Here is a 72,089-nt window from a genome sequence, read left to right on the forward strand (position 1 = left end):
CAATGAAAAGAGACACATATTAACACGAAAATGCCATGCTGGAAGGTAGTTTTTAATTTGTTAATTATTTTGAAACCACTGAAAATAATAAAGCCTACGTCATAAGAAAATGAATAAAATCAACAACACCGACGTTCAGCTATATGTTTTATCATAAAGCATCAACAACGGCAATGTCGGCTATTGTGTCCCAGTGGATAGTATACTCCACGTTCATTTAAATGATATATTTTAATCCTTTTAAAAACAAAACACTGACTTCATGGATTAATATATTTACATTAATTATTAATTTTATTTTATTAAATGTGAATTTCATTTTATTTTATATTCGATATAATTATCATATATAATAATCATATAAGAATAGCAAATGGTTACCTAGAACAAAAGAAATAAGTACATGTTTTACACCTGTCTTTACCTACAGCAAGAAAATACTTCGCAAGCAAATTCTTATTAAAAAAAACGAAACAAAACATCAATTTCACTTGAGGTTAAAGACCTATAGATATAAGAGAATTCGGTTCAACAAAACATATATCCCCAGTTCCAAAAATATAAATCAGGGTTGGAAAAACAGTACTCAAACTGATCGCAGGTCACTTATTCAGCACCTAGGAATTATACAAACTATTAATACCAGTTAATTGGTCACTGATTCACCAGAAGATCATACCTAGGGACTTAACAAAAAAGGAGAAACCGATGAATACCAGTTAGCACTTTTGTGTAAAACTATCTTACGGAAAGTCCGAAGATAGCCGACCTATCACGATCGAAATCACACTCCTAGTGTCAGTATTTAAGCTTCGCGCAAACCATATTTTCTGTCTCGCTTTACAGGTATGTTTCTTATAATTAATTACATTTTGGATAAATTTGTTGTTTGTATTATTTTACTAAGTGCGGTAATCTATAGTTAATTACTCATTATAGTTGTATTTTGATGTTATTGTTATAATTAATAATATCATATTGTTAACTCTACAGGATTATACGGTGTGTGAAGAATTGTGTAGAATTTATAATAACTGGACTGCAAAATGATATAACAATTATTAAAATATAGGCTTATTATTGTTAGTAATTGAAATCCTATGTTTCTGAAAATTACTGTGGAAGTATTTTATTTCAAATGCTATATGACATGCTATTATAAACTGTGCATGTACATTCACATGTATATTAGTTGAAAATATTATAATATTTCTTTGTGTTGTTTTACAGAAATAAAATTGATATAATATATATATATATATATATATATATATATATAATAACTAGTGCTTAACGCGGAAATGGAAATTACATTTCATGAATAACATTAAACACACGAAGTTAACATCAAGATATCCTAAAATATCCAAAAGATCCCGAGTAAGAAATAAAATATAATCGGTAGTAAATAGGACCGGTTATAACTTAGTGGAGTATACGGTTTTTGGATGAATTAAAACATTCTAAAGGATATCGCAGAAAGTGAGAAAAATTATAATATATAAACAAATATCTACAATGAAATTTTACAATGTTTTAATCACATTTACCTTCTAATCAGGACGAGCTTACCCCACCGGCCACCCCAGAGTCAACGCAACCAAAGACAGCCAGGCGAGATATACCGTCAACAACAAAAAGCAGACGATCCCCAGAGAACCGGTAGCGGCCAGATTCAAACGTTTAACTCCATCGGCGCCAGAGAGCCAGATCAAGCCCATGACGACTTTTCCGACAGCTACCGTTATCCGAAGGAAACCGTCAACAACAGGCAAGATGATCGCAAACGTGATTATCCTTGTCATGACAATAACGGAAGTGTATATAGAACAAATACTTGTCAACCATGGTATCCAGTTCTCAGATCCAAAACCAATACACTTTGTGAACAACCATTGGACCCACACGTTTGAATTCAAGATAACGGATTACAACTTCGATACAGAATGACGTGGATATAAAAACACCATTACTATACATTCTTATATTTGACGACATCGATCACCATGTTTGTAGCAGCATTAGGTTTCTGGCTATACCATTCTCAACTTCTTCAAAATCTTGTGAAGGCATGCCTTAAATTTGAAATTAAGAAAGAACTCACTTTGAAACTACCACCGGGAGACTATAGGTTGGAAGAGTTGACCTATTTTTGTACTACATTTGAGAACTATAATAAATTACAAAGCCAATATAAAACGTCAATTTTAAAAATAATGTTAAAATCTGAAAAAATAGAATGGAAGCACCTATATCATATATAAAGTTTTTAGGAATTTCTCTTTTGGAACGTCAAATGATCAACCATTTTTACCTTAAAGTGGAATAGAAGATATAATAAATTACAAGTTATGTAGAATCATAATAAATAATTATGCATCGATTCAAGAATTTCGACCTTAGTTTTTCTATGTTTAGTTCATTATACCCGGATGCCTGAAAACACTCATCGTATGACTATAAGACAATTTTGTAATATAGACATAGATTATTTTGATAGTAAATATTCTGGTATCCAACCTGTACTCTAGCCCAAATGTCATATCTGTTGTAAGAGATTTTATACCGAGGAATCCATTATGACAAAATGTTGTAAAATAGCTTGTGATATTCCTTGTGGACCCCATTATATAATCATAAATAGTAATAAAACGTGTTTGTTTTGCGATTCAAAATTATTACCTAAAAAAATCATCATTGAACATGTATGACTATCATAGTTCAGTAATGCATGTACGAAATTTATATTACAATAGTTTTCATAATTTATATTCATCCTTCTGAAGTGTAATAAAAAACGTATAGTTTTGATGTGTAAATTTTAAATGTTGAGATTGTATATATATATATAGATATATCTACGACGTATGTTTTTAAACATGAATGCGTTGTCATTGTGTATACGTATCTATCTTGTGTTGGTTGTTATATATTGTCATTATTACATAGTTTTATATATTGTAACATAGATGTTGATGTTTTTGAAAAAATAAATTTGTATTATGCGTTTTACCTACCGTGTAATGTTATATAGTAGTTAATAAATTCCCTTTTGGAAAGTTTAAGCAAAAATAAAATTAAGGCAGTTCTATCAGCTTAGAATAGGAATTCGAATTTAATGAAGAGGGGGAAGATGTAATCCCTTTTAAAACAAAACAATGACTTCATGGATTAATATATTTACATTAATTATTAGTTTTATTTTATTAAATGTAATTTTCGTTTTTATTTTATATAAGATATAATTATCATATATTATAATCATATAAGAATAGCAAATGGTTACCTAGAACAACAGAAATAAGTACATGTTTTACACCTGTCTTTACCTACAGCAAGAAAATACTTAGCAAGCAAATTCTTATTAACAAAAACGAAACAAAACATATATTTCGCTTGAGGTTTAATATACGAGAAATTGGTTCAACAAAACACATATACCCAGTTCCAAAAATATAAATCAGGGTTGGAAAAATAGTACGCAAACTGATCACAGGTCACTTATTCAGCACATAGGAATTATACAAATCTATTAATACCAGTTAATTGGTAACTGATTCATCAGAAAAAACATACCTAGGAACTTACCAAAAAAGGAGAAACCGATGAATACCAGTTAGCACTTTTGTGGAAAACTATCTTACGGAAAGTCCGAAGATAGCACGATCGAAATCACACCCCTATTATCAGTATTTAAGCTTCGCGCAAACCGTATTTTCTGTCTCGCTTTACAGGTATGATTCTAATAATTATTTACATTTTGGATAAATTTGTTGTTTGTATTATTTTCAAGTGCGGTAATCTATAGTTAATTACTCATTTTAGTTCTATTTGTATGTTATTGTTATAATTAATAATATCATATTGTTAACTCTACATTATTATACGGTATGTAAAGAATGGTGTAGAATTTGTAATAACTGGACTGCAAACTGATATAACAATTATTAAAATGTAGGCTTATTATTGTTAGTTATTAAAATCCTATGTTTCTGAAAATTACTGTAGAAGTATTTTATTTCAAATGCTATATGACATGCTATTATAAACTGTGCATGTAGATTCACATGTATTTATATTATATATATATATATATATACAGGAAGTAAACATCAAGATATCCTTAAATATCCAAACGATCCCGAGTAAGAAATAAAATATAATCGGTAGTAAATAGGACCAGTTATAATATTATGTGCAAGACAAATTTGTCTGAAAGCATAACAGGTTCATCAATTAAGAGTTTTTATGTATGAATTTAACTACTGTAATCATTGAAATTAAAATCAAAAGTGTTAACATTTGGTGTCCTGTTTGTTTATAATCCGCTTTATTAATTTGATATATCTGCACGTCAGGAAAAAAAATCAACAACAAAAATGAACTGAAATAAGTCAACCAAACTGATTAAGTCGCTAGCACTTGAAATTCTTTAATCTATGAACTTCCTCATTTTCATGTCATCTTTAATATGTTGTATCATTCATATCAATAGCAGTCATCTTAAGAATACTTTCTTAACATATGTAATTTCCGTATTGTGTTCTTGTAGAGTTTTAAATAAATGTTTGCAAACTTATGGTCTTGAAATAAGGACAAAAGATAATACCTCATATGGAACCCTTCGAACAAATTCATAATTCAGCCTCCACGCTGCACTTTATGAAATATGCGTATAAAAATTATCAAATCCTTGTCGTCATTAAAAATCTGTATGACAAATCCTGTTTTATTATTAATTTTGACGGCAGACATTCCGCCAGCCGCCTGTGATAATCTAACGCATAAGGAATTTGTATTTGTGGTTGAAATAGTGATGCGATCAAACCTATGGAACACCAAAGTAATTAGCCAACGATTTCGCTATGCTATTGATTTGCTATGTCAGAAAGTTTGTATGAATCGTTTTTAAAGTTCGGGTTTCAATTTAATGTGATCTTAATTTGATGAAAACAGTATTTTTGAAACATTTTGTACATCAATAGTAATGGATATTAAAACATAAACAACAGAAGTAATTGTCCTGAATTGAAAGCCTGCAGAACATTTATGTTTACAAGTGTTTTAGAGTAAATTTCACCTAACTATTTAACATTCACTCCCTGTTCAACTCCATGTTTAAGGCTCCACCATTGTCAGAAATTCCACCATTGTCAGAATATTTTTTTATTTGTTGCCATAGCAACCAGAATTTTTGACGTAGGAATAAAATGAAATGACGTGTATAATGTCCATATTGCCATATATCCATGTTTAAGATTTACAATACGCATGCGAGTAAATCTTATCAAAACGTGTAAGGGTCAACCACATACAGTGATAACATATGTCCTTACACGTTAAAATATCTGACTGTTAGAATCACATTAGTTAATTCCCTCATCAAACTCTTAGCTGCATGAGTAAGTCGAATGACAGGTAATATATACTTAAAATAGTAATCACAAAACATTAACATGTCTTCGAAATTGAGATATATATTATTCTTTGAATGGAAATTATTGATAGAAATGCGATTTAAACATATTAAAATCACATAGATATACTATAATATAGAATTCAAATATTGATGAAAAAGGATGCGAACATAAGTGAACTTCTGCATTTGGTATTTATACAGCAAACGCTGTTAAAGCTGTGTGTCAATGCAATATTACCCTAGGGGCGCTCTTTCGTGTCAACCAGACTCTGAAATAGACTTCGTTATAAAACTATACATTACGTTTGATATGTGTTTTAAGTAATCACAAGATGTAAGTTGGTTCCCGTAATAGATCATCTTGATTGTCCACATATTTATTTCTCAAAAGCCACCTCTTACTTTTTATCATCAAATAAAACAAACACACCGTTATAATCCAGATCACAATGGTCATAATTATCAACACTATTTCCAACATGGTTGTCATAAATGTAACATCAAAAAACTATTTTCCAGCTGACATTTAGTTTGATTTACATGATGAATAAACACTTGTTGAAATATTTTTGTGATTTTAATAATTGGCCAATATCTCAAATTGTGTTCATAGATTGTGATCTCCGAATGCAAACTTTATTATAAACAAAATGCTTTAACCATTTCCATATCGATGTGAACACTGTAACGTCAAACCATATTTATTAAATACCCCGTACTTGCGATGAACGTTTTAATGAAATATGCACTTTAAAGACGAAATAATCCATACCCTCAAACCGACTAATACTGATTATAGAATAAAATTGTAAAACTTGTAAGCTGTCCAACAACTGACACATCAACTTCATAACATTGATGAGCTAACTCTTGAAAAATCATTCTGTCGGCGGGATCGACCATTGCGTTAGTTACAGCTTCTTCCGAAACGATACTACAGCGACAATTGTAATGCGCTTAGTAGCTTTGATCTCTGTGAAAGACATCGCATAGCGATCGACATGTATATATGTAACTGATATAAGTGGATTTCCAATTTAATATTGTGTATAGTATTATCCCGATTAAATGAATACAAACGTAGGGAGACATTTTTTGTTCCATGAGATGCCTAATTAACAGTAATGTTCATTCGATTCGAAGATTGAGAAACGAAGTCAGGATAAAATTAATTAAATTTCTCATCGACTCGCTTCGTGGGCCATTTTTAAACAAGTTCTTTCATCATAGAATGAAATATATACCAAATTAAACAACTCCACCGACTCTCCGTCTGAATCTGCATCATTGCTATGGAGATTTGAACAGAACCATCGCGACACGTTGAACGGGGAATTCTTATGGGGATAATTTGGGCCGAATGATCCTAGTTAGTTCACGTTTGACTTTCATGGCTAAAGTAGTTCTGCGATTAAAGTGCATTTTGATTGTTTTAAGATGATTGCGGTTTATAATCTTCTTAATATGGTACCCTTATAAATGTTCAGATTTCTGAATAAATAACAGAAATACTTTTATTACTATAAAAAGATACTAAACATAGTTCACGACACTCGTTCACTTTAAACAGTATTACTTTGGTCAATCGTGGACGTTTATAATAACGCCTTAAAATTTTAATCAAAGCAATTATGTTTTAAATCGGTTTGATGGCTATCATAAACCTCACACTAAGACTCGATATCAAAGAAAACACGCAGTCAATAAATAACAAATTAATACACATATTCCTCAAAACATAAACAGAAATAACATAGAATACCAATTCATTGAACATGCATTTAAATACATAAATTTCAACATACCAATATAATTGTTGTTAGTTTAAGGAACAGCCATGCGGCCTATAATGGACAACGTCAGTCACGTTTCTTTAAATTAACAACAACAGCGATTGGTTATCGAATGAACAGCAGCACCTATTTGTCATCGAATTAACTGCAGCAGTCGTGTGTCCTCGGATGCAAAACGGCATGCAATTTTATTCTATACATTCAATATCAAAATACTCCATACACATTACGCATGAGTAAAACAGGAGAAAACCGCACGGAAAATGTCTGTGCAAAGCAGTTATATCCAGAAGCTATCATTCCGATGCGGTTTACATAGGTATGTATATATACTTCTTTTTTGCTTGTAAATTCCCGTAGAACATATTTAAACATCAGAGAAATCAACAGGAGATCATCTTATTAACACATGTGTACTTGAATGAACACGCACTAGTAAACCATTACGATTATTTATTAAACTTTTTTCTGAAGGCATGCCAGTGGACGACAAATGCACGTGAATAAAACTGTTATCATAATGACATTTCTTATTGTAAAGCCGAGATAGCTAAAATACGTAAAAACAATTCGATAATAAGAATTATACACACAACATATTCGCTTTGTTAACTCGTGCAGAAACTAATCCTCCTGGGCATCGACATCCGACAATTAAAATGTTTCTGGAAGAAATAAAAACGGGTTTGTTTTCCCGCTAAATGACATGTTTTGTAAGATTGAAGGCCAATTTTTTTTGTTATTATGGACATCTAGCAGTTTATAGGTGACTATCGCAACCGTTGTTTATATTTGTTTTTTTCACTTATATACACTTATATCTGTTAATGCAGCATCAACATTATAAAACAATATCCCGGAAAAAGAAAAATAATGCATTTGAATATCAACCGTACTTTCGTTTGACAACTGATCATGCATGTACGATGTGAACCTACATTTAGTTTTAGTGCAGATTCGTTCATACGACACAAAGACACAATTTTGATTTTCGGATCATTTCGGCTAAGTGGACTGGGTGAGTCAAGTAAGAATATCGAATATAAAATATTTTTTTATTATTAATAACTGGAAGCAAGATGAGTTGCAGATAATTGGTCAGTACACACATTTTAACTAACTCTTTTGACCGGTTAATTCTTTTCAGCTCAATTCAACAGTGAAAAATGCCCATATCACTTTAAATATGAGTTGTTAAATTTACATGCTTGTTGCTGGTTATACTTATTTTGAATTCAGTAATACAACACAATTTATCAAACATATACATTATAATTTGACAAATAAACTTATAACACGATACTAAAATTAAAATAACTTGCTTTATTATCAGATGAGTTGTTTAACATGTTTACTCAGTGATGTTATCGGTTACACTATATACGCTTTACCCTTGTTATTTATAATTTAGTTTGAGATATTTTCAAACTATATAATTTCATATTAATTACAAATTCTTGTCTAAAACCATCTTATGAATATCCATCAATTGCCGTTCAGTAATAACACACGCGAGTTGAAAAACCGTATAGGGACTACATGACGAATACACACAATATTTATTGAACATAATTATAATAATAAATTGTAGTTTTTACTATTAAGGAACCCAGACGAACGCATAGAATTGTAGGAATAGTGTTTGTAACATACAACCAACAGGGCAAACCAGAAGATAATTCAAACATGCTCTTATGTGATAATTGCTATAACTTTTCCACGTGTTATGATACAGTACGGTAACATCTAGATATAAACCTTTAAACAAGAGCACCGCATAACGGGTTCCACGCTCGGCTACGGGTGCAGTTTTGAATAAATGAAAGCATGTCATATTTTTTAGGGGTCACACTGACCTTGACCTTTGACCTAGTGACCCCAAAATGGGTGTGGCGTGTAGAACTCATCAAGGTGCATCTACATATGAAGTTTCAAAGTTGTAGGTGAAAGCACTTTGATATTAGAGCCAATCTAAAGGTTTTAGCACGACGAGGATGGCGGACGGCGGACGTCAGACGGCGGACGACGGGCTGGCTATGACAATGCTTCTCCGAAAACGCCGAGCTAAACATTGTGTAATCCTTTTAGGTGTAGAATCATAAACCTGCATATTGGTAAACCATACATAAAACGGTGTATCGTACCGCGTTACGGTTTTGCTGTATCGCAATATTAATTGGTTTACTTGCACGTGTCATTCCTACTTACAAAAATCAATGACATTCGACATAAACACAAGCTTTTATATTGTTTAAAGCCTCTATAACGCTCAAAATCAACGAATATTTTGTAAAGTATTTCATAAAATAAATTTGACATCTAAACAATCAGTGTTCCTTATAGCAATAGCCACAACGCTAGATGTGGTATGATAACATAGATTTGTGTATATACAAAATGCTCGTTTGTATTTATTTGTGACACAATTAATTCCATTTTAGTTTCCAGCGAATATATCTTTTCATACGGCACACGAACACCATGTTAGTGTTAATGTGTCCTATGAATAGATATCGTTGCGGTCAATTTAAATGTAACAATACTATTGCCAAGCAATAAAAGTCCCCTACCGGCTCCACCATTGTCAGAAATTCCACCATTGTCAGAATATTTTTTTATTTGTTGCCATAGCAACCAGAATTTTTGACGTAGGAATAAAATGAAATGACGTGTATAATGTCCATATTGCCATATATCCATGTTCCAAGTTTCATGAAAAAATATTAAGAACTTTTAAAGTTATCGCAGGATCCACAGAAAAACACCATTTTCATCAGATTTTTAGTCTATTTGTTGCCATAGCAACCAGAATTTTTGACATAGGAACAAAATGAAATGACGTGCATAATGTCCATATTGCCATCTAGCCATGTTGCAAGTTTCATGAAAAAATAATAAGAACTTTTAAAGTTATCGCAGGATCCAGAAAACCACTATTTTCAGCAGTATTTATAGCCCATTTGTTGACATAGCAACCTGATTTTTTGACGTAGGAACAAAATGAAATAACGTGCATAATGTCCATATTGCCATCTATCCATGTTCCAAGTTTCACGAAAAAATATTAAGAATTTTATAGTTATCGCAGGATCCAGATAAGTGTGACTGACAGACAGACGGAGTGCAAACCATAAGTCCGGTTGGGGTCTAATTAAATATGCAAAACAATAATAACAAGACTATTGTCAAGCAATTTATGTCCCCTACCGGCTCCACCATTGTCAGAAATTTCACCATTGTCGGATTTATTTTTATTTGTTGCCATAGCAACCAGAATTTTTGACGTAGGAACAACATGAAATGACGTGCGTAATGTCCATATTGCCATCCATCCATGTTTCAAGTTTCATGAAAAATATGAAGAACTTTTAAAGTTATCGCAGGATCCAGAAAAACACCATTTTCAGCAGTTTTTTTAAGTCTATTTGTTGCCATAGCAACCAGAATTTTGGACGAAGGAACAAAATGAAATGACGTTAATAATGCCCATATTGTCATCTATTCATGTTTCAAGTTTAATGAAAAAATTTGAAGAACTTTTAAAGTTATCGCAGATTCCAGAAAAGTGAGACAGAAAGACAGACTCACAGACAGACAGACACACAGAAAACAAACCATAAGTCCTCTCCGGTGAAACCGGTAGGGGACAACAAGACTATTGCCAAGCAATATAGTCCCCTACCGGCTCCACTATTGTCAGAAATTCCACCATTGTCACTTTTTTGTGTTAATTTGTTGCCATAGCAATCAGAATTTTTTGCGTAGGAACAAAATAAAATAACGTGCATAATGTCCATATTGCCATCTATCCATGTTTCAAGTTTCATGAAAAAATATTAAGAACTTTTAAAGTTATCGGAGGATCAAGAAAACCACCATTTTCAGCAGTATTTCTAGTCTATTTGTTGCCATAGCAACCAGAATGTTTGACGTAGGAACAAAATGAAATGACGGGCATAATGTCCATATTTCCATCTATCCATGTTTCAAGTTTCATGAAACAATATTAAGAACTTTTAAAGTTATCGAAAGATCCAGAAAAGTGTGACTGGCAGACAGACAGACAGACAGACAGACAGACAGACAGACAGACAGACAGACAGACAGACAGACAGACAGACAGACAGACAGACAGACAGACAGACAGACAAGACAGACAGACAGACAGACAGACAGACAGACAGACAGACAGACAGACAGACAGACAGACAGACAGAGCCCAAACCATAAGTCCCCTCCGGTGAAACCGGTAGGGGACAAAAACGATCATTTTGTATCAACAAACATCTATTTTACCAGACCACATCTGTCGTTGAAAGTTCGGCAATTTTCATTAGGAACACTAACTTTTAATTGGTTAAGTTTATTTTACGAAAAATTGTCAAAATGTCCGTTACTTTTGAGTAGTAATGTTATTAGATTATACGATTTTCATATGTGTTAAATTGTTATATATTGATACAAATATTTTACAATATCACAAAATAGGCAATAAATGTTATACATTAAAGACTAATTTCGTTAAATGCAGCAGAGACAAATTAGCTCTCCGAGCCGATTGTGACGAAGATATTTCGTACCTATTTTCCGACCATAACCGAAACATTCGTCTTTTTAGTTAGTGTTCATCTGTCGTATGAATATATATTTTTGCAAGAATTTAAAATTGACCGTTATACTAAATTTAGATTCATATCGTACATGCATGATTTACATGCTGGCGAATGCGAGTGTACATACATTTTGCGAGTTCAGAATTAAATATCTGGCTTATTTCGCATTTTTCGACACATGTTCTTTTTAACTTTTATTTTTATTTATATTGAAATATATAAATAACCAGCTTTTTACACATTTTATATAAATTAATAAAATTTTGATAAAATCGTATAATCTTGCTTTAAGGTTGTGTATTTTGCGCCTGAACTGTTCACTCATGAATTTTAAAAGTAGAATAATTAGGTGCAAAGCTGTCATAAACAAAATGTCGAACATCGTAAAGCAGGCTAATAGTCATACTATATTTTTGTGTTCACATTGTTGAGGAACTAGCACCATGTAAAGATTCATGCTAGTAATACGATACTTTTCAATATAATTGTTATGATTCATTTCACTTTTTTAAAATACCATGATTGTCAACATATGAAAGAAGAGAAACTGAAAGAATCATATAATTGGATAAGATTTTTCTTAAATTGTTTAAAGACATTGTTTTAATATAAACTTAATAATTATTAGTGTAATTTCAAACAAACCTTAGTTGATTGTGTTCATATGAAAAGGTGTGAGGCGCATTTTAAATAAATAAATTTGTATTAAAATATGAATAGATATCAAAACAAATTGAAGGTATAGCTTGATATAATTAAGCGATGTTTAAAAGAAACAGGTATTTTGTCAATTTATGCGTATGCGAATGTTTTAGAGAAATCTCATATGGTGAATTTGAAAATTACTTTTAAAACGCTCCTAGACATTAACTCCTTTCAAAATGCAGTTGTTACTGCAAAGTGGACATAACTTAACAAGTAAATGTGTAAAACAAATAACTTATATTATGTTTAAGATGTAAACTGTTCTTGTTTTTGTCTTGTAAAATCTATTTTCAAATATATGTCATGATTTATCACATTCGTTGAATTGCATCACTATAACTATGATGCCCTATCAATTTCGCACAATTTTTGATATGTTCGAAGCTACCAGTATCGATATTTGAATGATTATAAAAACACGTAATTCTGTAACATATACAACTTCTATCAATATACAAGGGCTTAGATTGATCGTTTCTTGGACGATCAATAAAAGATAATGTTTCATAAAAATTGTTTTCATTAGTATTGTGCCATGCACTGAGTGTCGTATAGACCTGTTGTTAGCAGTAAAACAACACGCATAGAATTTGGAATGCGCGAGGCTGTGAAGTTGGCAACCCAACGGTACACGAAACTAATTGTGCGCTGTATTGTGTACAACTCCTGATCTTCATGAACCTCGTATGTGCTAAGAAGTAGGCAGTGTACCGCTCTTTTGAATAATATACCACTTATATTCTAGTTCCATGCACTTTCCATACATAAATACGTAGTTTGTTACATGCATTGTAAGTATATTATGAATCGCATTCCAATCTAAATCATCAAACATACACAATTAGCGCCATTGCCTACACCCATTGTAAAGTACAACGAGAATTTATTGCCTCTGTTGCATACAGAAAACAAAGATACTAATTGTTTTTGGAACGTTGCCTTTCACTTTATGACTCACAAGGCCTTTCACGTAACATGTGATTTCGAATATGCAAGAAAGAGATCACTTGAACCTTGTTCTCTGGTACAAGTGCTTTGACGCACGCACCGCCTTGTTAGTGTGTCACTGCTTTGTACGAATATGTATTGTATTTTGTACTGTAAGTGAAATCGGAAATACCGTTTTAACGTTACGTAGTTGCTTTTTAGAGCTCGACCTGTACTTGTCGAAATCTCGGAGTTATTGGTAAAGGTAAGATATTTTAAAATATTATTAAAAATGTAAGCGTTTTGTATTAAATTGATAGATAATAGTCGTTATAAATGAGAAAAAAGTTCAGCATTACTATTGGTAATTGCGGTAATAACCAACGGTTTTGAGCGAAGGATGCGTATGAATTAAACCAGGAAAGCCCTCGTGGTTTTACAACAAAGAGCATAACGACAAATCGGGGATTATTACCACAATAGCAAATACTTAGAAGTCAAATATATTTTATATAATTGGTCATGTAAAGATATATAAAATTTAAAACTATATATTAACTTCGTCCATTTTCGCTTAAAATATTGACTAAATAAGCGCTATTTAAAATGATACACACAGTAAAAGTATAATGCTAATTAATGTAATCAAAGTGCTAAATTCAATAAACAGTTTAAAGCCCCATTACTACCCAAAATCAACGAACATTTCGTACAATATTTCGTAAAAAAAATTAAACAATTTAAAATCAGTGTTCCTTAAGGCAATTTCCGAAATTTCAACGCCAGATGTGGTCTGGTAAAATAGATGTTTGTAGATACAAAATGTTCGTTTTTATTATTGTTTTGCATATTTAATTCCATTTTTATTCCCGCAACGATATCTATTCATACGACACATGAACACTAACATGGTACCATTTTAGTGTTCGTTTGTCGTATGAATAGATATAATCGCTGATATTCGCGGGAAATGAAAATGCAATTAACTGTGTCACAAATAAATAAAAAGGAGCATTTGTATCTACAAAATCTATGTAATCATACCACATCTAGCGTTGAAATTGTGGCTATTGCTATAATGAACACTGATTGTTTAGGTGTTAACTTTATTTAACGGAGTACTTTACGAAATTTTCGTTGATTTTGAGCGTTATAGAGGCTTTAATTCAATCGGATATAACACTTTTAATAAAGTTGTGTTTTTAACGCAACGCATAATGCATTAATTATCAATTTGTTAATAGTTTGCTAGATAGCGTTTCAAACCAAGTACATTTTACAAAACAAAGTCTTGAGACTCCCGTAACATCTTTTACAACATAAGTTTTGTTGATAAAATATGTAAAATATTCAATCTTTATAGTTTATTAGTTTCTTTTAGTCTAATCCACAATTCACCATAGCAATTATTACAATCAAAGATGCATAGCATGTATGAATGTGGCCATTCTTTGCGAAATATAAAAGACCATTTATCACAGTTTCTCATAAAAACTGACATAAAATACAACATAACATACATTATTACACTTATCCAACTAAAATGGAACAATTTAATTTAAATAATTATTATATTCAATGTAGAATGCACTAATGTAGTTACATATTAAAAATTTGATAAATTTCTGCTTATTAAGGCATTGAGGCATCGCCTTAAATTGTATTAATACATGACATTAAGAGTTGATGTTTTAGTTAGCTATACAAACTATTTTTCATATTTTTTTATCCTCCCTAATCAGATATGAAAATTAAAGATAAGCACAATTTTTCAGATCAATCATCAAACTTATCATTAGTATAAAAACTAAGTTCATGCATTAAATAAATTACAATATGTGATTCAGTTAAATTATATACTGTTACAACAGGCTTTGGTCAACGTTTTTACCATATGTGGACGGGTGAACAAAAACTTAAATTTATCTACTTCACACATAATTGATTAGTTAACATAAATCTGCTTAGCTTTATTTATTGATATGTTTCTGTCATATTCGTAAATAGGACATTCTAACTACTATACTTCTACTTTCCGATATATACTGCTACAAACGTATTTTATGAAAATTGCAATCCAAGAAGATTTTAATGTTTTTTCTGCTTATCTATTCATTATGTTTAAAAGGTCATCCGGTTTAAACAATAAAATATGAAATTCAATTGCAAACAAATTGAACATTTTTGCTACGACTAACTATGCTGGAGTTTTAATGTAAAGTGTCTTAATAGTTACATGTTGCATTCGGTAATGTTAGGTTTCTTTGAAGGATTGTTTGATTTTCTGTTCATGTATTCTTAACTGTATTTAATGTGAACACTTTATAATTTGCGCACCATAGAGATTTTTATAATATTACGTTTTATTGTATACAAACAACAAAACAGGAATATGTTAACATATTCAATTTTCGGAGTTTGCAAATACTCACCATTGTCGTTACCATTTCAGACTGATTGCTGTCTGGTGACAATCATAATTCGAAACTCCAGAATCCCAAAGAATATACAATGGACACCAAAGCGGCTATCTTGATGGTGGTTGTGCTGCTCGCCGTAACCTCAGCCTCGCCGTTGCGTGGGTCCAACAGAATGGCCTGTAGACAGCAGTGCATGGAGACCTTTCATTTGTGTATTAGTCCTTGTCGAAAGTCGCCAATGCATATGCCGCAAAATTGCGAGGGTAGGGTTTGCCACGAGGAAATGGGGCTGTGTCTTCGCAGCGTGTGTCACCTTAAATGGCATTCGGGTGTTTAACATTATGTAATCCGCCATTATGAAAACTTTACAGAGGAAAAAATGCTGAACGATGCTTCATATTAAACTATGTATTTGCTACTCGTGATGATATTTAAAATATGTATCTTCTACGAAATTCAATTTTCTAACAATTTATACTATATCTTTGATTTTTGTCAAACATATTTTAAACTCAATAAACAAAAGCTTAATTTTATAGATTTTTCTTGTTATATGTTGCGTATTTACAATAAATGTGCGCACTGACTGTCAGTGACACTGAAACATTAAGTCGGATCACAATGAATTAAAACTGACTTATTATTATCAATCGATTATCAAAGAATGACTGACGCTCTAAATATAGGATCAGGTAAGTATTGTCTTATTACAGAGAGGAACAGAGACAAACAAAATATTAAATGAAATTCCCTTTAGAACCCCCACAGAACTGTCGACTCGCACAATCACTCAATTGTTAACGGAATTATTAGAGTCTAACTTAAAACTGAATTTTCCTTTGATATCTTACCGAACCATATATCCCCACAAACTAAATAACAAGAAATACATACAGTTCATATATAATAGATACTTTAATTAACGCGCAATACACACTATTCAGCTTGTAATGCCTCAAGAGTACATTCAGTCAATACCATTTGTTTGTAGCAAGCTTCGTAAAGGATATATTTTATTTGCTCAAATTACGGTCAAAATAATCATGCTAAACATATGAAGATGATGATGTGGTAATAAACAGATGAAAAAAGGAAGATTGTAAATACAACTGCTCAAACAGCGTTACATATGCCAATACTGTTAAATATGATTTTGCTCACTTTGTTTCATTTGAGATTATTTCAAGGTAAAAATAGTGTGTGCTAAGATCTGAGATAAATATAAAGCCCAATCGATACCCCGTCTGTTTTACAAATACTACTCTTAATAAATATCTGTTACTGGAGTAGATATTCAATTCAACCTTCAGCTGTATTTTATGTTTATGATTTATAAAGGTTGGTAACAGTAATGAAATTTACTGTGCATTGGTACTTGCGCCAGATTTTGTTTATTGATTTAGTTTCAAATCATGTGTCCATTATTGCTGGTCGCATTAAACAGAGCTTGTCATCGCATTGCGGTCGTATAACTAGGGCGCAAAAGAGTTAAGTAATAAACGCTTTGAGGCAGCACAGTGACTGAACGGAAGGCATATGTTTACGACGCACACTAGCCAAACACATTTACTCATGCAATGTATAATCAAACCCGCTCAAAAAGATGATTATTTCACCAATGTTCTTGCAGATTTTAGAAAGTCTTTTGACAATGTCAATTTAGTTGAAAATTGATGGTAATATAGTATATAACAAGCAAATTCGTTCAATTGATATCCCCCGCCAATATGCTTCTGGACACAAGAGTGTTATATTTGACACTCAAAAAAGCATTTTTTCAAGATACAATAGACCATAACTCCATTATTAACAGATGGTGTACACTGCCATTTAGTGTGCATCATCCTCTTATTGATATACATACTCATACCAAGTTTCAATGAAATCCCCATAAGCACTTCCAAGATATGGCTCCGGACACACAAAAAAAGCATTTTTTCAAGATACAAAGGGCCATAACTCTGTTAATAACAGATGGTGTACAATTCCATTTGGCGTGCATCATTCTCTTATCCATATATATACTCATACCAAGTTTCAATGAAATCCGCCAAAGTACTTCCAAGATATGGCTCCGGACGGAGGGACGGACGGAAAGACGGACGGAAGGACGGACGGAAAGACGGACAACGCCAAAACAATATCCCTCCGCCTATGGCGGGGGATAACAACGTAGCTGCTTGACTATCAGTTTAAATGAAAATTTATATAGACGAATATATAGGAATACTAGTATTGACTAAGTGAAAAAAAGAGCGTACAAAGTGTGTGAAGATGAGTTTAAGAACATTTGGAATGCTGATTCAATTTAAATCAAGATGTATTTTTTGCTTTCTTACTTGGATTGTGCATGAGGTTCTTAAGTGTTATTTCGAGTGTCGTAACCGGCAAGATTGCAATTTTAATATAAGTACGCAAGGACTTTAATATTAGTACGCAAGGTTAGATTTAAATAATTTATTCCTTTTCGACTATGTTTATACCAATTAAAGACCTCTCAACGCTCCAATCGTTTCTAAAAAGCTAAATAAACGGCTCTGCAAACCTTGTCGTGTACATATCGCCTCAATTCGTCAGATGCTTTCATATACAGAAAGACACTCGCCTTATATTTTCTATCACACTGCCCGCTATGTAGTAATACATTTTCCTGGAAAATATTAATTCAGACTCGGATTTCATTGATGTATTGCCATGTGCTGGACAATCTAATTCAATGACATAACTTTGTCACGCTGTATTACACGCTATTAGAGACAACGTTTGCACTAAATAAATTTCCAGAAGTGTGACTCCCTTCAAAATATTATTATGAACAAATTCAAATGCACATATTATCCTACTCTGTTTCTTCATATGAACAAGATATTCCCTATCGATATAACAAAATGCATTTTCTTACAATACGGTTTTCATACGTTCATATTTAAGAAGAAGTTTGATCATTTCCGCAGCTATAAGTACAATGTTGTTTGTTCTCGTTAATAACGTAACACGTACATTGTTTGGGTGTTTATACCCCAAGTAAGTAACATTGTTACACAAATGTCGTTTTTCATCATGATATTAACATTGGTAAATAAATCGTGGGATAACAATATATTTGAATAATCGACATTTAAATAGTTCTTTATACAGGCAGAACCTTTTAAACCTAGATGCCCGAAAATTACCTTTCTAGATCAAATACGAACGATACAAATAATTAATTAATTAATAAAGACGAAACAACATATTTATCTCACTACTGTAAATTGCCTGAAATAAATAATTAAGTGAAATGGTATGCCGTATACCATTTTTACATAACATTAACTACGTATCCGGTTACATTATTTGACAAATCTGGTCAGCATAAACAAATGCCTTAACCATTAGTGTCTTGGCATTTTCTTAAAATACTTTAGGGCTAATAGTGCGCTGTTGTCCGGCTCGAAGAGGTATAAATACCTGATTTTTTTGCATTGGCCGATTTATAGCAGCGAAGTTTTATTCACAGTTGCTTTTATTAGTTGTGTTTTTGAGATGTGCTGTGTTTAGCATTTTTGAGATGTGCTAGAGATAAAGGTAGTCACGACATTAGGAAGTGTTTCCATCTTGTGCTGCAGACGATAAGATTAAAGATTGTTTTCCAATTTTTTCTCAAATCCAGACACATGTTTTGCATTAAACGAATTTACTCATTTCTTCTATACTATTGTTTATATTAAGAATCAATTTTTATAAATTTATTAAAAATTTACAAATAAAATGTAAAAATTTGTTAACATAATCGTAAAAGCATAAAATACCATGTAGATATTATGTATACATAACGAAGTTTCTTTAAATAAGATCTTGGTTAATTGTTATAATCCCAGGTACCTTATAGCCCTACCATTAGTAAACAGCCAACCGTAAACGAACATGTTGAGATCGAAATCGAAGCTTAACCTGCGTGTTTACAAGCATATGAAAACCTGAAGCGCATGTCAGATTTTATTTCAATATAACGTTATCATGGTCTGATAATCACTATTGTGTTTCAATTTTGGGTAACATAATATTTGAGTTTAACAATCTATGCAGCCGCGAAGAATTCATAAATACGCGATCAGTCTAATTTATTTAAATTCTTTAAAATAAATATAGCAGTTCATGGAATAAAATACAATGTGGAATAATAATTAAGTACATCGGTAAGTACTTTTACAAAATGATAATAAGGTGAACATAAGTACCATAATATGTATGAACATAACAATATTGAAATTCCCTCAGCAACGCACCGGAATTCTATGAGGGAATATCCTTTGATATTCCCTTTTTTCGTTGCAAAATGAAGAAAAACAGGTGTTTTTTCTCACTTTTATTGCACACAAATTTAACCTTGAATCAAAATGCATGAACAGGAATTATCAAACTTGTATATTTCCTAAAAAAGTGCGTAAATTTACTAACATTTTTAATGCAAAAAAAACACATTTGACATCAACTAAGAAATTACTCGTAAATTTACGAACATTTTAAGGGAGAAAAATCAGTAGTTTTATTCATTGCTTGTCACCATGTGGAATAAATTTATGAACTTCATTTTTTAAAGAAATATATGATTAACATTTTCAGACATAATTGGTAAATTCATATTCTTAGCAATACCATACTTCGTAAATTTACGAACTATTAAAACTTTTCAGAAATACTTTATCAATTCATATATTATCAACCAAATCTTACTTCGTAAATTTACGCACTAGTAACAATTTTCCGAAATATGAGGTCAATTCATATTTTCTTAACAAAACCATACTTCGTAAATTTACGCACTATTATATATTTTCAGAAATACTTTGTAAATTCATAGATTCTTAACCAAAAAATACTTCGTAAATTTACGCACTATTAAAAAAAAAACAGTCATAGATTCTTAACAAAACCATACTTCGTAAATTTACGCACTATTAAAAACTTTCAGAAATACTTGGTAAATTCATAGATTCTGAACAAAAACATACTTCGTAAATTTACGCACTATTAAAAACTTTCAGAAATACTTGGTGAATTCATAGATTCATAACAAAACATACTTCGTAAATTTACGCACTATTAAAAACTTTCAGAAATACTTGGTGAATTCATAGATTCTTAACAAAACATACTTCGTAAATTTACGCACTATTAAAAAAATTCAGTATTTGGTGAATTCATAGATTCTTAACAAAAACATACTTCGTAAATTTACGCACTATTTACCCTTTTCAGAAATACTTGGTAAATTCATATTCTTCTACATAAAACCATACTTCGTAAATTTACGCACTATTAAAAATTTTCAGACATAATTGGTTAATTTATATTCTTAACAAAACCATACTTCTTAAATTTACGAACTAGTAAAACTTTTCAGAATTACTTTGTCAATTCATAGATTCTTAACCAAAAAATACTTCGTAAATTTACGCACTATTAAAAAAAAAACAGTTATAGATTCTTAACAAAACCATACTTCGTAAATTTACGCACTATTAAAAACTTTCAGAAATACTTGGTAAATTCATAGATTCTGAACAAAAACATACTTCGTAAATTTACGCACTATTAAAAACTTTCAGAAATACTTGGTGAATTCATAGATTCTTAACAAAACCATACTTCGTAAATTTACGCACTATTAAAAACTTTCAGAAATACTTGGTAAATTCATAGATTCTGAACAAAAACATACTTCGTAAATTTACGCACTATTAAAAAATTTCAGAAATACTTGGTGAATACATAGATTCTTAACAAAACATACCTCGTAAATTTACGCACTATTAAAAAATTTCAGTATTTGGTGAATTCATAGATTCTTAACAAAAACATACTTCGTAAATTTACGCACTATTTAACCTTTTCAGAAATACTTGGTAAATTCATATTCTTCTACATAAAACCATACTTCGTAAATTTACGCACTATTAAAACTTTTCAGACATAATTGGTAAATTCATATTCTTAATAATACCATACTTCGTAAATTTACGAACTAGTAAAACTTTTCAGAAATACTTTGTCAATTCATATATCCTTAACAAAACCATTCTTTGTAAATTTACGCACTACTATTTTTTTTCAGAATTACTTCATCAATTCATATATTCTCAGGAAAACCTTACTTCGTAAATTTACGCACTATTAACAATTTTCAGAAATACCAGGTCAATTCATATATTCTTAACAAAACCATATTTCGTAAATTTATGCACTACCGTAAATTTGCAGCCATAAGTCGACCTAAAAACGCTGCCAAAATTGACTTTAAAAGTCAAGTCGACTTATGGATGAGGTACTAAATAAAAAAAATAAAAAACATATTTCTGTGCCATTTTTTTTTTAAGTAATAAATCTCTGAAGCGAAGGAATGATGACTGTTTACGGTAAGGCCGACTCGTCTTTTACTTAAATGTCCGCCGATAACAAAATACTCATATTTACATTGGTTTTCAAATCATTAATCTTCGTAATAATTCCAAATAAAAACATGTTTAAATAACTTCGAAAATATTAAACGTTTGTGACATACCGTAAAGTGGTGAAAATTATACATAGCAATTTGTCTATTGATACATTGCCTGTTGTCTGCTAAGAACAATAGTTAATCGACTGCTGACACTTGTTCCCATTTAAAGTTAATCCGTGTAAATACAAACTGTCAACAATTGCAGGTGTCTTTATGCCACCAATTATCGCTTCTCGGCCTTTGACTAAGATCAAAGTGTAAAGAGTAGTGTTGGCATCCTTTCGATCATTTGTCTTTATTGCGTCACGCCTAAAATAGTTATCCGTTAATGATATGCACAACGGTTCTGCTACAAACTACTTCTGACCAATCAAAAATAATTACTTGATCGTTAGATACGCCTTTAACCAATCGCTATTGTTCAACTTCACATGATATATTTTTTGATTGGATGAAGGTGTGGTTTCGTTGATTTATTCACAACTGTCCCACAGTTAATGCGTAATCGTTTCGTAAATAAATAGATCTTATCTGAGTGAAGATTTCATTCATTGTTTGATTATAATAATATTACGCACTCACCCTGGATTATTAAAACGTGTAATTGGACATATCAAATACACAATTGCTTTGGATCATCTGCTTAGTATTATCAGATAAGACGTTGTTCCAGAATGCAGAAAATATTCCTCAGGTATCTCGTGATTTACGAATATGTATATAACAGTCAAATAGCGAGCGATGCGAGTGTTGGTAAATTCACGTGTTTCACGCATAATGGCGAAAGCGTTGTTGATTATTTGAGAGCAAGTTACAATTATTTTGACCATATAACGAATTTCTGCGTTCAAGATTTTACCGAATTTTCACATACTAACATTTGAGTACAAAAATATCTGCTCATAATATAAACACTGAAAGTTATTACGTTAAATGGGATACTAATTTTGATTTGTGAAATATATATTAAGTTCTAAATAATCAATGATATGTAATTATGATTTTGAACGATAAAATATATTTTTCGTGATAATAAATCATTGAAACGCTGAATGTTTCGTTTAAAATATATTCTTATTATTAATATCCCAAAAAATGTCAACTGCCGTTACAGGAGCCCTCAGAACCATGACTAAAACATGTCCGAGATATTGAGGAAATTTACCCCCCGACTTATGGCAGAGTCAAGGCAAAAAACCAAGTTTTTCTAGCCACATTATACCCATCGACTTATGGCCGAGGTAGACTTATGGCCGCGAATGTACGGTATTATATTTTTTCAGAAATACCCCGTACTTTGTCAATTCATTTATTCTCAAAAAAATCATATTTCGTAAATTTATGCTGCATTAAAAATTTTCAGAAATACAAAGTCATGTACTTGGTCAGTTCATATATTCTTAACATACGTCGTACATTTACACACTATTATATATTTTCAGAAATACTCGGTACTTGGCAAATTCATAGCAAAACCAGACTTCCTAAATTTACGCATTATTAAACAATTTCAGAAATACTCGGTGAATTCATAGATTCTTAACAAAACCAGACTTCGTATATTTACGCACTTAAAAAAAAACAGAAATACTTGTTTAATTCATAGATTCTTAACATAACCATACTTCGTAAATTTACGCACTATAATTTTTTTTCAGAAATACTTGATAAATTCATAGATGTCATCATTGTTGGTATTTGTACGAACATTTTCAGGGAAAATGTCTTTTTTTTGCATTAACAATCAACATTTTTGATATTTCGTATTAATACGAACTATTATTAACTGTCATCTTTGTTCGTATTAAAACGAACATTTTCACAAACAAAGTCATTTTTTGTGTTAAAAATCAACATTTTTGATACTTGTATTAATACAGCTATTATAAATTGTCATCATTGGTATTCATACAAACATTTCCAGGGATAAAAAGTTTTGTCACTAAATATAGTCAGTCGCGAGAGAGCCTAGTCTTTTTTAAGGAGAAATTTGCACAGATTTTCTACCATATTAGTGTCAGATACTGTTGGATTGTTTGTGGATTTCTTGATGAGTTCTTGAACTAGATTGTCAGGTTTTACAACAGGCAAAGTTTGCAATTTGAATTTAATGTCTGGTGCAACATGACTTTCTGACCCATCAGAGCCTTCAACATCATGCTCTTGTAGTACCTTTACTTCTGCAGCGTCGGCTTCAAAAGCTTTTTGCTGAGAAACAACTTGAAGATTCGCTTCTGATTATGCCTTTTGTTTCAAAAGAGCTGCTTCTTGTTGAGTATATTTCAGTTTTATCTTGGCAGATTCGGCTTCTGCTTGTTTCAATGCGATGAGTTCACTTCTACGGCTAGAGGATCTCGAACTGTGTGTCTTCACACCACCATGGACAGAGTTTGGCTTCATGCTGGATATGACTTTTTTAAATATTGATTGTTTATTTTGGTCAATCTTTTCCAGCGCATGTAACTTTGCTTCTTCCTGTAGCGACATGTCTGTAGTGAGAGCCGATAATTCTTTAAGACTCGCTTCACTTCACATTTTTTAAGTACACTTCAAATTCGTCTTTAACTTTTACGTAACTTTCATAGGTAATTGCTGTTCAATCAGGTTAATTTCACCAACATTACTCTCATAAGTTAAACTACTTACTATGCACAAACTTTCAGTCACTTTGCGCCATGAAGCAGAACAGCGCTTCCTAAAGTCATCAATTCTCTCTTCATAAAGAGCCCTTCCTTTTGCAGAAAACGGACGTACATGCCGTGTTGACATACAATAAACTTTCTTAAGCCGGTTGAAATACAGATGAGACTTTAGTGCGACAAATTTTGAACGTGGATTTTGTTCGATGTCCAGTACCAGTCATCTCCATCTGCTACTAGCAAAGTGTAGGTCAATTTACTTTTCTGTTCTGGAAACAGATAGCGGACCGATCGTGTCGAAAAAGAACACTGTATGTGGTGGTATTCAGTATTTATTCTTAGATTCAACTCAATGTATGTGGTAAATTGCTGCAATAAAACAAAATAACAGATGTTCAGTTCTGCAGTAAAGAACAATGAAAATGATGTATTGTAATAAAAAAATACTTTAAATGACTGAAAAAAAGGTAAAACGTATAGCCTATACCTAAGTTATAAACAATGACATAGTTACGAAAGCAAAGCTTTGGAAATTACCCTAACATATAGGACATATAGCCTCAACTGGGTCGAAAGGGTAGGTACGACGTAATTTGGGTACGAATAGCATTTACTGCAAAAACCTGAATGAATGAATATACCTCATAAATAATTACTGCCTTAACAAAATAAAAGTTATATAGCATTGATAACATGTGGAAACTTAAACCATGCGGGGCTATTAACCGGTATAAACGTCTTAAGAAAATGCCGAAATAGCAATATCGGCAAACGCCTCGATTTAAAATTCGTAGGTGAACAAACACTGATATATCCAAGGGAAGTAAGCAGCGCAATATTATACGGTTACATATAATCGATATAGCCAGCACACAGGTTTTGTTAAAAATGTATACAAATTGCTAGAATAATTAGTTTGTTTCTCATTGATTGTGTTTTGTTGTTTGACAATACATTTTTAAAAGGATAAAAAAACAAAACAAAGAAATGACATAGAAAAACAAATTTTGCTTTCGTGTTCGCTGGGTCGTCTGCACTGAGGAAGGTATAGCGTCCATGACCTTAATTTATGGAAGACATAGTTGTAAATATCTTTGATCTTCATCAGTGTTTTTGCCAAAAATTATATACATGTACTTAAATTAGTATTGAATTCAGTATTTATTAAGATGGCTGGTCTTCTGATAAACAAGAATTGTAATCAGGCCTTCTTGTTTAAATTAATCATGTTAAAATTGCCAGAAACCAGCTTTTTATGGCTTTGTACTTTTAAATAAAATCTACCAATTAATCGCTTCTTACAAATACTGTTTGAAATTAGCAGGAAATGATTTTCAGTGCGCAAATATTATGATTATGCATTAAATAAGTGCAAGACATATATTGAAGTATAAAGAATAGGCAATAAATATATATTGCTCCATTTTTTCTATCAATAATGAATAGGCAATAAATAGTGCTCGATTTATTTCTATTTAAACAGGGGCGTAGATAATGGGGGGGGGGCAGGGGGGCGGCCGCCCCCCCCCCTAATATTTCGGCTAGTCATCGTTATATAAATAAACGTAAAATCCCCCAAAAATCGCCGCCCCAAAACCAGTATTTTTGTAATCACGCGCCGTCAGTGCAGAAGCCATGTGTCCCCTCTCCGTCTGCTCTGAGGTTGCCAATAGTGATGTGTCATTATCCCTTGTTAGGTGTCATAAACTAGGGGCCGTGGTAAATGTCATTGCGTTAATTGTTTTATTGTTCTTTTCCGTGATTGCACTGTCGGTGTTTTGATTAGAGACAGGCGATTCTTTTAATTTAAATTGATCGCTTTAATTCAAAGGTAACTGCCACTTAAAACAATTTTGAGTAAATATACGCGTGAAAAACAGTAATTAGAAAATATGTTTGTTCTCTAAGTATATCAGTTATTATTTGATTAGACATCATTGAAACAATATCATATATGTAATTGTTTAATGTTCAAAATGAGTATTCCTAATCAGCCTCGAAATTTTGAGTTTCCTAAGCGTACATTCGGGAAGAAAAAGCCAGAACAGCGTTCATTCCAATCTTGTTGGTTTGATTCCTTCACATGGCTCCACTACGATGAGGTATGTATATAAGTATTAAATTTTAATTTGCGATTGTTCTTATCTTTTATGAACCTAACGTTGATCTAAATACAAACGAAATTTAGAAAAAAAAGACACAACATACAAAAAATACTCGTATTGTAAAAAAAATTGTTGCTTAATAATGCTTCTTATTATTATCATTAATATTTAACACAAAATTTATTACAATGTTATTCTAATCAGAGCCGGGACCTTGCGTTCTGCCATCTCTGCATGGCGACCAAGAAGTTGGGCAAGATCGGCAACACGAAGGTGGACGGCAGCTTCATCAGTGACGGCTTCTTCAACTGGAAAGCGGGTACGGAGAAGTTCCGGAAGCACGACGAAAGCGAGTGCCACAAGAAGGCGGTCGAGCGACTGGTAACGCTTCCCGCCACGACGCGTGACGTGGAAGAGGTGCTGTCAGCGGGGCACGCTAAGGAGAAGGCCGACAAACGGAAGCAGCTGCTGCAAATCCTACGCAGCATACGGTTCCTCGCATGCTCGAAATGTGGATACATTATTTACTAATCATGTCATATTGTATTGGTTGTTGTGTATTTTCATGTGGACGAATGTCAAACGAACCTCTTTATGTTCCCAGTACAGAAACTGGACCGGCCCCCCCCCCCCCCCAATGTTGGGAGGTTATCTACGCCCCTGATTTATAATGAATTGGCAATAAATAATGCTCTATTTTTTTTATCTATAATGAATTTTCAATAAAAAGTGCTTGTCTTTTTTATATATAGTGAATTGGCAATAAATCGTACTAAACATTTTTCTGTTACAATGGATTGGCAATAAAGAGTACTCAATGTATTTTCTTTCTCAAATAAAGTGTACAGACATCGGGACTAAATAATGAGTTGACAACATATAGGGTTAGGGCTTTCACTGAAGAAACCAATTTATTGCTTATTCGTTAAATGAATTGGTAAAAATGCTAATGAATTGGATTTCTCTGATTTATTACCAATTTATTGACAATTTTGGTACAATTTGCTTAAGATTTTTTTTGTTTGGGATAGTGTTTATTTCTCTCAAGTTACAATTCTCAGCTCGTTTTTTTGTTTGAGTACAATTGCAAAAACACAACAACTCAGCTTTGTTCAAATAATCAAGTATGATATAAACATTACTGTGTCCGATTATTTTAACAATTACGTTCCCAATTATATGAAAAATCCGAATTTATATAACGCGACGCTGTAAACTTATTTCCATTTTTAGTAAAATATATTTGTTATTAATTATTATTTAATTGACAAATATTAAAGGCCACTAATAAAAAAAACAGTTATCAAAGGCAAATTAACATATTATAAATAACAGTGACCAAATAACAACATGAACTCACCACAGAAAGATTAAACAACGATATTTATTCGCTAGTTTATCAAGAACAGAACAGAATATTTATTTGACTTAAGCATAACAAGCTTATCGTTAATCGTTCTGTTCAGTTTATCAAGAACACTGTTTGTGTGGTATTCATGAATTAATTAAAGCGCATGAAATTGTAACGTAGCGGTTTAGCACAAATTGTTAAGATACTGTTTCTTCGAAATCACATCCTTGTATACCAAGAGTCTATGCCATAGATATGTTCTGTTCTGTTAATTATAGTACTATAACGACTGTACAATCAATTATCGCGTGACATTAACCAAGCTCGTCTAAACGATTTAAACTTCAAAAGACTCGAAGCGACTTCGATCCAAACAAACAAGACTTTAATTTATTATAGCTCAATAAACCCTCTACTGCCATCTACTAACCTGCCACTTACTACTTATACTCAATCAACTCACTCACTACTACACTCACTCACTCACCTCACTCACTCACTCACTACTCACTCACTCCTCACTCACTCACTCACTCACTCACTCACTCACTCACTCACTCAAACTCACTCAACTCACTCACTCACTCACTCACTCACTCACTCACTCAACTCACTCACTCACTCACTCACTCACTCACTCACTCACTCACTCACTCACTCACTCACTCACCTCACTCACTCACTCACTCACTCACTCACTCACTCACTCACTCACTCACTCACTCACTCACTCACTCACTCACTCACTCACTCACTCACTCACTCGTATTCATATCACCTACCTTAATCCCACTCTTACCACTCTTATTTACACAATGATACTCACTCATTCACTGACAGAATACATGTACTATGTTTTACCATAAATGTGTTCATTGTATTATATTGGATTTTTATTGTCTCTTATAATTCAAATTTGAATGGCCATTTACAGTTGTTGTAATATATGTGTTTTTATATCTTGTATATACTATGTTGTAAATGTTAATGGATGAGACTGAAATAAAATAAAATAACAAAATGTAGTGTAGAAATTGTAACCGGGACTACGGAAGCGCTTCGAGCCATCAGAAAATATGACCCTTGCGAATCCGAGAAAAACGACCAAAAAAAATGTATGTATTACAATAAAAGCAAATGGTACTTCGTGGAGACTTTGAGTCAATCGGAAATTCGAGCGAATTGATTACAAGCCAACGAGATTCGACTTCAATTCTTTAATTTTGTTTATTCGCATCGAGTATTGTATCTGTTTATCAAACATTAAAGTTTAGTTAAATCTATATATCTTGTATGACGGATAATTCGGGAAGACATGCAGTTTTATGAGGGCCATAAATAATCAAAGTTCGCAAGCTATTACAATTTTGGGTCCGAGTTCCTTAAGAACTCCACATGCCTCCTATCCACAAAAAGTGGCGCACGCACAAAGTGAGCTGATAACATCGATGATGTCTCGTGATCTTGGCAACGGAGTGTTATTTAATTCTTTTGACACAATCTCTTAATGTTTTGTGTCTCCAACTTATTTTTTTTTATAGAATGTGACCACCTGAAATATGTTCACATCTTTTCTTAAATAACTTATCAAAATAATCTAACTAAATAATCTTTAACATTTTTCATTTCATAGATCACAGTTTGAATACTTTTTTAAAAATATTAAAACTTATATACCTTGATTGTTTTATATGATATTATTTACAACCGATATTGAATATAATGTAAGTGGCTGAAATGTGTGTATATTAAGACTTGGACAGTTTACTGTTCTTAACCTGAACAGATAATATCTGCAATCAACTTATAACTGCAAATATTGAGTAATACAAACAAAAAAATACAAATGTACATGCAAACTTGTTCACACTTCGTTTAGTTGTCGATTGTTTCCTATTTAAGTGTGGGAATATTTTATATCTAAATTAAGTTAATTAACCTGTAAGTAATGTTTGACCGTGATACAGATACGTCCACTTGTAAAACCAACGGTTTTTATCTGTGGTTTGACAACTTCACATTTTTTCTGTTAAAATGAAATTTATTTGACGTGCGCCTTCCAATGAAGGTGCATTATATATATAATAGAAAATTTGGAAGATTTCCACTGTATATCGAGAGTTATATTAGAATGATTAAAAACGTTTTGACACTTTACTTGGTTTAACATGAAAATAGTATTTTAAACACCATTTAAATGATCAGTTGAATAACATTACTGTTAACCATTCTCGTACAAACTGGGCCTCACTGGTAATATCCTCACTCGGTTAAGATAGAAACATTCATCCCGAAGCTAGCCCAAGTCTCACTATTGCCGGTAGAGCTCCGGTCCATCCCGGTTTGCTAACGCCGGTCGACCGGCGAGAAGCGGGATTATTTGTAGATTTTTTTTAACGCGATCACACTATTTCCCGGTGCCGCCCAGGTTGAAGCAGGTCAGCAACCCGGCAGAGTCCCGGTCAACCCAGGACTAGCTACAGTTTATCCCGGTGAAGCCCCGGCAGAGCCCCAGTTGTCGTCGGTAATGCCCGGGGGGAGCCCCGGTGAAAGCCGGCAGCGTTCATGCAGAGCCCCGGTATACCGTAACTCCACCGACACTCACCGGGGCTATACCGGCATCATACCCTGGCAGAGCTACGGTAACGCCCCGGTTTAACCACGGTCGTCGCCGGTAATGCCCAGGCGGAGCCCCGGTGAATGCCGGTGGCGTCCTGGCATGGCGCCGGTTCACCGATGTACCGTAGCTTTATCGGGACTCTGTCGGCATTCACCGGGGCTCCACCGGGGTAAAACCGGCGACAACCGGGGCGTTGCAGTAGCTCTGCGGGGGTCTGTATGGGCCCCGGTGGAGCTACGTTGCCGTCCCGGTTGTTCCCGGTGCCGTCCCGGTTTTTTTCAAATACTTTAATACTTTACCGATGAAGCCCCGTTTGTTCCCTGCTCATACCAGTCGTCCCCGGTGAAGCCCCGGTTCATCCCGGTAGAGCCCGGATCACGCACCGGGGCTCAGCCGGCATCATAGTGAGACTGGGCCTTAAGAAATCGACTTCGCAATATCTATATTAGCAATGTTTTGCTAATTAAAATTTACGTGGTGGTCGGGAATTTTTCTGGCTGGGTTACACAGATATATATTTGCAAAATACCTTTATTGTCCCACAATTAAATATGGAAATTGGTCGGAAATATATTGTTCAATATCGAATCCCGGACAATCGCTCCTATGCTAAATTTGACAGGGCGGACAGTCGCTCCTACGATGTTTTGACAGGGCGGACAGTTTATGTTATTATGCCCATGCATACCCAGGAAACATTCGTTGCGTAAAAAATATACACAAAAACATCACGAATAAATAGAGACTGCACGACTTTGTTAAATATTTATGAATTTATATAAAAGGTGTAAATCTTGTGAGCTATTATATTCCGAAAGATCACCAATAATGTCCTTTCGTATGTGGTCGACTTTGGCGTATCATTCGTATGAGAGGGGATAATACAAAAATTAAACTTAATTATAACTGAGTGTCAAATATATCGAGGTATTATTTGATTAACGTCTTGACATCATAAAATTGTATTTTCCTGCACAAAACAAAAACACATTTCGAGTGTATATATAAAACGAATCACCATACAAAACAATCTTTAAAGAATCTGATTTTCTGACCTAGTTTTGAGTTATTTCACACGCGCTGTTTTTTTTAGATATTTCACACGCGCTGTAAACGGTTTGTTAAATTTTACAGAAAGGTTAGTAATAAATTGTTTATCTAAACACTTTTTTTCTAGGTTTATCCCGCTTTTATTGTTACCGATATGTATAATAAAAATAAACAGCGGATTTCCTTTTATGTTTAGCTATTCCAGAACTTATAATAAATATATGAAAATAGCATCTCCATTCTGTATAGATAATTGATATGACTACATTTTTTAAATAACTCTTAATACATGATTATTTACAGTTTACGTTCTCAAAATCATGATGCTTTTCCTTCGATATTTTTACAGCAGAAATGTACCTGTTAAAATGTAACATATCTCATGCAAAGAATCTTTATATTGTTTATTTCTTAAACGATAGGCGTTACTGCTTAAGTTGAATAAATATTTTGGTTTGGTGATTTGGAAATGTAATTCACGCTTCCTTTTGAACTTGCGTAAAATATGTTTTGCAATAAACAGAAGCTTTTTTTTATTGAATTATCATGTCTAGTGTGGAAATTAAACACCTTACATCAAGTATACAATAACGTTCATATACTGTCTCTCTATTCTCTTTTTTTTTACTTTAAATTACTGAATGTAAAATAATTGATACATTTATTTGAAACAGCACAACTCAAAATATAATGCATATGTTTAAATCTGTTAACGGATCTAAATGCAGTCTGTAATATACTGTTCATTATCTCAATACATATTTTACTTATAATTATTATCGATCTTGTATTTCTGATTACTTTCTATGAATTTGGTTCAGTGCGAAGTAGTAAACAAGCTATTAGAATCTTAGATCACAGTTCCTTTAGAACTCCACATGCCGCCTATCCACAAAAAGTGGCGCACGCATAAAGTGAACTGATAACATCAATGATGTCTCGTGATCTTGGCAACGGGGTGTAATTTAGTTCCTTTGTCAAAGCCTTTTGTGTTTTGTAACTCCAATAAGATATTTATTTCCCCATTTTACAATTCTTAACTAGTCGTTTTCGTTACATTATTTAAATCGCAAAATTAAACACGATTCATGCTTAATGTCAGTCATTATTGAACATGTGTTTGTAAGCGTTTAAACAGTTATATCCGTTATATGGTATATACATGTACTCGTTCTAAATTGTATTTCATTTGTGCTTTTTGCGAAAAAAATAATTATGACTGGGGCGGGTCCATTTAATGTTTCTATTAATTTCAATTAATTATAAAGTTTTTTTCTTTTTAGGAGTAGATCTCAAATGTTTTAAACACTGCAGGATAACACTAATTTTCATTGCGGTTATAAACAATTCGAAACAAATAATTACTTTCGTATATCAATGATATTTCCATACGCATGAAAGCATATGGCAAAATGACATACTTATAATTGGGCCTAATCTCAGGTACAAGCTATCAATACATATTTAAGGAATGTGGTTTAGTGCGGGTTATATAAAGTAAAAGCGCGCATACTATTATTATCCTTGACCCGAGTTGCCTTACATCTCAACCGACAACCCACTAATTAGGTTGCACACAATCTATAAAGCTAAAAAGGTTCATGGCTTACTATCTTTGGAACATTACGTTATTAAATAATAATGATATTTTAACAATTTTATTGTTTTGAACATCCAGACAGTATTTTGTTCTTTCTCTAATGATGATGATGATGATGATGATGATGATTATGATGATGATGATGATGATGATCTGGATGTTCAAAACAATGATGATGATGATGATCATCATCATCATCATCATCATCATCATCATCATCATCATCATCATCATCATCATCTTCTTCTTCTTCTTCTTCTTCTTCTTCTTCTTCATCATCATCATCATCATCATCATCACTTGGGAAAAAAATAAGAACGGAAGTCTTGGGTAATAAGAAAACCCGCATCTTACAGAAAATAAGATCCATATAAACAAAGCTATGTACTGACACGTCTCTTACTAAGAAACTATTATCTTGTTCATAGTTAACCGTTGTTTAGTAATGAATATCACCAGGGAAAGTGCATTTGATTTTCAAACTGTTATATATATTGTCTTACATGTAAAAAATAATTATTATGATCCAATTTAACTAATCATGTATCTAGTTGTTCAAAAATAACTATGTTATTTCTAATTAATTAATTTCGCTTAATCTGTGTTTTTTTCCATATATCAAGATTTTCAATTATTCAAATGCATCATCTGTATATGAAAGTCGATGAAAACTTCAGTTCATTATAGATAAAAAAATAGAGCATTATTTATTGCCAATTCATTATAAATAGAAATAAATCGAGCACTATTTATTGCCTATTCATTATAGATAGAAAAAAATGGAGTAATATATATGTATTGCCTATTCTTTATACTTCAATATATGTCTTGCACTTATTTAATGCATAATCATAATATTTGCGCACTGAAAATCATTTCCTGCTAATTTCAAACATTATTTGTATGAAGCGATTAATTGGTAGATTTTATTTAAAAGTACAAAGCCATAAAAAGCTGGTTTCTGGCAATTTTAACATGATTAATTTATACAAGAAGGCCTGATTACAATTCTTGTTTATCAGAAGACCAGTCATCTTCATAAATACTGAATTCAATACTAATTTAAGTACATGTATATAATTTTTGTCAAAAAAAATGATGAAGATCAAAGATATTTACAATTATGTCTTCCATAATTTAAGATCATGGACGCTATACCTTCCTCAGTGCAGACGACCCAGCGAACACGAAAGCAAAATTTGTTTTTCTATGTAAATGAACATTTCTTTGTTTTGTTTTTTATCCTTTTAAAAATGTATTGTCAAACAACAAAACACAATCAATGAGAAACAAACTAATCATTCTAGCAATTTGTATACATTTTTAACAAAACCTGTGTGCTGGCTATATCGATCATATGTAACCGTATAATATTGCGCTGCTTACTTCCATTGGATATATCAGTGTTTGTTCACCTACGAATTTTAAATCGAGGCGTTTGCCGATATTGCTATTTCGGCATTTTCTTAAGACGTTTATACCGGTTAATAGCCCCGCATGATGTAAGTTTCCACATGTTATCAATGCTATATAACTTTTATTTTGTTAAGGCAGTAATTATTTATGAGGTATATTCATTCATTCAGGTTTTTTTCAGTAAATGCTATTCGTACCCAAATTACGTCGTACCTACCCTTTCGACCCAGTTGAGGCTATATGTCCTATATGTTAGGGTAGTTTCCAAAGCTTTGCTTTCGTAACTATGTGATTGTTTATAACTTAGGTATAGGCTATACGTTTTACCTTTTTTCAGTCATTTAAAGTATTTTTTTTTATTACAATACATCATTTTCATTGTTCTTTACTGCAGAACTGAACATCTGTTATTTTGTTTTATTGCAGCAATTTACCACATACATCGAGTTGAATCTAAGAACAAATACTGAATACCACCACATACAGTGTTCTTTTTCGACATGATCGGTCCGCTATCTGTTTCCAGAACAGAAAAGTAAATTGACCTACACTTTGCTAGTAGCAGATGGAGATGACTGGTACTGGACAGCGAACTAAATCCACGTTCAAAATTGGTCGCACTAAAGTCTCATCTGTATTTCAACCGGCTTAAGAAAGTTTATTGTATGTCAACACGGTATGTACGTCCGTTTTCTGCAAAAGGAAGGGCTCTTTATGAAGAGAGAATTGATGACTTTAGGAAGCGCTGTTCTGCTTCATGGCGCAAAGTGACTGAAAGTTTGTGCATAGTAAGTCGTTTAACTTATGAGAGTAATGTTGGTGAAATAAACCTGATTGAACAGCAATTACCTATGAAAGTTACGTAAAAGTTAAAGACAAAATTTGATGTGTACTTAAAAAAATGTGAAAAGTGAAGCAAGTCTTAAAGAATTATCGGCTCTCACTACAGACGTGTCGCTACAGGAAAAAGCAAACTTACATGCGCTGGAAAAGATTGACCAAAATAAACAATCAATATTAAAAAAAGTCATATCCAGCATGAAGCCAAACTCTGTCCATGGTGGTGTGAAGACACACAGTTAGAGATCCTCTAGCCGTAGGAGTGAACTCATCGCATTGAAACAAGCAGAAGCCGAATCTGCCAAGATAAAACTGAAATATACTCAACAAGAAGCAGCTCTTTTGAAACAAAAGGCAGAATCAGAAGCGAATCTTCAAGTTCTTTCTCAGCAAAAAGCTTTTGAAGCCGACGCTGCAGAAGTAAAGGTACTACAAGAGCATGATGTCGAAGGCTCTGATGGGTCAGAAAGTCATGTTACAACAGACATTAAATTCAAATTGCAAACTTTGCCTGTTGTAAAACCTGACAATCTAGTTCAAGAAGTCATGAACAAATCCACAAACAATCCAACAGTATCTGACACTAATATGGGAGAAAATCTGTGCAAATTTCTCCTTAAAAAAGACTAGGCTCTCTCGCGACTGACTATATTTAGTGACAAAACTGACTTTTTATCCCTGGAAATGTTTGTTTTAATATGTAAAATGATGACAATTTATAATAGCTGTATTAATACAAGTATCAAAAATGTTGATTTTTAATGCAAAAAATGACTTTGTTTGTGAAAATGTTCGTTTTAATACGAACAAAGATGACAGTTAATAATAGTTCGTATTAATACGAAATATCAAAAATGTTGATTGTTAATGCAAAAAAAAAGACCTTTTCCCTGAAAATGTTCGTATAAATACCAACAATGATGACATTATGAATTTATCAAGTATTTCTGAAAAAAATGAATAGTGCGTTAATTTACGAAGTATGGTTATGTTAAGAATCTATGAATTAAACAAGTATTTCTGTTTTTTTTTTAAGTGCGTTAATTTACGAAGTCTGGTTTTGTTAAGAATCTATGAATTCACCAAGTATTTCTGAAATTGTTTAATAATGCGTAAATTTAGGAAGTCTTGTTTTGCTATGAATTTGCCAAGTACCGAGTATTTCTGAAAATATATTTTAATAGTGTGTAAATGTAAGACGTATGTTAAGAATATATGAACTGACCAAGTACATGACTTTGTATTTCTGAAAATTTTTAATGCAGCATAAATTTACAAAATATGATTATGTTGAGAATATATGAATTGACAAAGTACGGGGTATTTCTGAAATAATATAATAGTGCGTAAATTTACGAAGTATGGTTTTGTTAAGAATATATTATTGACCTGGTATTTCTGAAAATTGTTAATAGTGCGTAAATTTACGAAGTAAGGTTTTCCTGAGAATAAATGAATTGATGAAGTAATTCTGAAAAAAAATAGTAGTGCGTAAATTTACGAAGTATGGTTTTGTTAAGGATATATGAATTGACAAAGTATTTCTGAAAAGTTTTACTAGTTCGTAAATTTACGAAGTATGGTATTATTAAGAATATGAATTTACCAATTGTAGAAGAATATGAATTTACCAAGTATTTCTGAAAAGGTTAAATAGTGCGTAAATTTACGAAGTATGTTTTTGTTAAGAATCTATGAATTCACCAAATTAATACTGAAATTTTTTAATAGTGCGTAAATTTATGAAGTATGTTTTGTTAAGAATCTATGAATTTACCAAGTATTTCTGAAAGTTTTTAATAGTGCGTAAATTTACGAAGTATGTTTTGTTATGAATCTATGAATTCACCAAGTATTTCTGAAAGTTTTTAATAGTGCGTAAATTTACGAAGTATGTTTTTGTTCAGAATCTATGAATTTACCAAGTATTTCTGAAAGTTTTTAATAGTGCGTAAATTTACGAAGTATGGTTTTGTTAAGAATCTATGACTGTTTTTTTTTTAATAGTGCGTAAATTTACGAAGTATTTTTTGGTTAAGAATCTATGAATTTACAAAGTATTTCTGAAAATATATAATAGTGCGTAAATTTACGAAGTATGGTTTTGTTAAGATAGTGCGTAAATTTACGAAGTAAGATTTGGTTGAGAATATATGAATTGATGAAGTATTTCTGAAAAGTTTTACTAGTTCGTAAATTTACGAAGTATGGTATTGCTAAGAATATGAATTTACCAATTATGTCTGAAAATTTTTTATAGTGCGTAAATTTACGAAGTATGGTTTTATTTATGAATTTACCAATGAAAATGTTAAATAGTGCGTAAATTTACGAAGTATGGTTTTGTTAAAAGTCTGGTTTTGGTAAGAATCTATGAATTCACCAAGTATTTCTGAACATTTTTAATAGTGCGAAAATTTAAATTTACGAATAATGGTTTTGTTAATCATATATTTCTTTAAAAAAAAGAAGTTCATAAATTTATGCCACATGGTGACAAGCAATGAAAAAAACTACTGATTTTTCTCCCTTAAAATGTTCGTAAATTTACGAATAATTTCTTAGTTGATGTCAAATGTGTTCTTTTTGCATTAAAAATATTCATAAATTTACGCACTTTTTTAGGAAATATACAAGTTTGATAATTCCTGTTCATGCATTTTGATTCAAGGTTAAATTTGTGTGCAATAAAAGTGAGAAAAAAACACCTGTTTTTCTTCATTTTGCAACGAAAAAAGGGAATATCAAAGTATATTCCCTCAGAATTCCGATGCGTTCAGCACTGTTCATGATCTTTTGTCTAAAACAAAATTTATAGTTTAAAATTACAAAAGTGATAATTGTAAACAGTTTAATTAAATGTTATTTTTGTATAAACAGAATGAAGAAAAAATAATAAACGAATGGCGGGTCACCAAAGAACCGATCCGTTGGAGTTACACCTTAGTGGTTACAACCTTCCCACAGAAAGCATGTTTGAATTACGAGCGGCACTAATGAAGCGATTTGTCAAGCGTTTCTCTGACGGTCTCTCACCAGAGGCCCGACAAGCCATGCAACAAGTCATTTGTGAGGACATCGGGGAACATAAGCTCTCAAACACGTTTGATCCTGTTTACTCGATTCAACAAAGGAAGTTCGCGAAAAGGAACGTAATTGTGTCGGACGTTTTTGAAGGCAAATGATAATTAACATAAAGATTGCTTGTGCGTTGGTAGTAGTATAAAATAGGAAATATACATAGTAAACCAGGTTAACAATATACTAACATCTATTCTACAAAGTCTTATATATAGCATCAGCTACAAATTAGAAGAAATTTAACCGAGGATACACGTGATTTTATGTGCTACAGACAACGACTTTCACAAAGCATTTACTTATGTAATTGGCAAATTGTAATTTGAGTGGTTATTTTAGGACATTTGCTTGAACAACGGATGTTGAAACGATATTTGTATCATTAGACGTTGACTTTTTGTATTCATACCTTTATACCTTCAAGATAAGTATGTGGAAATTGGAGTGATTGGAGATTAAAACCAATATCTTATAATGTAATTAAATTGATTCAACGTAAGGTTTTAGATCCTGAATTTATTTGCGGCGACAGTTTAATCTAATAACCGCTAGTGGAGGTAACTGTTGATGGAAATGCGACCTCTTTGTAGAAATTCAAATGCCATAAAACATAAAATATAATTTACTGCCACTTAGATACCCAACTTCAACATACAAACCATATTATATGCGTGCTTAAAAACAACTTTGCGTTTTCTGCAGGTGTTTAACAAGTTGGGTTAAGTTTGAAAAAAATGTTTGAAATTGTAAATGTTGAAAACATTATCTTGAAAGATAACTGCGTCGAATTACGCATTTCAAAAGAATTGAAATGAAAAATAGCAATTGTATTTTACCGCTGCTAGTATGTACATAGAACTTATGAAAGGATTGGGGGCATTAAAGGAAAACACTCAATTTAACAAGGTATTTAGCGCACTCATTTAGGAAGCGAAATTAAAATACGCCAAAGTATGCATAAGGCCCACTAACGAAATAATGAATACAGGTAATAAATTTTCCAAAAGCTTACTGTGCCTTTCTTTGCTCGACATGACATACACCATTACGCGGGTATGAAACAAGACGACGTCCAAATGTAAGCAAGTGGCATGTAAAACATGCGTTTTTGATATTATTTTCATGTACAGGGCATTAGAATAGCAGACATGCATCATATTTGCACACATTGTACGGTTTTCTACATGTAAGATCGTTCGATCTAAGCTTTTCGGTGTGTTTACAGTTCTATTTTTTTCAATAATCGTTAAAGATTGTAAACCGATACTCATCTAATTTGTTCAGAATGTTTTTCCATTTATCAGAGAAACTGATTTACATCGCGAGCTAGCTCATTATCTGGTTTGTACGAACATTTATCGGAAAATGTCAGACACCGGATACTGGCGTCTGGTACCTACGGTGGCTTGGTGGTAACAATCAATATATTACGGACGCAAATGCTTTTTAAAATGAAACAAAGCTTTTTAAAAAAGTATTTTGATTAAAATTCTTTGAAATTGGTGTCAATTATAACTTTTCGGAGTTGTAAAGTTAGTTAAAGGATCCTTTGATATATATGTTAGTTGCGCGCTACTAACAGCAAAACATTACGCCAGTTGCTGATGAAAAATGACAATGGAGTGCTATAAATCAATCACTTTAGGCTTTGTTTTATAAGTATGCAATCCCAATAGTTGGACTCGAAGCCAAATTGACAAATACGATTTTAAGAGTGCATGTATTGTTTCTTATGGTAATCTTACCATCCAAAATACAAACAGACGCGTCAGTAGCGTTAATTAGTTTATTCATATTTACACTCGTTCTTTGTCTCTGAATATTCTGTTTAATCTGGCTGCGTTTGATAATAAATTGTTTAAACTAGCATGAGATGCATTTCATTTTTATTTTCTGTAGTTAATAATTTTTTAAGTTTGAACGTACCAGGTCTGACTCTATTTTATTTGTCAATGTAGTTTTCTCTGATTTAGGCAAATTAAGAACATTTCAACAAGAAGAGGTATTCATCGTCATCGCTGTCACGCAATTGGCAGAGTCGCAAGTTTCGTTCCAATCTTCCTATCTTACAGTCTGTGTTTTTAGGTTAATTGCACAGATTCGTAATTTCGTAATCGCTATTCTTAAATATCTTGAAACAATCGTCTCTAAATATAATTAATATAAATGAAAAGGTGGTTTTTATTGATTGTTATACAATAAGTACCCTTTAATAATTAATATCTTGATAACACTCTTGAGTATGAGTCGATAACTCTTTGTTTAAACAAATACACACAATTAAACACATTTATTTGGAAATAATTATACCACATAATAAAAACCATATTTATATTGTAAGTTCATCAGCTTCCCGAACCAGTTTAATGTATTATCATTTAAGGTTATCAGACCGTTTTCCAATATGGATCGTAATGTGATATTTTAACTTTTAGTTAGTTTAAACCAATATCTTACAAAACGTACATATTTGTTATAATACAACGGGTATCTACCAAGGTAAAAGTAAAAGGCTTAAATTGACGTTGATTTTCTGACACCAAGAACATTTTTTTAGAATTGAAAGTAACATTACTACTCAAAATCAACGAAAATTTCGTACAATACTTCGTAAAATAAACTTAAATAATTTAAAAGTTAGTGTTTCTTTTGGCCGTTGCCAAAATTTTAAAGCCAGATGTGGTCTGGTAAAGTAGACTTTTGTAGATACAAAATACTCGTTGTTTTTCCATTTTAATTTCCCGCAACGATAACTATTCAGACGACACAAGAACACTAACATGGTGTTCGTGCGTCGTATGAATAAGTATATTCGCGGGAAATTAAAATGGAATTAATGGTGTCACAAATAAATAAAAACAAGCATTTTGTATCTTCACAAATCTATGTAATCATACCACATCTAGCGTTGAAATTGTGGCTATTGCTATAAGGGACACTGATTGTTTAGGTGTTAACTTTATTTTACTCAATAATTTACGAAATTTTCGTTGATTTTGAGCGTTATAGAGACTTTAAGAGAGTATGTGATAATTGAAGACTCAAAAAAATCAAATAACTGCAAAGCTACCTTTGGCTTACAACTATAAGTTTTCAGGTTTTATAACAATTCGTTGAGTGTATTTAAGCTTTACCAGGCTAATTGTTAGTAATGAGATTGAAGTTCCCTGTATAATTAAGTGTTACATCGAGATGTATAAAGTCGTGTACAATGTATATGTTTTCGTTACCATATACCAACCGCGGTATTACAATATTCATGTAAACGATCAAAAGACAAGCGTAGGTCTTCCGGCGTTTCGCTTATTATAACCACATTTTCTGCAAGCAGAAGTAGAATTAAGCATATGTCTTGTACAGTTTGTATATTTACTCCCGCATAATGTCTTTTCTGTAAAAAACATTTCAAGATCGCCCACGAAAAGAGAAGAAAGTATCGGCGATGTTATCGCCCCATGTCTTAGTTCGATTGCTATATTATAATACTTCGAGTACGTGTTACAATATCGTTCACATGCTCTGACCGATTGGCACATATTGCGTATTATGCGCAACATTTTTCCATCCAAACAGGACTTACATAACCACAGTGCATTTAAATATGTAGAATCAAAGCAAAATTTGATATCTACGAAGCAGCAGTAAACTATTTAATTTATACATTGTATTTTTATATTTTTTAATAATTGAATGGATTAGGAAAACTGCATATATCGTTGACCTGCCATTTCTAAGCCCAGACTACGCGTCATATATAACATCTTTAATTCCCCACCATGCTGTTATGCGCTGGTTGCGTACACATGTTAAAATTGTTGCGAAGTTACTTAATAAGGTGATGCCACTATAATGACTATGATCAGATTTATCACACTTCTTATGTATAGGGTTTATAATCCCTTCAGTCCAAGCTATCGAAATTTGCTTATATTTATAAACATGTTAAAATTCGTTGTTATGAAGCCCGCAAAAATATCGAAGCCTTCTATAAAATATTCGTTAAGCAATTTGTCTACGCATGGCGATTTACATTTCTTTTAGACGGTAATAGCTTTAATTACTTTATTATATGTTATTTGGTTATCAAGGTCTCCAAATACCTTATCAAAATTGTCGAAGTCATGGTTTGAATTAAATTCTTTTACGTTATCAGTATAAATTTAATTTGAAAACATTTGCTAGAAATGATTCTTAAAATTATTATGCGACGTGTTGCTAGTACAACAAGATATATTCTTGGATCTAAAGTACCTCCACAAGTCCTTCGGTTTGTTCCGTTTAAGATCTTCGAATTGTTAACAGCATTTAAGATTGTAAGACTAAAGCTTTTTTTAGATTAATATAAAATAACTTTTTAAATACACTAATCAAACTATTGCGAGAAACGCCTTCATTATATATAACAGCATTTACCAAAACAACTCGTCTACAAAGTAGCATAATTTACTAGTAGATGACACATACATTACATGGTCAATGCTCGGATACGTCTTTACATTAGTTAATTTATAAAAAGCGTATAACGATTTTTGCCGTGACAACTTTAAACTGTTTTGTGACAAGCATTAACAACTACAAACTTCTATTACTTACATGGTTGTATATTATATATTTTTTATTCATGTATATCAGCTGTTAAATAAGTGACCAGCATGTGAGTATCACAACACGTGTGTCAGTGCTCTATACTCGGTATAATTGGAATAACTGAAAAAAAACGTTTTCTAATGGGTTCAATTAAAGCGATATAATAAATATCAAACATTCAGTTGATTGACGTAGTTGTACTTATACTATACAATGTAAGTCGTAATTGTTATACGATTGGTTGAGGTTTAAGCAAACCGACAGTCGTGTGAAGAAAAAAAAAGAAAACACACGTCCAAAATATTAAACTACATAGTATTGCTTAAAGGGATCTTTTCACGCTTTAGTAAATTGACAAAATTGAAAAAAGTTGTTTCAGATTCGCAAATTTTCGTTTTAGTTATGATATTTGTGAGGAAACAGTAATACTGAACATTTACCATGGTCTAATATAGCCATTATATGCATCTTTTGACGATTTTAAAACCTAAAAATTATAAAGCGTTGCAACGCGAAACGATTGAATAATTTGGAGAGTTCTGTTTTTGTCGTTAAATTTTGTGAAACTACGAAGATTGCTTATTTAAGGTATAAAATACGTCAAGTATGTGTACTCGGCGGAATAGCTCAGTAGGCTAAAGCGTTTTCACTTCAGGACTCTGGCAGGACTCCAGGGGTCACTGGTTCGAAACCTGCTCCGGGCAATGTTCTTTTCCTTTTTTTAATTTTATTCTTGATTTTTTACTGGAGCTTTTACGATCCAATGTTTACATTTATCAATATAAAGCATTTAATGAATAAGTTAAAAAATGCCAAAATCTGTGAAAAGGCCCCTTTAAACCGAAGATCATGATCCAATACATAACTTATCAAATGAAAACATATTTTGACGATTTAAGTAATTCATAAACAATTTAAAATCGGTGTGTGTTTATCAGGAAGACCGAACGCCCTGCTGATCAGTATTCGCCATAATAAGGAACGTATGGAATGTGTGAATGTGAACATTTTTGCGTTCCGTCGTCGAGACAAAATAACTTGTTTTTAAATGTTATGCGATCAAATGTGTTACTTTTTTTTTTTAATTGACACAATCTACAGTAAAATTGATACTTTTCTTAAATTAAGTAAATGAAACGCTTCATAAATTCTTAGCAAGATCATATTTGAAACTTGTTTTCAATACTAAATTTTGCGTCAAAGTTAAACTTTGAGACGAAATGAAACCCGCGGTATTTAAAAAAAAACTTACCCTATTGACAACAATTTACTATCCAAATTATAAAACGTCTTAAATGTAACCCGGACAAAAATGCTGATTTCGAAAAATAATATCGCAAAAACGCGGTGTACGCACCGAATATAGTTATTTACAAGGAAGACAGTAAGAAATGTGAAAATATGTTATTAACATGGCGAACTTTGGATAGGCGAAAACAATCAGTTACGTGCCCGACGGACAATAAGAAATGTGAGTATATGTTACTTACCTAAATAGAAAAGGCCTAGCGTTTCAGAAGACCAGAAGACATTCCATCACACTGACTTTAATAATTATGCGTCTGAAGAAGATACTCATCAAATGAACTACGTTTTAATTCGTACTTTACAAGAATACTTTTTTAATTCAACCATCTGTCTTACGTATCCTACTTTTAAGCTAAATGTCATACATAACACGTGAACTCATCTGTTACGTAACAAGAGAATCGAACACTCAGATGCCAAATTTAAAATTAATAAAGAAACCAATAGTCTTATCACAAAAGAAATTTTCATTGAACACGTTTTGGTCATTTGCCTTTTGGAAGGTATGGTGAGGTAACCAATCGAATTCATTAAAAAATGAAACATTCATTTTAATAATTCTTTTGATGAATCAGGTTATTGTGGTTTTGAGATAATGCGATATTGTTTGAAAGGACATTTTAAAGTGTTGACAATTCATGGTTAGAACTGTTGTATATATACATCTATTCTTTTGCATGCATCCGTACGATTAATATTCCAAGTCTAAACAACTGATTAAAACACCTCTTAGTTGCATGCATTGAACAAACAAATCATACTAATTTTGTAAATACACCGACCTAAGGTCTTTTTCGATGCGTTTGACTGTAAACTCGATCTTTTAACGGTTTGCATTTTTCCCAAGTGACAATCTTCAAGATACCAAATTGTCGTTTAATTTAGGTTCTTAAAGTGTGATATATTTTACCAGCCAAACCAAATATTTGCACTTTTCTTGGATTACGATTCCATAAAAAATATTCGTTAATATTCCCATTCCCAATTAACCCAATAAATAGAAAGATGTTTGGGATAAACGACCGATCCAGTAAATAGGTCACATGTATTATTGGACAGATTTAAGCGGCTTACAACCAGAAGACAAATTGCAAAAAAGAGAAAACATTCAAAGCACCGTTATAATAATATTAGTCAAAATCATATTGATTAATTTACATCAGTGTCACATTTTCTTTTCTTTTTCGATTTTGTTTTGTTCTTAAACGTAATTGTTCAAACCATAAATTACTCGATTCCATTTATTATCGTATGTAAGGTAACGAATATTTGCGGCATCATTTTAGAAATGTTTCATAATTAAATAATCTAATTTTGGACATTATTAGTATATGATTAATTATAAAGAATATGATGCTATAAATAAAATATTATTATTTGTATGAAAATATTTGCTAAAACATATGATTGGAAACGCAAATATGTTAACATTAACACGCACCTATGTTATAAAAATAACACGACTTACATAAAAGATGTTAAACTGATATTATTTTGTATACTTCTTGACCAATCAACGGTAACATGTGAGAATGTTTGTTTACACGTCATATACCTAAATTACACACTGGATCCAGTACACGCTAGAACTCGGTTCAGAAAGATCACAATTTCTTGTTATCGCGGGCGAGGTCCGTTAAGGGTTATGCTGTAATCTTGTATTTTATGAGCATTGGAAACGTTGTGTTAGAATTAAATTAGCAAAAGATAAATAGCAATGAAAACTGAAATTGACTCTTGTAATTTATTGGGTTTGATTGACTATGTGCACGTGGCACGTGATAAATGATATTTCATCGTGGTCGCTCAATCTAATGTGTAATATGTAAAACAATAATATTTTTGTATGAAATAAGCCCTTCGATTCAGCAAACACCCCGATAAGAAGACACGTCTCAACGAGTTTGTTAACAAATGTCATAACAGTGTCTTAATAGTAATTTTTCGTCTATAATGAGGTATGCTAAAATGCTATAAAGCTAAATTGCGTTAGATGTTATGTTAGAGAGATTAAAAACTGATAATACAATTCCATTAAACGAAATCAATTAAAGAGTTAATATGTTTGATACCTAAACACATATACTCGTTGCAATCTCAGTCATAGATATCTACAACCTATAGAGTTATAGCACGATCACTATGCCTATCTGTTTAAAGAAGCGTAAAACCAAGGATTCTACAGTAAACGTCACTTTGGACTTTGAAATTATGCACTGCACGCATTCCAAACAAGTGATGCGTTGAATATTCAAAAAATCATTTTCATTTGGTAGTTTTGCTACATATTGTTTTTCGTTCATTCATACGTTTGTAATTATACTTGCTTATTATCGTATTGATGCGACTGTTTTGAAATAATTTAAATGTTGCAACAAAACCAAGTGTGTCCTTTTATTTTCAGGGGGATTCATTAAGCTTAGTTTTGAATTGTATTTTGTACCTAATGCACCTTGTTTTTCGATAAACATATTACACAGTTTACAACGTAAATTGATTATGCGCTTGTTAAAAAACATGCTTATTGGCTCTTAATACCAATATTCATTCATCGTTGAATCTATTTTGAAACATTAGCTGTAACGCTTAAACATTTGGCGTATCGGTTGCAAAGGGCGGGATTGGATAACTTTATAACCGAATAAATTATGCTTTCTGAAATCTGAAACATGACGTCCTTCTGATGTGCATTTCTTTTTTCTTGTTTTCTTTACAAATTTGTTAATATTGCGTTTATAAAGTAAAGCATTTGTTATTATCTTCCGTAACTAGAAAGAATTATTAGTTTCAACGTTTATGGGTATCGGCTATATTCTTTCATTAGCTTAATATGAGCATACGCACCATAGCTAAGTAATCTGATTTTCGACCACCAGAATTGCGATTGCTTCCTTAAATTACATGTTGATGATCTAAATAATTAACTATATGATGCAATGTCCCTAAAGCTTTGTCATAAAAAAAGATAAACAATTGGAATGTTTTTGTTCCATATCATGCCTCAAAACGTTAGAAATGCTCGTGTTTGCATCAATGAACTCGTTGAATATTTAAATAAATTGAAATTATTATCTTTCATTGAAATTTTAATTGAACCATTTTGCTTCCAGAATATCTTAAAGACGGTTTGTCTCTGGGCAAGACTGTGGATTAGAACGCAATTAAAGTAAGTAATACTCCCAATAATTTCTTCTTTATGATCATCGCGATGACCTCAATCGGGGTTATTCTTGTTTTATTTTCGTGTTTTGTGATGTGTATAGTGCTGCGTCAGTCTGTCTGGTATTTTGTCTATTGCCATAAATAAAAGATATCATGTCATTACGTTTCCCCCCCAGGTTTATCTTACTGTTCGACTTACTTTATTGTGATAATATTGTTACATATCGGTCTGCCGATCGGTCTGTCTGTTTCAATGTCCGTCAATTTGATTGTAAACTATGTGTTTCCGCTATTTCCAATAAAGTACTATCGTTACTTATATGACGTTTAGTAACATTTTAGAGGTCAATGTGATGATTTTGTTGCAAATCCTCGTTTTCAGAATAGAACAAACGTACGTGTAGTATCTCACAAATCGCGTACGATATAATAACGAAAGTTGAAATTGACATTGAGCTTTAGATTTTGTGTTTATTTGTCTGTCATTCCTTTCTCTGTCCAGTTTGCTGTTTACCAGGACTTCTGCATAATATGGAATACTGCAATACTTCAACAGAAAATGATATATATAAGCATTAAATTTGTAAACACATGGAGCTATACGTTGTCAGTATGCCTCAATATTGCAGATGTTCTTTCGTCCCTTTGTCTGTTCATTCGCACAACTGAAATACTGTTAAAGTACATATCATATACTAAATAGTTCATGCGATTTCTCTTTAAGAACTGTTTTGTGTTTTTTTAGGAAAACTTGGTTTTCTTTTACAAGGTCATTTTGGAAAAGTGTAAGACCTTTTTTACCAGAGATCTAAAGGTGAGATGACTGCTACTTAAAATAGAGGTCTATATCGTATTGTTGTCTCTCAACAACTGTGCTTATACAACTGGGTATACAGTTATGCCTATGGTGTTTTCTTTGTCCTGCATTTAATCAATTAAACTCTTTTCAATATATTCATTCGGCCGTCGACTGAAAAGATATAACTTACATCGTAAGTAGAACATTTATATAAAAAGAGATGAGTGAGGGCAATTCATTTTGAAAGATTACATGTGTACAACTGACTAGCAATATGAAGGTAATACAGATAAGGGTATTAACGCGACCGATAGCGGACTTCTGTTTGCGCGTAATACTATCTAAGTCTTAATACTAGTTGGCGCTCGTTACGAATAGCCATAAAAAAATATGCGTGACTTTGAACTGTGTTGGACGCTCGTAAGTTATGAACAATTTATCTGATATTAATGCATTATTTTGAAAGGGTAATACTAAAATATTTAACTATTGGCATGTAAAGAAGATGATACTAGAAGAAAACTAATTGAAACTTCAGCTGCCCAGAAGAAGAGAGAGACCTTTTTACAATGTATGGTCCTTTCTTGACAGAAAATAAGGGACGACACCCTTCGCCTATTAAACAATAATATATATGAGTGCGTCGAAAAGAAACGCATTTCTTTCAAAACATGAAATGTTAAATACCCATCGTATTTTACTAAATTGACAGCTGCTGGTATGTACATAGAACTCATACATGGCTCTAAAGCATTTATAAGTAAGAGGCTAACACCCATTGGCTTTTTAACAAAGGTATTTAGCGCGTTTATTTCGGAAGTGAAATTCAAATACGTCAAAGAATGCATAAGGTCAACAAAACGAAATTTTTAATACATATCAAAAAGCTAACCTTGCCTTTATTTCCCCCAAGACATTTAACACTACGCGGGTATGAAACGACATCTAAATGAAATTTTAATATACGTACAAGATGATTGTGTTATACACATACATTAACTTTGATTTTTAACGGGTTTTTGCACTATAGCAAACATTGTATACACAGAACTTGATACTGAAAGACGACACCAATATACACGCCAGTGACATATAGTACATTTATATAGCATCGAACGTGGTTGAATATGCAAATTTATTGAAAGCCTTATAGTATTCTTGTTGTTGACTAAACACGATAGAATAGTTGTATGGCAATGTGTTTAATTTGATATTTTAAAGTAATATATACGTATTAAACAGTTGCATTGAAGAGTTCTATATCAATGGTCTTGTTTCAGGACATAAATACTATTTATATTTGTATTGAATTGTGATGTTTTGTTATTTCTGTAACTCCTGATGAACATACCATCAATTAAACATAATATTTATTATCAATTATGACGCTGTGTATTTAATTAACTAAATATAAATGCGGATAACAGCCAAAAAGACAGTGGTATATTTTGTCAGGCTTCGCTTGGTTTTTTGATGGCGATATGATTGTTTTATGCAAGGATTAAAAAATAAATGTTTGTGGCTGAAATAAAAACATTTAAATACAGTTGCCATCGTTCTTTGTATTTAAATATTTATTTTAATCTGCCTGTGTTTGATAATAAATCATTTATACTAGAATGTGGTGCAATGCTAGTTTTATACTTCGAAATTGACCAGTCGCCAAAAATGCGATCGCTCCGCCCACTAAGTTGTGTTTTCATAAAAATCTTATTCCATTACTCCGACAGTCTTTGTTTGTCGGACCATGTGGCCGCAATAAACGAAATCTGATTGATTATAACGTGAGTTTGATTGACAGCTGGCGATTGGTCAATTGCAATTATCTTAAATCAATAATGGGTCCGATAAGTTGTAAAATGGTGACCGTATATTTGTTTTGCATCTTTTAATTAGTCTTGGGCAAAAATGACATTCCCACATCATTCTCAACTCTGACGCTCTATTTATTTTCTATAGACATTTGGATAATTAAGATGCATGAATTACACTCATTCAATGTATTGCTCACCGTGTGGAAAAAATGACATAATTAAAGAATAGATTAAAAACTAATATATATAAATCATTCAAAAAAACAAAATATAATTCACAATTAACAAAACTTTAAAATAAAAAAATCGATGAAAGTATTAAAAATCTAGAGTCAGTGTTGCATTAGATTTTGGTCTTACTGACGCCGACTTTTAATCCCGGAAAAGACAAGCCTATTTTCTTCAAACTGTTTTGTTTCCTTCCTTATGTTATATTTGTGAACTATTTCGAACATTATGATTTTGTGATAAAATAAAATGAATGATTTTTATTTCAAATCGATGAAAATCTTTGAACAAATGAATGGAAAAAAATGAATGAAATTGTACAAGTAATTTTGGTGTTTTATATTTTATATTCATTGATAAATTACAAGAAAGGCGATTAATTAAAATTAGCATTTATTGATACAAATCGTCAACAAGTACTCAGGGAGAGAATGATGGCAAATACAGTATGAAAAAGGCTCGGTTTCGTCGTTAAATAAGATAAGTTAATAATATATCACAAGTAGATAACGACTTCTGCCGTGAGAGCTTTAGGTATTTTGTTCCAAGCATTACCCAAACACTATATTCATCTATTAATTATATTGTTGTATATTTCTTCATTCATGTTTGTCAGATGTTTAATAACTGTACATGGCTAGTGAGTATTGCACACGAAATGTAATATACCATCGATTTGGCAATTTGTATAGGTGTCAGTGTTCCACACACGTCATTATTTGAAATTACTTAAAACGCATCATTTTAATAACAATCAAATAAAGGCATTCTATACAAGCAATATACTAAATCTTAAACAGTTAGCAGATCGATATAGTTGTACTTAAAATATAAAATGTAATGCTTATTTGTTATACGATTGGTTTCGGTTAAAGTAATCATACTACGATGACGACAGTGTGCTAATCGCAAATATATCAGTTTGTTTTCAATCAAATGCAGTTCGTGTTAAGAAGAAAGAAAAATGAGAAAACGCTCGTCCAAAATATTAAACTGCATAGTATTGTTACACTTAAGTCCCTGACCCAATACATTACTTAACAGATGATAACATATTTAGACGATTTTAGAACATTTCATAAACAATTTTAACTCGGTATGTCTTTCAGATAAAAATACAAATATATCATCATCTCGAAATTATCGTAGGTGTGCGTGTTCATAAGAAAGACTGAACGCCTTGCGGATCAGTATACACCATACTAAGGAATGTGCGCTGTTGGGAATTTGAACATATTTACACGTTTGGAATGAATATTGTCTTAGTTGTCTGAAAATGTGTGCGTTCGTTCTTCTTATCAAGATAATTGTTTTTAAATGGTATGCGATAAAATGTCGTTCTTTATTTTAATGACACAATCAACAGAAAAATGTATATTTGTGTTAAATTAAATATATGAATCGATTAATAAACTTGAGCCAATCATGTTTGGAAGGTGTTTTCGATACCAGCTTTTTGGATCGAAGTTGAACTTTAAGTCGAAATACAATGTGTGTTCTTCAACATCTCTTGATTAAATTTCGTGCCGATCGATCTCGTGATCCATATGTACTCATTAAACATGTAAGCCGCGGTATTTAAAAAATTAATCATCCCACGGAAATGGCAACACTGTACTTATCAAATTCTTAAATGTCTTTAGTCTAACACGGACATTGAGACAAAAATACTGATGGCGAAAATGAACATTCCGAAAATGCAAAGTACGAATATGATAACGTTAGTACAATACAGACATTTAGAAATGCGAATATATGTTAATAACATTACGAATTGCGATCGACGAATACAATCAGTTATGTGCGGAAGGACATTGACAACTGTAAGTATATATTACTTACCATGATATTAAAGGCCTGACATTTGAGAAGACATGTCATCACACTGACTATAACCATTATGCGTCTGATGTTTAAAAGAAGACCGATACTCATCGGATGAACTAAGTTACTATTTGTTCTTTACAAGAACACTTTTTTAATTCCACCATCAGTCTTGAATAGTCGTAAATGCCTCTTTGTTACAAGAATCGAATTAATAAATCTAACGTATTTTGTGAATACACCGATCAAAGATCTTTTGCGTTTTGTTTTACTGATCCCTTAACGTTTTGCATTTTTTCCCTAACCACAAGATATCTTCCAGATACCAAATTGTCGGTTGATTGAGGCTCTGTTCGACCTATTTAGAGTCTGATGTATTTTACTAGGAAAAATGTATTTGAACTTATCTTGAGTTACAATTCCACTTCAAATTATGATTAAATTGTCATTCCTAAATGACAAAATAAATTGCAAGACGATTTGTGGAATTGATGACCGATCTGACAAAACTGTCCCTTGTGTTTTTTATAATGCACTGGTATTATCGGAAAGATTTAAGCGGCTAACAATTAGGAGACGGATTTCGAAAAAAAGAAAAAAAACACATTCAAAACACCGAAAAATATACTGTTTAAATTTTATTTTTCGATGTGTCTGTGTGCCAAAACGTTTTGGTCTAACTATAATTAACGTAAATGCATTGATTATCGTCATCACGTGTTTTTCTTACAAAAACCCATTCGCATTCTTATTCTGTACTTTGTAAAACAATGATATTTTAAATCAAAGTCCTTACGATTCAATAAACACCCCGAGAAGAATACACATATCAGCGAGCATGTAAACACACGGCATTACAGTGTCTTAAAAAAATATGGTTTGTTTGTTTCTCAACAACTACTTAAGTTATGAGCACCTACTTGGGTATATATGCCTATATATTTGCATTTATTCAATTAATCGCTTTTCCATCTATTTGTTCGACCGTCGGCGTAAAAAGATACAATTTACAATATAAATAGAATATAGTCAATAGACTGTCTATGTATGTTAAATGTGATGAGTGAATTGCATTATGAAACATTACACGTGTACAGCTAAGTAGCAATATGAAGTTAATATAGATAAGTGTTTTCATTTCACGAGACCGATAGAGGCCTCCTGTTTTGCACGTAATACTACCAAAGTCTTAGTACTTGTTCGCGCTCGTTTAGACCAACGTTTTGTTTCGTGTGTGACCTCGAAGTGTGTAGGGTGCTATTTAGTTTTGAACCATTTATCCGGGTTTATGTATTTACAGTGTTACGGTAATACTTAAATACATTGAACACATCTTTGTTGGCATGTTAAGAAGATTATACTGTTAGTACATAAATTAAAACATCATCTGCACCAGCAGGAGAGAGACCTTTTTAAACTATTCGGTCCTTTTTATGGGAAATAACGGACGATTCTTTCCGCCTAGTCTGGTTTTGTATTTAGTCGAGGCGGTTGTAAACGTAACAATCCATAACTTTACACTATTGCTATGAATAGTCCATTTACCATTTGATTGTACGTTATATAAATTACCAAAATTGTGTTATCTATGCATAGGGTTAGCAAATTTTATAAAGGTGATCGTAAAAATCTGTTGTAATTGTAATTTAGTAAATATTAGTTACATACACGGAAAACCAAACAATGATTTATTGTTTAAATTGTGTAGTAGCCGGGCATATATTACACACCAGGTCATATAAATTGATGATTTCGTAGCAAGCAAAACAGTATAACATAAGCAAGTTATAAGAATTCTTTTCTATCTTTTTTTGTTTAATAAACGAAATGAGTTGTATTTAAGAAGACGTGGTAGCGTTTTAAACAATTCAGAAAGGTTGTATGTACTTACATGGGACACATACAATATTTCCCATACTTAAATAAGTGTGTGTGCTATATTTTTAAGACCAAACGCGAATTTATTAACTATGTGCACAATAATGTCTTTCGATATTAGATTTATGCAGTGAAGCATTGGGATTGTTGTTGTAAATGTATTCTGTTGACGGCAACATGCATACCTTTTCCAGTCGTACACGCCACGACATCAGTATTTCAAATTCTCCGTCACTTTGTGCATTATTCATCGAGCATTTTTTTATTCCTTAAATACAGTGGTCAAAAGTTTAATGTATTGATAGTTTGAATTGATGGACTCGATAAAGAAAGTTGTTCACCTGTTTTTATTTTTACGAATACTTAGCTTACCAGTTATCCCATAACTAATAGCTCTACATACAAAGTCGGACATAGCATGCTGAAGATTATTTTAATATCATTTATCGTCAGTTGTTACGGGATTATAATTCCAAACAAAAAACTGTTTTATTATATTAATAACAAGTAAGCGTTCTGTCCGTACTAAACAAATAAAGATATATTTATTTACGAACATGATAATCATTAACTATTTTATAAGCATTCCAAGCCTTTATTGCAGAAATTAATGTGCAATCGATGTATCGTTTTGTTGTGTACACTTATAATGCGACATTATAAAATCGATCGGTCTGGTCTCCGTATTGAACATCATGGCACGACATATTTCAAATTAGTAATACAAAGCTCAAAATTGCGGATCAAGACACAATTCTATTAGCTTTTATGGGACAGTAAATATTTTAATGTAATTTATTATTTGATAATGGCAATACAATTTAAATGACCTTTAAAAACTGCCTTGTTTCATTACATATATAACATTACTCAAATAGTAAACATGATTATGAGAGGAAGTAAATGTGTCGGCCTTGTTTGCATCTTGACAAGTTTTCCCCTACGGAAATGCCTCAATTACTCTAGGGAGCACTCATCACCTGTGTACATATGTTTTTTGGATGCACGCCAAGCGTTTGACAGGGTGTGGCATGATGGCTTAATTTACAAGTTGTCCTCTCTCACTTCCGGTGATGACGCCCATACGCCAGCCAACGACGCTAACTCTTTAGTGGCTTTTCGTGATATGTACCAGAATGTTACAGGCCGCGTGCGTTACACGGGACTTCTATCAGGACCACTTCCGGTACGCCAGGGAACCCGCCAGGGCGGAAAGAGCTCGCCGTTATTCTATCTCTTATAACGGTCTCATTTCAGAGCTGGAAGAAAGTGGGAATGGAGTGTGCCTATATGACATTAACATGTCCGCACCAACTGTTGCCGATGATATGGTGTTGGTGTCATACTCACGAGCTGGACTTGACAATATGCTCAAAATTTGCACCTGTTACGCCAATAAGTGGCGTTTTTTATAAAATGCAAACAAGTGTTCTGTTGTGATAAATAATGATATGAATTTGATCACTCACAAGGAAGTTTACCTCGGAACAGAAACTATTCCTGTAAATGACAGTTATATTCATCTTGGTATTGAATGTTACTCATGCTTATCAACAGGCAACTGCATTCAAGAAGCATGTTTGAAGCTAAGAGGGACGTATATAAGCGTATGCGCTAAAGGCATTGGACCTGAGAGACTAAGCCCTATCACCATGATACGATACTCAATTCAACAGTGCTACCTTAAGCTATCTACGGCAGTGAGCTTTGGAATAACAATTCATCAAGTGACCTATTGAAATTGCAAATTACTCAAAACTTCTGTTTAAAGCACATTCAAGGATACCAGAAATGCATTTCAACGGATTATTGTCTAATAACAATAAATGCTATACCAATAGTTTACATATTCGAGTGTCAAAAACTCAAATTACTATGACAACTTTGCAAATTAAATCCACAGTATCTTGCAAAAGATTTATTCAACAACAGACTTAAACGATTCCTTGATATAGACGGTCAATATTTCGGTTTTATTCCTGATGTTTTCAAAATATTACAAAGATACAATCTTAACAACTATCTACATTCATATGTTGAACACGGAACATTCCCTTCCAAAGCACAGTGGAGGCAAATCATTGAACGCAATATCGTGACGCGTATCAACAAAGACATGGTAAAACGTTTTAAAGCTAGAGACCCATGGGCGTAACGGCGCATGTTATACAAACTAACGGTTACTCCCCTTTATGGTTAATCGCAAAGGACAATAAGAAACTCTTAGCTTTGTGCAAAACCCTAATGAATGGCATCGGCTTATTAATATCAAGTCAGTTAATGCAGATGTGCAAACTTTGTAACCTCAGAACGGGAAGCCCGATTATCCACAAGTTGTGTTACTGTACTGCTATTGAAGCCGAACGCGTGAGATTGTGGAAACTCATACTTGAGAGTTGTGGGATTGAAGACTATAAACGCTTCATCCAGATCAGTGCCTTTGAGCAATGTGTGAAAATATTACAGTTGGGCTCTGAAACATCTCAGAAGCATATTTTGCACCTTGGTATTGCCGTCTCAATTTGCAAATTGCTACATTAATACAGCGATGATTCGGCCAATGATAAGAAACATGTCCAGATGTTTTATGTTGTTCTTTTGTTTAACGTGGTCTCTTACAATATTGCAAATATAGCAAATATCTGTGTATTTGACAGTCCATAACGCATACTGTTGTCTTTAATCATTATAATTGACTTAATTCATGTCATCGACCTTATAATTATTTATATATATATATACTCTAGTTAATATGTTACTTATATTTGTAAATAATATAATGGCTGTATTGAATTGCTTCATTTTGATCTCTTGTATGTTTATATACTCGATTAAATGTAATTGTTTATAATCTGTATAATATATGTTATACTCTTTATGAATGGAGGAAAATAAAAGTCTATCAATCAAAAGTCTATCTATCCCAGTGTTCAACATTTTCGTTTTCCCGATGTTATTTAATGTAAGTTTGCATTGTTTAGGGGAAAAATGTACATCATACTTCCATTCCACGTGTTATTTTGTCAATAATATAGATGGTATTGTACTTTAAATAAATGTGCGCTGTCCATTTAATAGAATCCACTTTTCTGACTAGTGTCAGTCCAAAATAACGCTTAATGAATGTAATCAAAGAACCAGATCTTATCAATATTGAGTTAATTGAAGATCTACGTGAAATCATATCAAAGAAACATATCTTATCCCATTTCGAGTTTATTGAAGATCTACTTGAAATCAGCAGACAGCTTTTAGTAGGAACCATTAATGAATGTGAACTGTCAGACAGTGAATAAGAATAACAACCTAAGTAGTAGTAGTTTGTTATTAGCATCGTTTAAGTTTATTGCTAGATCGCTGTCGGTTTAGTCGCAACATGTTTAAAATACATTTAGGTAGAGCGAAGTGAAATCACATGAAAGGTGAATTAGCATCAATGCCACTATGTTTCAAACTCACAGTCGGTTGACAATAGTGCCATATAATTAATGTATCTATCTCACAAATAGATCATCAAGAAGCCTTAACAAAATGTCTATTAGTAATTAAAATAGTCACTCAATTATATGATTGAAATATATTAAAAAGATTACATGTTGGTCCAATTGTTTTGTTTGAATGTAAAAAAGTAATGCGCGATTTTGATTATTCAAACTCTTCTCCTTATTTATTTTCTAAAGCGATGATAAACCTTAACATATCCATTTGCCATTCCAAATGTGATATGGTCCATGTGTTAGTTTGTGAATACGTGCATTTAAGGGTATTAAACATGTGTTTAATGCTTTTCTTAACTGTATGCGGCCAGTAGCTAGTTTTTAAATATGGTCAGTAAGATGTTCTTTGATGCGATGTACCATTTTGTTTCCAAAGAAATGCCAAGCTGTTCATTGTTTATGAAATCAATAAAATGTACAAATAATTACAATCCACGCACAAAACCCTTCTTAATTTACATTTTACAAATGTTATTAACATATTTATTTACTTTTATACCCAGAGCAGACATATATTTTAATAAGTGTTTCTCTCCCCAATAGAGCGGTTTATTCAAAGCATTCTTAAAGGGTTTGGTTTAACATGTGCAAAAGAAAGACATTCACATAATTATTTATACGAGCATTGGTTGAACTTAACAATTTCAATTTTCATAAAAATACCTTTAGATGATAAAACATTTATGTGTTTGGTATAAGTAAACATTTCTTAATTAGTTCTTGTCGATATTTTACATTTATGTATTATTTTTGCATTTATAAAAAAATTGGCAGTCGTGTATATTTTAAGAGTATTAAGATTAGGATTTTATGGATGTATGGATTTTCCGGAGAGAGAAGACAACAAAAACTAATTTAATCAATCAAAGATTTATTGCAGTATTTTCTGCATATGATAAAAATGATATTATTGACAACAGGTAAAATGAATTTTACGTTTGAGCCTTTGAGCGGCAAAAAGAATCACGTAAAATAAAAGTATTCGAAAGTTTGTGAGAAAACTCTATTACAAAAACACTTAGATATCCCTTGTTGAAGGCAGTCCTCCTCTATGGGTCCGAAACATGGAGAGTAACTAACACCATCATTAAAAATGTACATACTTGTGTAAACAGGTGCCTGGGCCAAATAATTAACATCAGGTGGCCTGAGAAGATCTCCAACACAGACCTATGGAAGAGAACCAAATAGAAACACATCAGTCAGGACATCAAGAAAAGGAAATGGGGGTGGTTAGGTCATACACTGCGCAAACCAGCCGACATTGTCACGAGACAAGCACTTGACTGGTACCCACAGGGAAAAAGAAAAGTGGGACGGCCCAAGCAGTCGTGGAAGAGGTCTGTCGAGAGCGGAGTGAAAGACACCGGAATGACATGGACGCAGCTGAGGAGAGCGGCCCAGAACATAGTGCGCTGGCGAGGCATTGTTGCGGCCCTATGCACCACTGTGAGTTTACAGGAATAAGTCAAGTTAGTCATCCCTTTGCCCATGTTAACAGTCTTAAGAAAGTCATTAAACGGTATTTGAAACAAATTATTATATAAATACTCATATTATCCATACTCACTTTCTGAAAAAACATCAAAGGGTTTTCATATTTCTATAATTTAACCACGAACACACCAAATTTAAATTATAACGTGCTTTTGATACAGATCAAATCACTTTTTTTTATCTTCACTCGCCCACACCTGCAACAAAGACCAACCTTTAAACCATTGATTAAGGATTAACTGGATGTCCTTTCCAGCATGATAATGACAATGTGATTGCAGCAATAAACAGGCTTTACGAGACCAATAATTTACTGGATGTTTGATTTGAGATCCGTATATGATTAAATAAGCCGGGAACAGTTGGAGAATAAAAACGGCAACTAGACCGAACATATTGAAATATAAGTTTTCACTTTCGTTTCCTTTATTGTAAACAAATAGGACAACAGAAGGCAACTGGCGAACATATAATGTGCGAAAAATGGACCAATAACAGAATCGTAAATCTTGTTACCACGATATTAATTAAATTGTAGTTTGTACATCAAATGCTTACTTTGTAGAATGTTACTTAATGTGTATATCAATTTGCATTTGACTTAATGTGACTTATAAACAATATAGGACTTTTGTCAATATAACATAATGGACAGCCGTATTGATAAATTCGTGCTTTTGTGACGTTTTATGATACATTCAAATATATGTATTATACCATGTAAACAATATCGGAGAATACAAGCAAAAGATAAAAGATGTAAGGCTTACAACTGCGTTCAAGTTATTATTGACAAATAAAACACTAACATTTCAGGACAGTGCACAAAACTAAGCTACACAATGTTTTCAATGACATGTTAATTTTTATAAAAACAAGCAGCCATTTTTTTTAGTTCTGAGCAGCATGTAAAATGTCAGGTAGATTATTTTCTATGATAAAATCTCCGAAAACTCACACATGGTGAGGAATTGTTAAGCAAAATTGGCACAGCTAATGAATAAACACTTAATTGATACAATGTCCGAAGAAGATAGTACGAGTCGTAAAAGTAAGTTTCTTACAAAAATTGGAAAGACTGTTCATGACAGGCGACACATTAGCAAGAAGACTATCGGGATTAGCGTATGACCTCCCAATGAGTGCATAAATGTCACGACGTAATCTCGCCATGAATCTGGAAAACAAACCTGTAATATGGAACAGTCGGTCACGACAATTGAAACGGTTTACCACATTTTGAGCGTTGATTAGCTTGTGAAATTCGTGACTTGTGTTTTTTTGCATCGAATTTCGGTTGTCAATTTTTTAAGTAAATACATACAGTTTTATATTTACTATTTTAAATGATAATGACGCTTAATGTTGCTTGTAATAAAAGAACACACAATTGTGAATATTTTTATTAATTCAAGTTTAGGTAATTCTATAAACTCGGCTCAGTATTGATATATATACTGGTTTATATAATTATGCGTTGTACCCTTTTTGTAATGTATTTTGTACTTTATCAAGCGATAATAATGGTTGACAAATTATAATTGATATAACATCTTGTATTTCTCGATTGTTTACTACTGTGCTTATGTTGAACTGAGAAAATATAAACGATTAAACAAAATTATTTATCACCTTAAATCTTCGAAATGATATTCTGTTATGTAATTCATTCCTACATTAACAAAGAATATTCTTGAACAGTTTAAACACACCTATTTTTTATTATTAGGGGGGTGCGGGATATTAACTAAAGCAAGTGTGGATATGAATGTTTTTCGTCATCGAATGAATGTCGCCACATCGAAATTACACTGTATTAAACAACTGTAAAGCTCTCTGATCTTCACAATTATTAACATATTAAATAGTTTAATTTGTACATGTACTGCGCAATGGAATATATAAAAAATATATCTAAAAAATTCATAAGCATGTTTATTTAAATTTTATAAGGGACATACCTACACAAATTAGAACACTTTATAATTCTTCATTACGAAATTATTTCATAAAATTTATTTTCTTAGTTAAACGCTTGTTTTAATTTAGTTAATATTGAACATATTTAAAAATCAAATTTATATTTAACAGAAATTGACAGAATTGCAAGCCAAGAGGTCGAATTTCGACCGGAATCAATATAAAGTACGCTTTTCTCATACTTTCTTTAGTTTTGTGCACAAGGACAGACACATGAACGAAAAAAAAACTGCATGTTTAAACATTACTTCAATATAAGGGTATTCTATGTTCGGGTTTCAGAAAACAGGATGCAGGATCACGATTTTTTTGTGGGGTTCACAATTTAACGTTTATGTATGAAACAACACCGGTAGTGTGTTTTTTTTTTCAAAATAACTTTAAAAAATATTTTTTTTCTTAAAAATTTCAACTAATGCATTTAAGACATTTTTATGCTTCTTATGGCAATGTGAAATACATGAGAATTACTTTATTTAATAAGCCTGTGTACTTGGCCAAACAATTCTATGTGTACTGCATTAATGTACACGGTTATATACCATGAAACGTGAACTTTTTGCTTTTGCACCGATTTCAGACGTATAATGGATTTATTCTTTAATATAAAGATAGCGGCACAAACTGAAAGAAAAACTGTCTTTCATGAACTGAAGATATTTGCAAACGTTTTTCAATAACTTAAGATTATTGCAAAATTAAAGTTCCTAATGATTATTTTTGTATGCATAGCCCGTGTGTGAGCCCCTATTAACCCCGTTTATCATTCACCATGACAACGGATCGTTGATCTGAAGTGAAAATGGAAGTTGGCGCCGAATCTTCAAATTGCCGTGTATATTAATACTAAACATCAAAGAGTGTTCAGTATTGTTTAAGGAATCTGATAATAAATATTTTAAATGATCAATTATTTCTTCAGAGGACAAAGGACGGAGGGCAAAACGATAGTACAACATAGTGATAAGCAAGTTTGGACATGAACCTAATATCCTCTTAAATGTCACCTAGGTTGCATCTTGTTGATAGCAATGTATACATGTAGTTTGATAACTACACTGCAAACAGTATTTATTGGGAAATGATATTGAATCATTCTTTATTATATAACGTAATATGATTGTTAAACTCAAAATTTTAACACCAGCAACAATGTCACTTCATAACCGTTTGTTTGCGGTTGTTCAAACTCATTTAATTCGAGTACATCTGACATCGTTTACTAATATAGGTCGTTTTTTGCTTGAAACGAAAACATTTCAGATATAAATGCATATTTCGAATCCTGATTAACCAAATTAATTGCTTCTCGACTGTATCGATCTCGAACCAGTCTGGAAAAATCACTGTCCTCTGTGCGTTTTCAATACTTCATCAGTGTGTCATATAAGTCTCGTTTGCTAATGGATTTAATGAATGATTTAAGTTTAAGTCATGTATTTGATGTATTGCTAAGCAATGTCCTAGCTGACGGTAACAGGAATTACTATCTTGATAAAGTTTCCGGAATTTCATTATTATTTATGTAATTCCTTTAATACTCGCAGTTAACAGAGCCCGGGGGGGGGGGGGTAACTTCCTATATACAGGTATATAGGGGTATGCCGATATTATGGGGTGTTTTTCGACTAAAATTATAAATATGGGTATGTTTTTGAGCATCTAAGTATAGATATGGGTATTGGAATCAGAAATTTGCTTGAATATAAATGCATATCATACCTTTATTATTTTCTGAAGGGGTAATACGCGCCGTAATATTCAAAAACACTTACAATTATGTTCTATTGCATTTTAATAATTATACAAATGGATTTTTTTTACATCATTTAGGATTGTATTTAGACATTTCGAATGTATCATTTTCAGTACAACTATATCAACACATTTGTGTTTCTGTCAAAGGGCATGCAAGGTGTTTGGCGGATTCCGGATTTGCGCATATAAAAAACAGATACCGGAACCACGACTGTGAGACTCTCGCACAACTAACGGCGCTTGTTGACCAGTCATCTGTTACCAGCACGGCAGTCTCGTACCCGACCTGGACATGGCGGCAATGGAAGCCTTTCCTGGAATTGAACTTCAAACCTGTTACAGGAATAATGTAAGTACGTGTTACAGACTTTAATGTTAAAATGTTAAGTAAACTTTAACAATTGATGTCGTAACGGTTACTAACCCAGCACTTTTCGTCGACATTAATTTTTTACATTATTTTGTCATACTTATTTGCATAAATTAATGCATTTGTTTACCCTTTCAGGCGATACCAGTACTTTAGATTTGACCAAAGTGAGCCGGGTATTGTGACTGCAAAAATTCAACAGGACGGAGAAGAGAAGGAATTTCAGATCCTGAAAAACCCGACATTTCGGTTCCACAATGTGGAGCGTCAACACACAGTTCCCTCTGCTGGATTGAGTGCAGACCGCCGGTAATACTTGCGCCGATCCGTGAGCCGATATGTCCGACCAGCGTCAAAGGATTATTTCTTTGGAAATTGACTCTTGTGACGACGTGCATATTGTTAATGTATTTAATGAACATCACGCAACTGTACTTGCCAGAAACAGATATGACTTACGGTCCTGAATATTCTGAATATTGAGTACTACCGGTATTATGATACAAATGCTTTTTCATTGTTTTCAATTATCTCTGTATCTGATACTTCACACATCAATGCATTAATAAACTATAGAATTGGTTGTTTTATAATATAATAATTATAATAATTATGATATATAATTATATATAAACCCTTTGAAGATCTATCAATTATAGTTTTTTTTAGGTTGCTCTATATTTGGTTTTGTCGTAAAATGAAGGATAACGATTTAGAAAATAATGTTTTCCTTAAACGCTGCATCAATTCATACATGTATTCATAATTATGTCGGTACGATTTTACAAATTATGACTGGTTTCAGATCAAAATTTGCCACAAGCCGTCAAAATCGCGACACGTAACGCTTTTCTTATCGCCGACATTCTATCGTTGCTAGGAAACAAAATCTAGTTACGAATAATGAAAATATAAAATATACTTATTTTCTGATCATATTGTTGTTAGTTGTTACCGGTTAAGTGATTAAAAAGTATATTGAATATTGAAAGAAATGTGAGACAAGAAAATTACACGACGTCAAAAATATAAAATATAACGTCATAACGTAAGCGAATAAAAAAACGGATTATGTGACGTCATTAAATACCCATTATTCCGCCGTTTTGTAACGGATACTTAAAACAAACATACCGTTATGCTCAGAAAGGTCTGTACTTTAAGAAATTATAAAAATCCCAAATTCGAAAATTTTGTCATTAAACCCGGTTTTCTCACGACGCTCCTCAGATGTATTTCAAAGTATTGTTAACGGGCTTGGTGTCACATTTGCAAAGTACGGACATTCAAAACGATCTTTAAAACGATCTGTGTAGTTGTAAAATTCGATTGTATTTGCATAAAAGTATCTTTAAATGATGACGCAAATATTTGCGACATCAAAGTAAACGTTTCCAATCAAATAAAATTGCCAATTAATGTTTGTCATGTATTTGGTATGTTTTCAAATAATAAACTTTGAAAACAAAGTAGTTGTTTGGATTAAAAAAAAGGTTTTGTCGATATTTTGCTTTGCCGTAAAAAAAAAACAACATGAAGAGAGTATGTTGAACCTATGATAATTTGCATGTTATTGTTGCCGGCATGTAGCAACATTAATATTTGAGTCACGCTCTGTGTAACGGGGGTAAATGCGTGGACGTTAAGTGTCGACCCAGGGCCCCGTTTCATCAACGATCGCATCGCAATTTTAATGCTAAAAATCGCCCATCGCTTAGCTGATCGCAATTTGCGTTTCATCGAATATCGCATCGCCGGTTCGGATGCGATATTCGCACATCGCCAATATTAAGGCTATTTTGCGTTTCATAAAAAATCGTACATCGCAAGAGCACCTGTTTTTTGCAATTTTTTGCTTTAATTTAATTTGCCCGTTTTTGACGTCATATGCTTTTGACGTCATTTTAATAGTATTTATCGCTAATCACACAAAAGCACCGGCAAGAAACTGCGATATGTTTGATGAAACGCATTAATTTTTTTTATCGCAATCGCAGGTATAAAATCAGCGATCGGCGATCGGCTATGATATCGCATCGCATGTTTTGATGAAACGAGCCCAGATTATCCTGTGTAGCTCCTGAGTAACATGTAACTGCACAGGCTTATCTTTGCCGACACTTTACGCGCATACATTTAACCTCTTTTTCACAGACCATGGACAATTTCACTTGTGTTGCAAAAAAGTTATGATTCAATCATACAGTCCTGTATATAAAGAAAACATAAATATACATTAACACATGTATACCATCCTCGGCTCGAAAAACAATTTCGATGTTCTAGTATTTTAATTTGAGGCATTAAAGTATCAATTGTAAATTATTATGTCAATTTGATGCAGATGGAATGCTTACTTTAGTCTGACCTACACTCACCAACATCTGCAAAAAAGTGAGAATTTTAACATTTCTCACTTTGAGAACAACATTTTAACCACTGAGTAACGATACAACGTATCAACCCTTCGGAACTTGAATCCGGATTGCTTGTAACAACCTGAAACATTGTTGATGGCAAATAGTTCATGACAACGGTGCGCTTGAGTGCTCTAATAGTACAACAATTACAGATGCCAGCAGCAGACGAACAAAGCATATATACTGCAGATTTATTTAAGTTAGCAACCGTTTTTTATATATATTATACACACATAAGACAACTGCAGACAAAACACGCACATATAATATACGCAAAATGAACTGTGATACTAAAAGCGGGGATTCATTCAAGACTTGAAATAAGCAACGCGTAATTTATCAAACTTTCTTACTTTGTACAATGTAACTCTATAGTTTATATGCTTTTCCTTTGACATCACGCGACATATAAACTATATAGAACTTTGTAATCATAATCAGACATATGAACTCAAAGTTTGGGTGCTTTTACGTTTTTTCAACCATTATACCATGAACGACACGATCGAATAAAAGACGTACAAATTAAGCAAGTGTAAGGCTTCAGAGCTCCAGATAAAGATTTGTGAAATTAGTAACGGTACTGCCACTGACAGAAAGACAAGGAGTAACGCTTAAAATCAATTAGTACCTTTACTACCATATCCGAAAATACAGGTAGTACTGTACTACCCGTGTTCTTGGATATTGAAGGGTGTATAACTGACTTTACAGAAACATTTGCAGCAATTATATTACATATATGTAGCTTCTTAAACAGTTATTGTATTAGGTTTTCCATTCTCAATTATGATGCAAATACAACTACACATTAAAACTCATGACTTATACTATTTCTTCATTTTTCTTGACAAGAAAACACAGGCCAACTAGTAAGCTAAGTAAATGAACACTTATTTCACTATCTCATCCGTTTTCCATCGTGTTTTCTAACGTTTTAAGTCACCGATACAATCAAATCGTTTAATATCGGGGCGATAATGTCTTTTTTGGGGTTTACCGATTTAATGTCAAGATGGTTAGACGACACCGTATGTAGTCATTATATGACAACAAAGTGTTGTTTTGAACCGCTTTCGGTTAAGCCGGAATTCCATTGCGCGCAGACATATTGTTTTTGACGGATTTACAAGTTACAGTAAATCACGCGACAGAAAAAACAATACGATTTGAACCCAGTCTAAAACTTTTCGGTAATTTAAATTAACGAAAAGCGCCGTAAGGTTAGAGACCAACAAATCACGCCGCGCTGACGCAGACGTATCGGTACGGCCAGATTTTTTTCGTAAATGCGTAAAATGGATATTAAAGTCGTTATTGTACGTCCAGTTTATAAAAATAAATGCGTAAATCTTCATGAAAAAGGCGTATTTACGGCTGTACGACCCTTATCTGGAGCTCTGCGAGGCTTTCAACTGTGTTCAAGTTATTATCGAACATGAACAACTAAAATCCGGGACAGTTAGCAAAAGAAAATATTCAGATTAATGACATGTTAATTTTCCTACAAACGAGCAGTATATTTGGTATTTAGCTCTGAGCAGAATTTCAAAATTATATTATATTATATATTATATTAATTATTTTCCAAGAGAAATTACCCAATGACTCAAACATGTTCGAGGCAGGCGTTGAGACTCTAAATGATAGGTCACTTATAATGATTAGAAAGACTGTCGATGACAGGAGGCACACAAAGACAATCTGGGTTTTGCGTTTCATTTCCCCATGAGGACATACGGGCCGTGACCTTATCAGATGTACTGGCGCCATATATATTAAAATAATTTCTGTAATAGAGAAAAGTCGGAGATAGCACAAATAATTGTTCATCACACGCTGTCCGTTAATTATTTTGTGAACTTCATAGCTTGTGTTACTGGTTTCAGTTTAGGTTCTCAATGTAACCGATTTAAAGAATTTGTTGAACAACGCATACACATAACTAAATTGGCTGTGTACGCGGTTCAATTAATAAAATACCCCAAAACATTATAAACAAAACATTCTGATAGATAAAAAACACTTAAGTAAGCATTAATGCGAATGTTTCCCTATTGACAGGAATATTGCGGCCCATAAATTAAAAATTTCACAATGTAAAAAAACTGTCAAGTTTTCTAATCTGAAACTTTATTTATTGAGAATCTATTTGAATACTAGTATGTTATGCGCATCATATCAAACATGAATAGCAATCATATATTTAAGTACGAAAACATAATCTCATAAGCATGTTTTAGTAACTTCTATATGAACAATAATTGATGATTTATACGGACCGAAAATATACCACTAACACGCGTGTTTACATCGCGAAGAAATTTTTTAAGTTTAACAAATAAAAAATGGATTAATTTGGATTATAAACGGACATATATAAGTGATAAACTAAAGGATTTCAAAAAAGTGGTATTTATAAACATAGTTTTGTTTTTAAATCCCGTTTTTAACCGATAAACTTATTCTCATACATGTACATTGATATACACATGATACGTGTCCACTTGCTTTCGTCAGTACATGTCATTGTCACGAGGAAACCGTGCATAATCTGTTCGTCAATTACAAAACTACGGAAGCGGAAGAGTGTCATTTCAAAATGCAGCTAGTTAACATTTCAATGGTTGCTGCGATTATCCTGATTCTATCTTGTCAAATCGCAAACAGTCTTCAGATTGAAAATGACTATACAAACACATTGGATATTGGATAATACATCATCAACAACGGCTTAGGAAACCATTGCCATACACTCTCCGGACTGTTCATGATAAGACCAAACTCGGTGAAAATAGATCATGGTCATACGAAACAGAAGTTTGCACAGTTATTATTTACTCTTCATCATACCCGACTCAACGCAACATTCTTTTCCTGTGTTTGCTGCAGTTTGGTGACATACAGTCAAATCCTGGCCCGACAAAGAAGGATGTTTCATCTCGCAGGCCACGTCAACCGAAATTTCCATGTTCTGTCTGCGAGAGAGGTGTCATCAAGTCTAGTAAAGAAGTTACGTGCGTCTCCTGTCTTTCAAAGACACACATACACTGCATTGGATATTCATTACCGAAACAACATGATCAGTCGTCCAGCAGATTATACTACCATTGTGGGCTGTGTACCTTCAATTTGTTACCGGGAAATAAACTAGACATAGATAGTCACTCGATGGAACAATTACCTAACAGTTTACCTTCAAAATCTCACAGTTATCATTTTCAATGTTTTTCCAGAAAGGGCTTTCACTTTATTCATCTTAACGCAAGATCAATATTTCCAAAAATAACCGAATTTCGATTCATTGCTGAACATTCTAAAGCGGCAGTAATCTCAGTTACCGAAACCTGGCTGGACTCTTCTGTAACTGATGGTGAAATTTCTATAGATGGCTTCTACGTAGTGCGTAAATATAGAAACCGTAGAGGAGGTGGTGTTTGTATGTATATTAGAGACGATCTAGCATTTTAAGGGGCCTTTTCACAGATTTTGGCATATTTTGAAGTTTGTCATTTAATGCTTTATATTGATAAATGTAAACATTGGATCTTAAAAGCTCCAGTAAAAAAAAAATCAAGAATAAAATTTAAAAAAGGAAAAAAGTAGCCCGCAGCAGGGCTCGAACCAGTGACCCCCGGAGTCAAGGAGTATGTCTGAAATAAAAACGCATTAGCCCTCTCGGCTATTTCGCCGAGTATACAAAGTTTAAGTATTTTATACCTTATATAAGCAATCTTCGTAGTTTCGTAAATTTAAACGACAACAACAGAACTCTCCAAATTATTCAATCGTTTCGCATGGCAACGCTTTATAGTTTTTAGGTTTTCAAATCGTCAAAAGATACATATAATGGCTATATTGGACTATTGTAAATGTTCAGTAATACTGTTTCCACACAAATTTCATAACTAAAACGAAAATTTGCGAATCTGAAACAACTTTTTTCAATTTTGTCAATTTAGCAAACCGTGAAAAGATCCCTTTAATGGTCGGCAAGATATTGGTAAACAATCGGACAAAATGCTATTTATCGAATTATTTCTTCCTAAAACAAAACCCTTGATGATTGGTACATGTTACAGGCCACCAAAACAATCTGATTTCCTTGAGAGATTTGAGAGCAACTTGATGCATCTTCGATCTGATTGTGAAACTTTTCTTTTGGTGACTTTAATATTTGCTGTCTGAATAAGAAGTTTACTCTTTCGAGCATATGTAAATATTTTACGTATTTTTGTCTTGATCAGATTATAACTGAAAATACGTGGGTATCACAGACATCCAAAAGTTTGATCGATCATATTGTTTGCAGCAATAAAGATAATATATCTCAATCCGGTATTATTCCAATCCGTGTAAGCGACCATTTCATGACTTTCTGTACGCGAAAATCGGTAAAAGGCGTCTTAAATAAACACAAAACCATAAAAATAAGATCAACCAAGTCGTATAACAAAGACGACTATATTCAGCGTCTCACCGCGGCCGATTGGAGCAAATGTTTTAACGCGTCATGTGTAAACGCATGGGCAGTATTTCAAACTATTTTAATGTCCATACTTGACACCGTAGCTCTTGTACAATAAATTAGGCTAACACAGCGTAGCGAACCCTGGATGACGTCTAAAATTATTGAGATCATTAAACTCCGGGATACTGCATTATATAATTTCAAGAAAACTCGCACTAACAATAACTTTGCAATTTTCACAATGTATAGAAATAAACTCCAGTATTTAGTAAAGTCAACCAAAGCTGAATACTTCTCAAATAAAGTTGAGGAACATGAACATGACTCAAGATGACTTTGGCATCATCTTAAAAGTCTTGGTTATAAAACTAAGAACAAATCCAGTTCTAATATTGTTCTAAATATTAATGATGAAATATGCCATGACTCGTCTATTGTTGCCAATCATTTCAATACGTTTTTCACCACAGTAGCCTCAAGTCTAGTTGACAAACTACCAAGTGCCAAAAATATTTTTACTACAGGAACTGATATTTTTAAAAGTTATTACTGTAAAAAGAAATCTGAAAATAAATACTATTTTTAGAATAAAACATGTTTCAGAAGAATTTGTATATAAGGAGTTGTGCAAGTTAAATGCGTCAAAGAGTACATGTTTAGATGAAATCCCTGCTATATTTGTTAAAGATGGTGCTTTTATACTCAAATACCGGTCACTCTCATTATTAACATGTCCATTGACTCAGGCGTGGTTCCTGATGATATGAAATCAGCTCGTGTTAGTCCAATTTACAAAAAGTCAAGTCCTCTCGAAGTCGGCAACTATATGCCGGTTAGTATTCTTAGTGTAATCTCCAAGACACTAGAGAGATCTATATACAACCAACTATCAGAATTACTAATCGTAAATTCCCTTCTTTATGACTTCCAGTCGGGATTTAGGTCAAAATGTTCAACAGACACATGTTTAATTAATCTTCTCGACTTTATAATATAAAAGGTAATAATGCTAAGAGTCTTCATACTGGGATGGTGCTACTCGATCTACAGAAAGCATTTGATACGGTAGACCATTCAATACTATATAACAGACTACATGCGTTAAGAGTAGAATCTCTTGATTGGTTTAAGTCCTATCTGACTGACTGTACACAACTAGTACACACTAACAAAGTGTCTTCAAACAGCCTTAAAATCACATGTGGAGTTCCGCAAGGAAGCATTCTTGGTTCCTTGCTCTTCCTTTGCTACGTGAATGACATGCGCACATGTATAGACACTGACTGTAAGCTTATCTTGTATGCATATGACAGCGTTATCCTGTTTGCACACAAAGATCCTGCGATTATCTCTAATAAACTATCTCGGATTATGGAAAATTGTTCCACCTGGTTAATTGACAATAAGTTATCCTTATATTTAGGCAAGACCGAATG

The 72,089-nt window shown here is 32.6% G+C and overlaps 3 long non-coding RNA genes across 3 annotated transcripts; all 3 read left to right on the forward strand.

Moving 5' to 3' along the window:
• The first annotated feature begins 13,569 nt into the window (after positions 1-13,569).
• Positions 13,570-16,413, forward strand: LOC127862648 (uncharacterized). The gene is made up of 2 exons (XR_008040716.1): positions 13,570-13,722; positions 15,910-16,413. It is a non-coding gene; the product is annotated as an uncharacterized LOC127862648 (long non-coding RNA).
• Positions 16,414-19,836: 3,423 nt separating this feature from the next.
• Positions 19,837-40,071, forward strand: LOC127862649 (uncharacterized). The gene is made up of 2 exons (XR_008040717.1): positions 19,837-20,055; positions 38,860-40,071. It is a non-coding gene; the product is annotated as an uncharacterized LOC127862649 (long non-coding RNA).
• On the forward strand, positions 35,128-36,360 carry LOC127862651 (uncharacterized). Its single transcript, XR_008040719.1, has 2 exons — positions 35,128-35,225; positions 35,566-36,360. It is a non-coding gene; the product is annotated as an uncharacterized LOC127862651 (long non-coding RNA).
• Positions 40,072-72,089: the final 32,018 nt, after the last annotated feature.

Source organism: Dreissena polymorpha, chromosome 16 (genome assembly GCF_020536995.1).
Source record: "Dreissena polymorpha isolate Duluth1 chromosome 16, UMN_Dpol_1.0, whole genome shotgun sequence".
Classification (NCBI taxonomy): Eukaryota; Metazoa; Mollusca; class Bivalvia; order Myida; family Dreissenidae; genus Dreissena; species Dreissena polymorpha.